Here is a 72,089-nt window from a genome sequence, read left to right as displayed (position 1 = left end):
TGGCAGGCATAACTGAGACCCATGTGGGTGCCCATGGCTACACCTTTGGTTTGGAGGAAGTGGGAGGAACCAAAGGAGAAATTATTGAGAGTAAGAACTAATTCCGCTAGACGGAGGAGAGTGGTGGTAGAGGGGAATTGGTTAGGTCTGGAATCCAAAAAGAAGCGAAGAGCTTTGAGACCATCCTGGTGGGGGATGGAGGTATACAGAGACTGGACATCCATGGTGAAAATAAGGCGGTGGGGGCCAGGGAACTTAAACTACAAAGCACATCTTTCCCTTCCCCCCTCTTTCTGCTTTCTACTGGGATCGCTCCCTACACGACTCCCTTGCCCACTCGTTCCCCCCATCCCTTCCCACTGATCTCCCTCCTGGCACTTATCCTTGTAAGCAGAACAAGTGCGACACCTGCCCTTACACTTCCTCCCTCACCACCATTCAGGGCCCCAGGCAGTCCTTCCAGGTGAGGCAACACTTCACCTGTGAGTCGGCTGGTATGGTATACTGCGTTCAATGCTCCCGGTGTGGCCTTTTATATATTGGCGAGACCCGACGCAGACTGGGAGACTGTTTTGTTGAACACCTACACTTGGTCCGCCAGAGAAAGCAGGATCTCCCAGTGGCCACACATTTTAATTCCATGTCCCATTCCCATTTTGATATGTCTATCCATTGCCTCCTCTACTGTCAAGATGAAGCCACACTCAGGTTGGAGGAACAACACCTTATATACCGGCTGGGTAGCCTCCAACCTGATGGCATGAACATTGACTTCTCTAACTTCCGTTAATGCCCCTCCTCACCTTCTTACCCCATCACTGACAATATTTAGTTGTTTGTTTTTTTTCTCTCTCTCTCTGCCCATCACTCTGCCTGTTCTCCATCTCCCTCTGGTGCTCCCCCCCCCCCCTTTTTTTCTCCTGAGGCCTCCCGTCCCATGATCCATCCCACCCCCTCCGGTCTTCTCCTATCATTTCGCATTTCCCCCTCCCCCCACTACTTTAAAATCTCTTAGTATCTTTCCTTTCAGTTAGTCCTGATGAAGAGTCTGGGCCCGAAACATTGACAGTGCTTCTTCCTATAGATGCTGCCTGGCCTGCTGTGTTCCACCAGCATTTTGTGTGTGTTGTGTAGACATTGAGCCACTGTTATAGAGTTTTAAAAAATTATCTAATAGCTTTCTCCAAGAGAGAAGTTTCAACTGCAAATACATGGAGTTTTGGAATAGGCTTTGTAATTTCTAATCTCGTTGGATCATAATATAATGCTATAGGACTAGCAAATTTTCTGATGTTGTAGAATTCATGACAGAAAAAAGGAACAGTCAATATTTCAGTTGATGATGATTCATTTGCAGACTGATAGTGATATTTTCAGATAGTGTTGTATGAGATAGAGGGAGCCAAATAAAGATTATACCACCTTGCAGTAGTAATGACACAGAGGTGACATGCCAATTTTTATAGGCGTTCCATTCCAGCACAGGAGAAGTTGGAATGGAATCTGACTGAGAACTCTCACTTAGAGGTATGCGAATCCCTGCAGCATCTTATGACCCTGTGACCTCTGTCTCAGAGCCTGACATCCGAACACCCTTCAAGAGGGTGAACCCTTGCAATGCATCAAGCCCTGTTGGTGTACCTGAAAACCTTTGCCAACCACCTGGCAGTAGTGTTCAAGGATATCTTCTATCTGTCACTGCTGCAGTCCTAATTTCCTTCCTGCTTCAAAAGGACAAAAATCACATCTACGAAACAAAGTGCTTTGAGAGGTTGGTCAACTGTTGCCTAAACAAGGACCTGGACCCAGTGCAATTTGCCTTTCATCATGATAGGACTACGGTGTATACAATCTCACCAGCATTCCACTCAGCCTTGGATCACCAGGAGAATAGTAATACCTATGTCAGGTTTCTGTCTATTGACTACAGCTCAGTGTTCCACACAATCCTACCCATAGTTCTAATCAAAAAGCTCAAAATCATAGGCCTCTGTATCTCTCTCAGCAACTGGTCCTTGACTTCCTCACCAGGAGACCACGCTCTGTGCAGATCAGAAATACCGTCTCCTCACTGATAATCAACACTGGCATACATCAAGGGTGCATGCTTAGCCCACTGCTCTACTTTCTCTCTACCCATGACTGTCTGGCTAGGCAGAGCTCAAACACCATCTTTAAATTTGCTGATGACACAGCCATTGCTAGCAGATGGTGACAAAGGGGCATACATGAGTGAGGTAGATGAGCTGGTTGAGTGGTGTTGCAGCAATAACCTTGCATTCAAGGTCAGGAAGATCTAATGATTAATTGTGGACTTCAGGAAGGGTAAGTTGAGGGAACACACGTCAGGCCTCATCGAGGGATCAGAGGGTGAGTAGTTTCAAGTTCCTGGATGTCAACACCTCTCAGGATCTATCCTGGCCCTAGCGTATTGATGGAATTACAAAGAAGGCATGCAGCAACTACATTTCATCAGGAGCTTGAGGAGGCTTGGTATGTCACCAAACAATTTTTTACAGATGTACAGTGGAGAGCATTCTGACTGGTTGCATCACTGCCTGAAATGGAGGAGTTACTACACAGGATCGGAAAAAAGCTGCAGAAAATTGAGAACTCAGCCAGTTCCATCATGGGCACTACACTGTCTATCATTGATGAAATCTTCAGAGGGCAACGCCTCAAAAAGCAGGCATCCATCACTAAAGACCCCCATCACCGAAGACATTCTCTCATCTCAATGCGACCATCAAGGAGGAGGTACAGGAGCCTAAAGAGATCTACTCAACATTTCGGGACAGCTTCTTTCCCTCCACCAGAAGATTTCTGAATGGAAAATGAAACAATTCCTCAGTATTTTTCCCACTCTTTTTGCATTATTTAATTTATTTTAAGATATATTTCTTATTGCAATTTATAGTTTGTATTGCTATGTATTGCAATATACTGCGGCTGGAAAACAAGCAATTTCACAACATACGCTGGTGATGTTAAACCTCATTCTGTTTCTGACTCTGATTCACCATGTTAGGGAAGCTGAAGAGAGATAGTGCAATGGTAAGTATGTAAGAATAATCTGTGTCTTCTCTTAGGACCGTTTTAGGTGACAATATTATTAAAGGGGATCAAATGTCTGGAAAGATGAAAGTATTTAGAAGGCTGACTTTATAAAAGAGGATCTGGGCAATAATTTTTGATAATAAGGGTATCCGTTAATGGGAGAAGGCAACTGCTATTTTATTTTTCCAGTAAAGGCATTCTTGCTGCTTGACAAGTTTATTAACTTCATTATACAATCCTTCTCCACAAAAAAAAAGTTTATTGTACTTAAATATTGAAAAAATTCCTTTAAAATAATTGTAAGATAAAACTCTCTGTGATATTGCCAACAGGTCGTATAATCTTCTAAATAAATATTGCTATTTTTTTCCACAAAAATATAATTGGCTCAGCTGTACATGACATAGAGTATGCACCACAACACAGAAACATTCAGAATTGGTTACTTTCTGACATTTCAAGAGAAAAGCCTGCCCAACAGATCGCTAATGAGACAGCAATAACCTTTGGATTTAACGATTAGAAGAATTGGATGATTTAGCTTGTGTCTTCATTGCCTGCAGTTTTCTCATTGGACAAAGCCTTAAGGTTTTACATTTCACAGTCTCATGGTTCATCTGCAGTTTCAAATTAGTTATCACCAAAATTTAAATTGTGTTTAAAGCGCTGATTAAAGAAAACTATTCTCTATGCTTTGTTCTATAATATTATTTTGACATAGTTATATTTGACATACATTTCAGCATTAATAATGTTTCTGTCATTAATATAAATTCTTTCTCCTTCCAGAGTCTAAGTTTATTTGGTATTGATTCTGTCATCAATCTTTATTCCCTAGCAGTCCAATATCATTAATTTTATTAAGTAAATGCTCCTATTTCTCCTAGTTCTCATTTAAAGCATAACAGAAGCACAGGAGGTGTATCCGTTTGGGTTACCCAGAACACTGCATTCACAATGACCATAGGATTGACTTTGATGGCCCAAAACTACTGTGCCAAGCCAATGGCTGTTGGGACTGCCTGGTGAAGGAAGCTATTGAAATAAAATGAGAGGAAAAGAATTTTATCAAAGATAAAGGTCTCACTCTAAGTAAAAACTGGAATTTAATTGTAAACAAGGTCGGAGAGCAGAAATCTGATTGGATGAGGACTAACCAATCAGGAGGGATGACCTACAGGGGTATAAATACCACTGGACCAGATATGCACAGGCATCAACCCTGCAGAGGATGTCAGAGTTCGTCATCAAAACTTCAGTTATAATTGATACCACTACCTAGCTGGAAGCCCAAGAAGAGTGTATTCGTTATAACTTTCTTGTTCAATGTCAGTAAATCAGTTTATCCTCATATATCTACTCTGCTTACTGTTTCTGGGTATGACAATTTCTCTTCTCAAAAACTTTCTCTTTATTGTAATGGGCCCATATTTCATGATGGGTTGGTTCATGTTTGATTCATTTCCTAATATGTACATTCATCTGCAAGCATTCTTATAATATTCTGACATGTTAAAAGCTTTTCACATTGCTCCTAAGTTGAGAATCAAATTCACATGTAGCCCTGACATCTAGTTCAACCACAATTATAGCCCCAGATGGCTGCAGTAGTTATTATGCATTGTATGCAATACAATGTTCTCTTCTTGGGGAAGATACAATACTCTGTTTGAAGATCATTAAAATTAAGCTCTTCTTCTCTAATTCTGTAATCACAATGCAAATTAAATAACCTGCTCTATTTGAGGCAGATGTTATAAATATGAGACTTGGCATAGAGCCATACCTGTGGTTCACACATATTGCCGATTAATGTGTATAAATGTGATTTTACTGTCCATTAATGTTAACAAAAAGAAAACGTCATCCACTGTTCAGCACTGTTTTCCACGTAATTATGAACAGGTCATATAAAGAGTCATTTCTGTAACAATTTGCATCTGGTTAAAATCTCTCAATCTATTTTTCTTCTCCAAAAACAAGTTCATCAGATGTTTCTCTATAATCTTGACTTTAATGTTTTGTAATCATCATTACTCTTCTTTCAATTTGGTCCAATGGATTCATTCTAGCATAAATTAAAATTGCTCTGTTCATACAATTGTTGTGGATGTTTCTTTTCCAATCAGGAATTAAAGTAGATCATTGTAACTCTAACTAAATGCCTTTCAATTCTATTCTGTTCTTCATTAGCTCTGTTGACAATAGTCCAAATGAATCGTACAAACATGTGGATTTATCTGATAATGTGATGATTTCTTTCTGTGGGTGCTGAACTGCTGGGCCTCTGTGTTCCCTCCAATCATTACAATTACCCTTCAACTACAAAGAGCCCAGAATTCCACTAATCATTGCCATCAAGTGATATGAAAATGCACAGACTCAGAAATCCTCGACAAACTGAGGAAATATGCAAATATAAAATCTATCCAACTGTTACTTCTACTGCTAAAAGGTTGTAAGTTTTATCATTGAAGCAGAATATTCACATAGTAATTATAGCATCCCTAAGGTGCACTTCAGTATTTTAAATGCAGTCATGAACAAGGCACACCAATGGTTATACTTCATTAGGAGTTTGAGGAAATTTGGTATGGTACTAAATACTCCAGCAAATTTCTACATGTATTCCATGGAGAGCATTTTGACCGGGTGCATCATAGCTTAGTATGGAGGATCCAATGAACAGGTTCAAAAGGGGCTGCAGAGGGCTGTAGACTCAGCCAGCTCCATCACTAAGGACATCTTCAAAAGGCAACATTCATCATGAAGGACCCTCACCACATGAGACACCTCTTCTCATTACTGTCACAAAGCAACACATTTTATTGCATACTATATGTCAATAATAAATCTGATTCTAAATCTCAGTCCTCTATTCATTGCCCTACTTCAGGCCTTTTTTTTGTAATATGGATCTAAATCATATTGCAAAGTTAAATCCTAGAAAACATAAAATGAAATTTTCAATTTCTGATCTATCGCATTTTAAAGGAGTTACTTAACTGAAATAATATAACATGTCAGTCGTGTATGCATGCACCAAGTAAATAATTTATCTCAACTGTATTAGATATTGAGAACTGTAAGTTATTTCAAATACTGATAAATGAGAATAGGGAAAGTTAAATAAAGTCTCTCCTATTTATTAACCATGACACATTACGAAAGTGCAAATGCAAAATTCAATAGTTACAGTACACAGGAATCAAAAACAAAATGGAAGCTCAGCAGGGAGAGAAACAAGAAGTTGATTTTTCAGATTAATAATTTCATCAGAATGTATTAAAATAAATTTTGCATTTTCCAGTATTGCAATCTGAGACATGCATTCAGTTATTCCAGCAATAAACATCACTGGTAAACCTAATGTCCCAGATAGTGAAGAGTGAACAAAAATGCTTTCACACCCACAACATGATGGCTCTTGTAAAAATGTGGAACAGTATTTTCACAAATGGCAGGAACAAACACATTTTGAGACTGCCCACATATTGCCAAACAACACATTACTAATAATGATGTGAAATAGGACAAACAACTTTTGGAAATCTTACCTATTTTTTCTTTTGTCAGACAGTTTCGACAAGTCTTTTGTGTATCTGAATACAAATCTTCATTTCCAAATGAAGACCACAAACAATACTCCACATCAAAGCTCTGAGAAAACATGATGATAGCATAGTACTATACCATGATTTTGATTAAAGCAATAAACTGTCCTAAATATTTCTCATAAGCAAATCTTCCTTTCCAAGGGAATAACAGATCTAACTTGGATCTATTTATGCATGGATTCCTGTATGGCAGGTTTATAGCATTTTAGCTATTTCATAATGCAATGTCAATTATCTTTCACAATCAGGAACTACAACTCCAACCTTAATACTTATGCCTTACTGTTGTCAGCACTCATAATGTAATTTTCTTGTTTCATGCATTTTGACTTTTTCAATAATGATAGCATATTGTTACTGATAGAATGTCAGAATACTGCAGAGAGGAGTAAGAAAAACAAAGCACGGTTTCTCTTGCAAACATATCTGATTTTGAAACGTGAACATATCCATTGGGTAATTTGTTAAATCTGTGACAATGCGATTTCAATATAATTGATGGAAATATATTATTTGAAGCTTCATCTGGTAACAGTGCCACCTTGATTACATTTTTCAGCAACAATCAAATTTATTTGCTCTCTTCACAGAAAAACAGATGAAGGTAAATTCTGCAAATCAAAGCTATGTCAACAAAAATAGAAGCAGTCATTTATAAAATTGTTACATTTCTGGATAAGAAATGAATTAAATGACTTCCGAGCCTTACTCAATTAAGACTAAATTTAATGGAAACTATTTGTACCTCCTTAGCAACAAAAGCAGTCAAATGGTTTCCATGGTAACCATGAAATGGCAGAGAAAGCTATATTCCATGATCCAAATGCAGAGTATTTCAAACACTTTCTCATTTATTAGTCCACAGCATCAAATTGAAATTCTATAGTTTTATTCATTCTAATGGCAGTGATTATTTTCTGCCTCTCCTGTCTGCTTATGTGACACACATGCATCAATTTTCACAATCAGGTAAAGCCTGTTTTTAAAATGTTAAAGTGTATTAGTGGTAGCTAAGTTGGAAATACATGCGGAGACACACAAGTTTGAAAACATAATGATTAAACTATTAAAAGAGCTTCTGAATCTGTAATAAGTTATTAATACAGATTCAGAATCTCATTCAACACACACAAAATGCTGGTGGAACACAGCAGACCAGGTAGCATCTATAAGGAGAAGCACTGTTGATGTTTCGGGCTGAGACCCTTTGTCAGGACTAACTGAAAGGAAAGATACTAAGAGATTTGAAAGTAGTGGGGGGAGGGGGAAATGCAAAATGATAGGAGAAGACTGGAGGGGGTGGGATGAAGCTCAGAGCTGGAAAGGTGATTGGCGAAAGTGATACAGAGCTGGAGAAGGGAAAGGATCATGGGACGGGAGGCCTCAGGAGAAAGAAAGGGGGAGGGGGGAGCACCAGAGGGAGATGGAGAACAGGCAGAGTGATGGGCAGAGAGAGAGAGAAAAAAAACTAATAACGTCAGGGATGGGGTAAGAAGGGGAGGAGGGGCATTAACAGAAGTTAGAGAAGTCAATGTTCATGCCATTAGGTTGGAGGCTACCCAGCCGGTATATAAGGTGTTGTTCCTCCAACCTGAGTGTGGCTTCATTTTGACAGTAGAGGAGGCCATGGATAGACATATCAGAATGGGAATGGGACGTGTAATTAAAATATGTGGCCACTGGGAGATCCTGCTTTCTCTGGTGGACCAAGCGTAGGTGTTCAGCGAAACGGTCTCCCAGTCTGCGTCGGGTCTCACCAATATATAAAAGACCACACTGGGAGCACCGGACACAGTATACCACACCAGCCAACTCACAGGTGAAGTGTTGCCTCACCTGGAAGGACTGTCTGGGGCCCTGAATAGTGGTGAGGGAGGAAGTGTAAGGGCAGGTGTAGCACTTGTCCCGTTTACAAGGATAAGTGCCAGGAGGGAGATTGGTGGGAAGGGATGGGGGAAGATGAGTGGACAAGGGAGTCGCGTAGGGAGCGATCCCTGTGGAAAGAAGAAGGGGGGAGGGGAAAGATGTGCTTGGTAGTGGGATCCCATTGGAGGTGGCGGAAGTTATGGAGAATTATACGTTGGACCTGGTGGGGTAGTAGGTGAGGACAAGGGGAACCCTATCCCGAGCGGGGTGGCGGGCAGATGGGGTGAGGGCAGATGTGCGGGAAATGGGAGAGATGCGTTTGAGAGCAGAGTTGATGGAGGCAGAAGGGAAGACCCTTTGTTTAAAAAAGGAAGACATCTCCTTCATCCTGGAATGAAAAGCCTCATCCTGAGAGCAGATGCGGCAGAGACGGAGAAATTGTGAGAAAGGGATAGCATTTTTGCAAGAGACAGGGTGGGAAGAGGAATAGTCCAGGTAGCTGTGAGAGTCTGTAGGCTTATAGTAGATATCAGTAGATAAGCCATCTCCAGAGATGGAGACAGGAAGATCAAGAAAGGGGAGGGAGGTGTCGGAAATGGACAAGGTAAATTTGAGGGCAGGGTGAAAGTTGGAGGCAAAGTTATTGAAGTCAACGAGCTCAGCATGCGTGCAGGAGGCAGCGCCAATGCAGTCGTCATTGTAGCGAAGGAAAAGAGGGGGATGGATACCTGTATAGACTTGGAACATGGACTGTTCCACAAAGCCACAAAAAGGCAGGCATAACTGGGACCCATGCGGGTGCCCATGGCTACACCTTTGGTTTGGAGGAAGTGGGAGGAGCCAAAGGAGAAATTATTGAGTGTAAGAACTAATTCTGCTAGATGGAGGAGAGTGGTGGTAGAGGGGAATTGGTTAGGTCTGGAATCCAAAAAGAAGCTAAGAGCATTGAGACCATCCCAGCGGGGGGTGGGGTATATAGGGACTGGACGTCCATGGTCCACTACTTTCAAATCTCTTAGTATCTCTCCTTTCAGTTACTCCTGACAAAGGGTTTCGGCCAGAAACATCGACAGTGCTTCTCCTTATAGATGCTGCCTGGCCTGCTGTGGTTCACCAGCATTTTGTGTGTGTTGTTTGAATTTCCAGCATCTGCAGATTTCCTCGTGTTTGTTCAGAATCTCATTCAATAATTTGGTTAGTGAAGGCAGCATAAAACAGTCATAAGCTAAAGAAAGTTAGTTAGTTAGTGCCTTTTCCACTGCTGGGGTTTAGGACAGCAATTCATCTTTGTCTGCCCTTGGCCATCTTCTCTGTTTTGCCCCAGGTGTGGTTCGGGGTCCTCATTTCCATCCCTACTGTATGGCGCCAAGCTGTCTATGGTTTACCACATTCCTCCATTCTTCAGGAATCTGAAGAATCTGAAGGTCTTCTTATCACATGCCCTATCCATCTCCAATGCTTCCTCGTAATGATTGTAGCTATGTCCTCTTGGTGACTCTGCAGGAATAGGGTGTGCCTGGAGATCTTTCTAGGCCAGACACTACAGAGTATCTTCCGGAGGCTCATGGTTTGGAATAACAACAGCTTGACAAGGTCATTCTCTGTCATGTACCAGCACCCTGACCTATACAAGAATGTGGACAGCACTCTGCTCTGGTACAGCTTCACCTTGGCTATACTTGATTAATCCTCATATGTTGTTTATTGATCTGAAGATGCTTCTAGCTTTGCTGAGTTTGCACTGCATGTCATCCTTGGTGCCACGATCTTGTCGAATGATGCTGCCCAGGTAGGTAAATCTGTCAGTGCTGGGTAAGTCAACACCAAATGCCTCAATGGGAGGAGTAGACTCAACATTGAGGGTCATGCTCTCAGTCTTTCTCTGGTTGACTCTGAGTCCAACCTGTCCACCAGAAGTACACGGGTGTTGAATTTTCTCTTACATGTCCTGGGACTTGCATGATTCATATGCTCCAAAAAAACAATTTTGGTCCTGATTCTGGCAGTGTTCAGGCCTTCCCTCATTGTGCCAGTAGCTTCTTCTCAGTTTTCACTATTGTCAGTCATGCAAATGCTGGGTGGCTGCTCAGGAATACTGTCACGCACAGATATAAGATAGTTCACTGTTGTTTCCATAACAGTTTCTTTTGACCAGTCAGGGTTGTTAGCCCTGAGCTAAACCCCAGAACCTGGAAGGCCGGTGGACCACTCTTAGTCTGGCCTGTTTGGCATGGGTGACCCTACCAAGAGTGAAAGCACAAAGCCTGACTCCAACCTACATACGAGGGGTGATTGATAAGTTTGTGGGTTAAGGTAGAAGATGAGTTATATAGCTGTCGTTACATGCACATGCAGTTCAACTCTTAGAGTGATTATGCAGAAGGTTTGAAGCTAATAACTCATCTCCTTCTACTGTAGGCCACAACTTATTAGTCACCCTGATGCGTTAATAACTTCAAACTTGCTGCATAATCACTCTAAGAGTTGAACTGCATGTGCTGTATAACTCACCTCATTCAACCTTAGGCCACGAACTTATCAATCACCCATCTGTGTCTGGAGGTCCAAGATCCATATGCTTCATGACCGCTGGACTAAGTGTGTAATGTAGGAGAGGACTATATTGAAAAATAAATGTGCTAGCTTTTCTAAAATTGACTCCATCTACTTTAGGCCATAAACTTATTAATCACCCCTCGTAGCTCTCTGGGTCATTGAGGCACAACAAGCCTCCAAACCCTATGACAATGTTGAGTTCTCTTGGAGGAAGGTAGGAGAAGGTTCCTACTCAATTAGAATGAGTTCAGTAATTTCCGTGACAGTAATTTACAATTCACCTCATATTCTGTGCAAGACAACCAGAGTTTGCATGATCAATCATTGACCAATGACGGTTCTAGGATTCATAAGGAGCAAAGATCATGTGTGAGCAATGGTAGTATATCCCCATAGTCAAGTAGTTCTCCAAATACAATAATGTAGGCTCACACATGAAGAAAAGAAAGCAGTGTGAGAACCTTTACAGCTGCTTGCTGTTTAGCCATGAAAGATGAAATGTTATGGGACGAAGGTGGGGAAGGAATATAAAAGGAGACACAAAAGACTGCAGGTGTTGGAATTCTGGAGTGAAAGCAAAATAATGGAGCAACTCAATGGGCCAAGCAGCCTCTATGGAAGGAAAGAGACTGTCAATATCCTGGATCACGACCTTCATCAGGAATGGAAACAAAGATGGGAGATAACCGATATAAAAAGTGGGGGAAAGGGGTAAAGCAAGAGTTGCCATGTGATGAAAGATGGGCCGGGAAGGGAGGGCATGAGTGGGAATGATGCAAGAAGCTAAGAGGTAATAGGTGGAAGTGACGCAGGGCAGAAGATGATGGAATCTGATAGGAAAGGACAGGAAATGACGGTATAAGGCTCATGAGGAGGGCCATTCATGGGAGGAATGTGTGGGTAATGGTCTGATTGAGAGAGCAGGGGAAGGCAAAGGGAAGGGGTGATGGAGTGGATAAGGAAAATAAAGGGGAAACAGAGAAAGTGGTTCCTGGAGATTACAGAATTTGATTTTCATGCTCTCAGTTTGGAGACTACCAAGGCAAAATAGGAGGTGCTAGTCCTCTAATCTGTGTCTAGCCTCAACTTAGAGTCTACGGAGAGACATGTCAATGTTGAAAAGGGGAAAAGAATTAAAATGACTGGTTGTCTGGAGATCTGGGCTGTTATGGCACATGGAGCAAAAATACTCAATGAAGTGATCCCCAATCTCCATCAGTTCTCACCAGTGTAGAGGAGGCCACACTAGGAGCAACTAACTACAGCGATATAGAGGAGATACAATCAAGATGGATTCACACATTAATGACTTCCTGACTTGGAAGGACTTAGGGTCTTCACTGGTGGTAAAGGAGATGCCAACTTAGACACAGATGTAATACATAGCACAGTCGCAAGGCTAAGTGCCTGGAGAGGGATTGGTGGGTAGGGATAAGCAGACAAAGGGATGTCTGGAATACATTTTTAATCTTCTCCCTTGAAACTGATGCATTGATGAATATGACAAATCCCTGGCTGATTTTCTACCCTATTGGTGGTTTGTTTCAATTACAGAGTTGCAAAGACATCACATTAAATACTTAACCCTAGGTTATTAGCTTTAAGTTTTCACTGTCGCCAAGGATACTGCATTAAGAATTGCAAGAATGTAGTTCTCAGGTCTCACTTATAATATTGTAGAGAGCTCCAGCTTCCTGTTCAATCTTCACACCCTGTTCACTTGAGTAAATAATTAAATTTACAGCACTTCTACACCCTCTGCGACTCTCGGGTAAATTATTGAGAAAAAATATTTCATCTGTGATACCATTTGTCTGGTCGGCTTTGAAATCAGTGTATGGTTTTTAGGGCAGTTCACCTGCAGGTTCTCCAAGTCTAAATATGGAAATATATTACTATTCCCTTATATTCACTGGGTCTAATTCCTGGAGCTTCCCCTGAAATAACCCTGTGGTAGTAGCTCCACCAGAAGATCTGCAATGGTTCAAGAAGGCCACCATCTTTTCATGGGCAAATAAGGATGGCTAATATTTGCCTTCCTGGAGAAGTCCAGATCTGTGAGCAACACACAGAAAATGCTGGAGGAACTCAGCGTAGGTACCATCTATAGAGGGGAAAAAATAGTTGACGTTTTGGACTAAGACCAAAATGTCGTGTTTATTTCCCTCCATAGATGCTGAATGACCTGCTGAGTTCCTCCAGCATTGTGTGTGTGTGTCGCCTAAGATTTCCAGCATCTGCAAAATACCTTACATCTATTTATTTATTTGCTGGTAAATACAGCATGGCAACAGGCCCATACAGCCCAATGAAGCCGCAGTGCTCAATTACATCCACGTCACCAATTAACAACTAACACAAACATGAGAAAAACTGCAGGTTCTCGAAATCAAAAGCAACACACACAAAATACTGGAGGAACTCTGCAGGGCAGGCAGCATCTATGGAAAAGAGTAAACTGTTGAAGTTTCGGGCCAAGACAATTTATCGAGACATACAAACCCAAGTAGCTTTGGATTGTGGGAGGAAACTAGGACACCCAGAGGGAAACCACGTGGTCATATGGAGATCATATAAGCTTCTTACAGACAGTGGTGGAATTGAACTCAGGTCACTGGCTCTGTAATAACATTATGCTAACTGCTACTCTGCCCAGGCATCCATGTCCGGATCTATTTTGTTTTAGTCCATTTATGAATTGAAATCCACCTACCTCCAGGTGCAGTCAGTGACATTTCTGTTGGTTTAGATAATTAGGATTTTTTTCTGTGCCGTAATTCAATTTCCTCCAGAAGAAATGAAATGTCTGAATTAGATTTTTTCTCCTCTGTTCTTTTATTGTATCTAGATGCCATTTTCAGATAAATTGCAGATATTCTTGAAAAATATCATAGAGGAAAACTTGGTTAAGCAATTAGAAGGAAAAATAATGAAAAGAATAAGGTTTGTAACTTCACTACCTTTCTGGCCATTCCTCACTTAAGCAGGACACCGAGTCTTTTAAATTGTGCAAATGGAACTCTCCTTTTAAACGCTTCACTTGATTTTCCATGGCAGAAAAATGTTGAAGAAGCAATTTTCTCCATTAATGGAAATAGTGTGGATATTTCATTTATATGTTGAATCATCAGTCTTGGTGCACAAGGATATCTTGATCATCCGACCTAGAACATCAAACTAGCTTTAGCCCAAGGAGCTATCATAATCTGAGAGACAAATGACACAGAAACAGGACTTCCAGTCCATTGAATCCTTGCTGAACATAATGCATCCAATGTTATACTAACACATTTTATTCTCCTTGGTCCCATAAACTCTTTCCCCACATCCCCAGATCCTACCATTCACTAACAAACTAGAGGCAATTTACAATGGTCATTTAATCTCCCAATCTTCACATTTTCTTGTGATGTTGAAGGAAACCAGAACTCCAGAGATAACTCACAAATTCATAGTGAAAATGTACAAAGCAACAGAGATCAGGATTGAACCCTGGACTCTGGAGATCTGAAGCACAGGTCTACTGGCATGTGACTGTGGCACCCTGGCACTAATCAGTAACAGATCAATTTCCACATTTTTCCTCTTCCTTTAACTTAGATGCATAAATTAAATCCTAACTTTCTTTGTTGAAATTTGTTAGATACTTGGTGTGTTGTTAAGACCATAATGATATTTGGAGTTACTTGTTAGTAACTGCCAATCTTTGATCTATCAAATGATTCTGAAGTGTTGCTAACTGATTGGATTTCAGAAAATTGCAGTCCTGCTTTATGAGTTTTTGGTGGATTCCCCTGGCTTCTTACCCCACCCTGTTCCTTCCAGCACTGAAAGAGTGTTCATCACCAATAGTGTGGGAATAGAATTAGCTAACCTTAGAGAATCATTCTGCTGGGAGGGAAACTCTCTTTTGCCCTACTCATTTTATTTGCATCTCAGCTCCACTTACTCACATTTGACAACTATTTTAACTAAAATGCAGAATAGCAATATATTTCCAAGATGGGCTATGATTGGAGAAGATTGTGCAGATTATGATGTTCCCATACATCTGTTCCCTTCCCATTCGTGGCAGAGGTCACAGGTTCAGGAGGAGCTATTGAAGTAGCCTGGGCAAGTAAATGCAATATAATTTGTAAATAATCTGCTCTTCAATCGAATTTGCCAGTTGTGGAGGGAATGAGTGTTTGGAATTGGGAGCATACCATTACATTCCCAATGATAAATTCACCGATGACACCATTGTTGTTGTCAGAATATCAGATGGCATTGAGTATTGTCACAACAACCTTAGACTCATTGCCAGCGAGATCAAGGAATTGATTGTGGACTTCAGGAAAGTCAGAATACACCAGTTCTCATTGAGGAGTCAACAGCAGAAAGAGTGAGCAGCTTCAAGTTCATGGGCATCAACCTCTCGGAGGATCTATCCTGGACCCAACACGTTGATACAATCAAAACTGTACTTCATTAAATGTTTGAGATCTGGTATGTGACAAAAGACTATAGCAAATTTCTGCAAATGTATAGTGGAGAGCATTCTGACATGGTATGGAGGCTCCAATGCGCAGGATTGAACGAGACTATAGAGGGCTGTGGACTCTGCCAGCTCCACCATGGGCAAAACCCTCCCCCACTACTGAGGACATTTTCAAAAAGTGTTGCCTCATGTATCCATCTCTAAGGACCCTAACCTTGCAAGACCTGCCCTCTTTTCATTACTACCATCAGGGAGGAGGTATAGGAGCCTGAAGCCACACACTCAAGTGCTTAGGAACAGCCATTTCCCCTCTGCCATCATATTTCTGAATGGTTCATGAATACTACCTCAGAATTCCTCTTTTTTACTACTTATTTTTTGTAGCTTATAGTTAATTATGTTTTGCACTGTACCACTGCCACCAAACAACAAATATTACTTCATATATCAGTGATAATAAACCTGATTCTGGTACAGTACACCAAATAGATAACAGAAAAGCCTTGGGGTATCCTGGAGTGTTCAGTGCAGGATACCCACTATTTTCATGTGGTTTGTTCATCTTAGTTTATGGCCATTGGTAACCCCCAAGATGCCATTGGAATGTCAAGTTAGAGCATCTCTTTAGTTAGTTCCCAGCCATTTAGCAGCATGAATGTCACTTGCTACTTACCAGTCCATGCCTAAATGCTGCTTAGTTTGCTAAATATATAGTGTCTTGCAAAAGCTTGGGCACCCCTGGTCAAAATTTCTGTTACTGTGAATAGTTAAGTGAGTAGAAGATGAACTGATCTTCAAAAGTCATAAAGTTAAAGATGAAGCATTCTTTTCAACATTTTGAGCAAGATTAGTGTACTATTGTTGTTTTGCACAATTTTAGAGTGGAAAAAAAAGGAAAGGAGCACTATGCAAAACTTTGGGCACCCCAAGAGATTTGAGCTCTCAGATAACTTTTATCAAGGTCTCAGACCTTAATTAGCTTGTTAGAGCTATAGCTTGTTCACAGTCATCGTTTGGAAAGGCCAGGTGATGCAAATTTCAAAGATTTTTAAATACCCTGACTCCTCAAACCTTGTCCCAACAATCAGCAGCCATGGGCTCCTCTAAGCAGCTGCCTAGCACACTGAAAATTAAAATAAGTGATGCCCACAAAGCAGGAGACAGCTATAAGAAGGTAGCAAAGTGTTTTCAGCTAGCCGTTTCGTCAGTTCGTAATGTAATTAAGAAATTGCAGTTAACAGGAACAATGGCGGTCAAGTTGAGGTCTGAAAGACCAAGAAAACTTTCCTGCATCCTCACCACAAAATTCAGCACCAGGAGTTTGCAAAGGAACATCTAAACAAGCCTGATGCATTTTGGAAACAAGTCCTGTGGACTGATGAAGTTAAAATAGAACTTATTGGCCGCAATGAGAAAAGGTATGTTTGGAGAAAAAAAGGGTGCAGAATTTCATGAAAAGAACACCTCTCCAAATGTTAAGCACGGGGGTGGATCGAAAGAATTGAAAGACTCTTAGCTGGCTACAGAAAGCGTTTACAAACTGTGATACTTGCCAAAGGGTGTGTTACTAAGTACTGAACATGCAGGGTGCCCAAACTTTTGCTTCGGGCACTTTTCCTTTTTTGTTATTTTTAAACCGTAAAAGATGGAAATAAAAAAGTCATCTTGCTTAAAATATTAAAGAAATGTGTCATCTTTAACTTTATGCCTTTTGGAAATCAGGTCATCTTTTACTAGCTTAGCTATTCCCAGTAATAGAAATTTTGACTAGGGGTGCCCAAACTTTTGCAAGCCACTGTAGGTATTGTCTCATTTGCTGAAAACTTGTGAATGGAATTTTTTCTTGTTCTACCTCATTGCACTGTCAAATTATCTGATCTGTATGAACAATATGAAAGGCAAGCTTTTCACTATAACTCAGTACATGGGACAATAATAAATTCTACTTCCAAGTTTTCAGACAGGGACAATTGATCTCTAGCAGCCACAATAATCATATTAGTTAAACCACTACAGCATTTTTCTTTTGGTACCACCAGATTTATCAGTCCACCTCACATATAAGCTTCTCTGACACCAAGAGCAGTCAATGCCACACCATTTTTGGAAATCATTTCTTCGGTACATGTTAAGAAAGCACATTAGTTATCTCGGCAAAATCCAAACTTAGCAATGGTGAACAGGTTATTAGGTATTGCCAGATACACTTGTCTACAATAGCCTCCATCATTTGATAATGATAATGGTCAAACTGATAAATGAGCAATTGGATTGGATTGCATTTTTCTAAATAGGACATACTTGAGCATTTTTCAACATTGTCTACAAAACTGCTATGTTACTGGATCACCTTGGTTGGAGGTAGTTATTTGCTGGAGTACAGTTCTCTGCAGCTGGGATGTTGTCTGGTCCCATTGGCGTTTCTGTATCTTGTGGTCTTAGCTGTTTGGAGTCATAAAGTCAACATCAAACAGCTCGGAAAGAAGCCCTTTGGCCCACTGAATCTATGGCAAGTATCAAGCACATATTTCATAGAAATAGAAATCTACAGCACATTATGTTCTGTCAGCCATGTAACCTACTCTAGAAACTGCCTAGAATTACCCTACACCATATCCTTCTATTTTTCTAAGCTGCATGTATCTATCTGAGTCTTTTAAAAGACCCTATTGTATCTGCCTCTACTACTGTCACTGGTAGTACATTCCATGTACTTACCACTCTCTGTGTGCAAAAACTTACCCCTGATATCCCCTCTGTACATACTCCCAAGCACCGTAAAACTATGCCCACTCATGTTAACCATTTCAGCCCTGGGGAAAAGCCTCTGGCTATCCACACGATCAATGCCTCTCATCATCTTACACAACCCTATCAGATCACCTCTCATCTTCTGTCGCTCCAAGGAGAAAAGGCCAAGTTCACTCAACTTATTCTCACAAGGCATGCTCTGCAATCCAGGCAACATCCTTGTAAATCTCCTCTGCACTCTCTCTATAGCATCCACTTGCTTCCTGTAGTGAGGTGGCCAGAAGTGAACACAGTACTCTAAGTGGTGTCAAACTAAGGTCATATATAGCTGCAACATTACCTCATGGCTCTTGAACTCAATCCCACAGTTGATAAGGGCCATCACACATTACGCCTTTTTAACAACACTGTCAATATGCAAAGCAGCTGAGTGCCCTGTGGACACAGACCCCAAGATCTCGCTGATCTTCCACACTGCCAAGAGTCTTGCCATGAATATTATATTGTCTTCAAATTTAACGTACCAAAATGAACCACTTCACACTTACCTGGGTTCAACTCTATCTGCTACTTCTCAGCCCAGTTCTGCGTCCTATCGATGTCTGCTGTAACCTCTGACAGCCTTCCAGACCATCCACAACACCAACTTTTGTGTCATCAGCAAACTTACTAATCCACCCTTCTACTTCCTCATCCAGGTAATTTATAAAAATCACGAAGAGGAGGGTTCCCAGAACTGATCCTTGTAGAACACCACTGGTCACCATCCTCCATGCAGAATACAACCACCCTTTGCCTTCTGTAGCCAAGCCGATTCTGGATCCACAGAGCAAGGTCTCCTTGGATCCCATGCCTCATTTTTTTCTGAAAGAGCCTTACTGAAATCCATATAAATTACATCCACTGCTCTACCTTGAATGTGTTTTGTTACTTCCTCAAAGAATCCAATTAGGCTCATAAGGCACAACCTGCCCTTGACAAAGCCATGCTGACTATCCCTAGATTACATCTCTCTAAATGCTCATAAATCCTGCCTGTTGGGATCTTCTCCAACAACTTCCCCACCACGGAAGTAAGACTCACTGGTCTATAATTTCCTGGGTTAACATTTACATTAATACAACACAAAAATGACTGTGTTCTTCTCAATTCCCATCAACTATCGTAAGATTCTAATGTAAGCACTTGGGGTAATTTACAGCAGCCAAACCTCAAGTCTTTAGAATGTGGGAGGAAACCCGGCCATGCAATCACAGGGAGAATAAGCAAACTCCACAGAGACAGCAGCAGAGCTCAAGTTTCCTGAACTATGAGACTACAGCTGTGCCGCCATGCTACTTTGGTCTTTGAACATTACATGTGCTAAACTGAATTAGTTGTGGCGCATCTTCAGTGAAGATGGAGACAAAATCAGGATGGATCATTCCAACTGACCATTAAATAAGTAAATGAAGCATTTATTATAATATCTGGTTAATAAAAAAAAAGTTCAATGGAAAAGGTTGAGCTTGCGCCCAGACAAATCAAATATTTTGGATTGCAAAATGTAACATTTATGTTAAATCTCAACAATGAAAATAAGCTATGTAGTAACAAGACTAGACAATACTGAAAAAGTGAAAATAACCTTTGAAAGGTCAAAAGTATTTAGCACTATGCAAATAAGAGAAGTCTCTCATCAACATGACATTAATTAAAATTCTACTTAAATTTGTCACATTTGATAGCTAATTAATGATAATAAAAGCAATTCTGGAAGACAGAGATAATTACAAGTGCAGAGAAATATAGATTTAACTCTCTCGTTTCTACAACTTTAACCATTCTACAAATGACTGGCGAAGTTCCTTTTCCCTCTTGAGTGAAATTTTATTTAGAACATAGAACAGTAGAGTATCAGGTCTTCTGACAATGATGCCAATTTAAAATATTTTGAATACCATAGGATCAAACTTGAATGAGTGTCTCTTTTGTATCCTTGATAACTTAAGATTCAGAAAGATGCACTAGCCTCTCTGGCCACCAGACCTGTGAACCCACTGATCACTGGAGTAGATGCCTGGTGGTACTTTTTAAATGCTAAAAGACAGCAACCATAATCCTGAAGTCACGATCTATGCTGTACCATAACCTACAAATGCTTCCAAAGCTGCTGTCTGGAAAATCCCCTGTACCAGTTGGTGGTGTTAACTTAACTGAGAATTCTCCTTCTTAGGCAGTCCTTCAGTATTGTGAATGGCTGGCTTCCTTTCCCTGTGTTATACATTCTGAAATACCTACTAAGACCAATGTTTGAAGTACAGCCTCTTCTGTAAATGGGGCTGATATATGCAGTTCGTGAGGTGGTGCATCCCATCTGCTATTTACACATTTTCTGTATGTTCCTATGTATGACCTTAAGATTCTCAGTATCATCCTGATTACTCATACTCTACTTTGAGGGACCAAAGATTCACAGGAGTTAATCCTTCAAAGTACTTTGAGCATATCCTTGAATCTTTTCCTCTTCTGGCTTGTCATCTACTACAACAAAGTTCAGGAGGGTGCCTGCTTTAGGAGTCATGTCAGGCACTGCCAGTCACGATAGCCCACAGATCACAAGGACATCAAGTGAGTTTTTTTTAATATCAGATCTGAGGTAGTGATCTTTAAACACACTTTGCACAGCCAACCATAGGCTGTACTGGCATATTGAAGGCAGCAATTCATTTTTATGAGGAAAATATCTCCTTTGCATAAAGATAGCTCTAACTTTTTTCAGGGTGCTGTCCCGTGTCTTTACTGTGCAGGGCACTGTAGTGTATTGGAAAAGGTTTGCCAAAGGACCTTATGGTAACATTCAATGCAGGTTCCAAAGCAGATGGAACTTGGTGCAAGGGCAAAAATCCATTATTGTTTCTTTGAGCAGAGATGGTTAAATGGGAGATCACAAAGAATAGGTATACAGATAAACTAATGCCAATTGAAATGTAAAACAAATAGCATAAAAATCAAAAGCAACGTGGATTAAGACGAAGTCCACTAATTTGCTATGAGCTCTGAATGAACAGATGGTGGAAGCAAGATCAATAATATTTCCAAAAAGAAACTAAATATTCAACAGAGAAAGGACAAGAAAGCAAGACACAATGGCAGAATATTTCCCTTCTTTATCATGCCATGAATCCATTTGTTGCAAATAATACACTTGGATTCAGGCTGAAGCTAGTCATTAATGCAAAACTAGGGAACAAACTTAAGATTATATACTGTTATTCAAACAAAAAACATCTCCACTTTCTTCTACATTGTGGTCAGCATCTGAATCAGGTTTATTATCACTGACACTTGATTTGAAATTAGTGGTTTGTAACAATGCAATATTGTACATTAAAAAAATTTGATATTTTACAAGAAATATTTTTAAAAAGCGCAAAAAGAGAGCAAAATAGTGTTCATTGACCATTCTGAAATCTGATAGTGGAGGGAAATAAACTGTTCCTAAAAATTAAGTGCATGACTTCAGGCATTTCCTGGACGGTGAGGGTCCTAAATGATAGATGCCACCTTTTGAAGATGTCCTCAATGATTGGGAGCCAGTGCCCATGACGTAGCTGGCTGAGTTTACAACCCTCAATGCAGCTTTTCCCAATCCTGTGCATTGGCAACTCCATACCAGACAGTGATGCAAATAATTAAAATGGTCTCCACAGTACATCTACAAAAATTTTCAAGGGTTTTTGGTGACATACCAGATCTCCCTAACTCTGAATGAAGTGTAGTCACTGTCATGCCTTCTTTGTAATTGCATCAATATGTTGGGCATGGGATAGATGATTTGAGATATTGACACACAGGAACTTGAAACTGCTCACTACTGACCCCGTGATAAGGATTGGTGTTTGTTCTCCCACCCTCTCCTTCCTGAAGTCCACAATCAATACCTTGCTCTTACTGATTGAGTGCATCTGTTTTGTGACACCACTCAAATCAGCCGATCTAACGCCTGTACACCATCTTGAAATGGGTCATCAGGTGCTGATTCCTTACTACTACTATTCAATATCCAATTGATCGTCATGACTGTCTCTGACTGGAACCACGGTAAATGACAGACAAGTGCTGTTTGCTACCACCGGTCAATTTCCCTTCAGTTGTTTTAAAGGAGAAATAGAGAACTTTCCAAGTCCAATGAGGTGAATTTTAAACCAATTTCAATCACATAGATTGTTGTAACTGTATGTCCCTTACAACACATTTGGAAGGTCCTGTGGAGCTCACAACATAGAGCAGGAACAGCAATGTGCATTCTACTGATGTCCCCCTCCCACAAGGTTAGTGGGGTTGCAAGCTAAATCCAAGATTCACAATTGACTGACCGCATTATTGAAATTTTTGGTGCTTAATTAGCCTTAAAGAGCCTCACACAGAAAAAACAGCAGCAGGTAAATCAGGGTGAAAAGGGGAAAAAAATAACTTATTAAATACAGCACTATAGTTCTTTTAATCAGTTCTTCTCTGGTAGAGCCAGTTAAAGTTCATGCAGATCTTTTTAAGATATTATTAGATTAAGAAATGCTATTAGTGCAGGAAGAGGAAGGATATGGACATTGTGTAGACAGAAGGAATTAGTTTATTTAATTCAGCACAACATTGTGGGCAAATGCATCTGATCCTGTGCTACGGCGTTTTATATATAATAAAACTTATGTGCAAGGGTTTCCCTCTGGTGTTCACCCAACATAATTACATAGTATAAACACAAAGGGAACTTGGAAACATGTCATCTTATGTTTGCAAAAATGTAGTGAAGTACTCTACATCATATCAACTTCTGTTCACAGAACACAGTATTATCAATCTGAACTGTACTTCGTAAATTGCTGTTTAATTTTAATTTTTTTTTTGCTTAGAAAGTTTCATTGTTTTATACCTGGAAGATTAATTGAATACAGCTTTGTTAATAAAACTGCTTGTACATGGAATAATTATTTTAATATCAGAATATAACTGATGAAACAGTCACAGCATCAGTACCAACAATTTCGTAGTTTCTACAAAAGTGAAATCGGAATACATATCACAACAGAACAACATCTCACAATTGCAACACCCTAAAGATTTTTTTCTCCAACAGCAGACATTTAGTTAGCTAACACTTTGAAAATGGATAAAGTAGAAACTTCAGAGAATTTTTCAAATATTCTATTTATAATTGATAACCAATCATAATCGAGGAAATGAGAAAAATACAATCCTGTATGCATTGATCCCTATAGTATTTTGAGCCATAGATGTGTTAAACATCAGCATTTATACTAGTAGAGTTGAAACACCACTATTGGAATTAATCAAATTGGCTCTTATTATAGTAAAATGAACAGTTGAGGTATAAGTCAATCTAATGCAGTTTCTGAAAGTTCAATTTAAAGCACCACTGCATTTCAACCAAAATGCTACATAACATTGACATTTCATTGATGCTACTAATGCAAATTTATTACAGACACATCTTGGATATAGTTCTCAAGACATTTCAATCACAGCTGCTACTAAACTATGCTACAGCTGGTTGACAGAGGGATTAATACAAGTAACAAATTATAGGAAAAAATTTCCTTGTTTGAAATACTAAAGATAATTAAACACTTGAACTTGCAATAAAATTCAGGGATTCTATCAAAATCAACATGGAAAATCCTTGCATACTTCTGCGTAGTAAAATAATTTAAGAATGTTTTAAAATATACATTTCTGAATGATAAAGAGGTAACACTATTAACTCAATCCTTTTTGTTGGATTAAAAGCAAACACAAAGAATTACTAGCTACAACTTTACCTCATGCATTTTCCCAACAATTATGAACTAGTAGTAGACAATCACTTTTAATCCAATTTTGCAACTTACAATTCAGTTGGTGGTGCATCCACAGAAAACTCAAACTCAACTTAACATCAAGTTCATTCCCCCCGACACATCTGAAAACTTGTCAAATTATGGTTTTTGATCACTACAAGTGACAAGCTAATATTTCCAAGAATGCACAGCATTAAATCAGTTGCTGTTAAATAACACAGTTCTGTTCTTTCTATAAATTTAAATAAGTCACCTGAACATCCATTAAATAGAGTATGATTATCAAACAACTACATATTAATATAGAAAAGTCATTTATACTGATACCATGCATTGTTGGATACCTGTGGCAGCAAACATTTCAATCACTTTCAAGAGACTCCTGGCCAGATGCATGGAGCTCAGAAAAATAGAGGGCTATGGGTAACCCTAGGTAATTTCTAAAGTAAGGACATGTTCGACACAGCTTTGTGGGCCAAAGGGCCTGTATTGTGCTGTAGGTTTTCTATGTTTCACTGCACCAGTGGCAGCTACAAGCTACATGTATTGACTGTCATTATGGTGGAAATTATGCGCAATATGTATTGAATATTACCATCTTATTAAAAATTGTGCTGTTGCCATTTTCTTTAGTTACTATACACTTCTTTATCAAAATTCACCTGTATCAAAGAAAACTTGCAGTATTTACATGCGACTTTCACACAGAACACCATTTGTTTTGTCTTTATCTTGGACAAGTTCTTCTCAGTGTTCCAATTGGTTGCTTCCTTGAGAAAGACTGTCAATGCTCTGCTTCTCTGACTGAGAATGTACTGAGACTTGAACAGCAATCTCTTGACACTCCTCATGCATGTATGAGTCATCAGATTCCCCTGCAGGTGAACAGCTGCATTGAATTTCAGTACCTATACTATAGATCTCATCATTACAGCCTACTGCCTGCCCCTCTTTGTTCTCTTCATCTGGGGCCTGCTCTGCATCATCCATCCGCACAGCCTCAATGATTTCTTCTACAAACGCTCGGCAGTTCAAAATAAGAGGTGGAAGAGGAATGCTCCGAGCAAGTTCTTCTATATACCTGGCAAACTCCATGGTCTTAAATTGAGTTACTTTAGCCAGCTCAAGTGTCTTTGCTGATGTGATGATAGGAATACGCTTTGCAATTTCAAATGCTTTCTGTAACTTCTCTGCTCCTTCCATTTTGAAAAAGTCATTGATTGCTTTTTCAGTTTTCCTGAGGTGACTGCTCATCATACAGAGGCGAGTGATGTTCAGTATCATAATAATAGAAAAAGCAATCAGGCAAACTATCATGTAATAAATACCCATATCGCCTGTGGTAAAGACAACACGTAGAGTGACTGTGTAGCTTGAAGTGCCATGAGAGTTTGTTGCAACGCATGTGTAACGACCTCGATCTGCAAATGTAACACTGGTGATGTTCAGTTCTCCACCATCTAAAATAAGCCATTTTCCAACTGTTTAATTAAGAAAGAAAAGTAAGTCTTCATAGAAGCAAATAACGCATTTAAACATCATCTCTCTTCACAGTAATCATGCTGCAATACCAATTGTCCCCAACCACTCATTCTTTCTCCATCAACCTACAATTTGTTTTTGTTACTTTACGCATTTTTCCAGATTCTTTCAAAAATGACTAAATCCACTTTAACCATCCTTTCAAGCAGGCTCATACATTTTGCTGCTAAAGATCTATTTCCCTAAGTTGCACTTAATTCTATGGTCAAATGTCTTAACTTTGTCTCTCCTGGTTAGACCCCTTGCCACATAAAAGCAAGTTTCTTAAGCACTCTATCAAAACAACTCCTGATTTCAAATATATGTATTGTCCCCCTTTAGCCTCAGGTCTAAGAGCAATTTCAGCTCCTCCAATCATTCCACATATTTGTTGTACCTGATGTTCATGAACATTATAATAAATTTCCTCTGCATTCGCCCATAACTCCTAGCTCTCAGTCCTTCCCTATTAGCCTGTCATTACTGTTTCATTGCTTGCTTTTTAAACTGCTGCCTAACATGTGAGTTAGCCAGTCCTCAAGCAACATTCCCAGATCCAAGAAGTATTTGTAGACAGATCCTGTTTCCATTAGTCAGTTACTTAGGATGCCTCTTATCCATACCAAGTCATTCTTCAACTCCAAGTACTAGCACCATCTCCTCTACAGCAGAATGAAGCCCCTATTTTCAACAAACCACATTTCATCTTCAGTCCTAGCACTTTACAACATTCTGAATTTACCATCATTTCCTAATTTCATGCTTATGTCCCTTTCCCATCCTCCTTTTTTAAAAACCTCATTAACAATCACTACTCATGATCTATTTCAGCTAATTTTTACCAATCCCCATATAGTCCTTTGAATTGAACCTTACTTCTCCCCTCAGCTCTGCTTTGCAAACTGACACTACTGATCTCTTAAGAGTATATGTTTACTCCATCCAAGTATAATTGACTTGCAAATAGCAATTTCTACAAGAGGTTGCTTTGTAATGCAAAACTATTGCCTTCTCTAAAACTGACACTTCACTCACTACATAATAAATCAGAGATTTTACTTTTAAACTGTAACTTCAACCTTTCATACAATTCCATGGGTCCATTTTTTATTAAGCTACTTTTAATGAATTTGCTTTGAAAGAATATAACATGAAAGAAATTAACACAAATTGTAATTGAGTGATCTGAAGTTTACACTACCTGTTTTGCTGTTTTCCTCAAGGAGACTTCCCTTTGAGTTGTACCATACAATGTTGTAAAACTGGCTACTGTTCACATTGCATTCAATCAACACACTTGCTCCTTCTTTCACTATTAGGTCACGTTGCGTTGGTAGATTTGAAAGGAAATTAGATCCTTCATGTGGCACAGAGCTGCCCTTTCGCACAATGACAGAACTGTAATTTGTGCCATTATGTAAACCACAAACAAATACGCAAAAATTAAAAGTCAAGATTACTGATAAACCTGGATGCTTCATTGGAGAATGAGATTTTTAACATTTACAATAGTTAAACCTATCGTATTCATACAAGTGTATTGCAGATCTCTGGAATGTGATGCAAATCCTCATGAACATTTAGTGTTACTTTAGTCACCACGAAGTTTTGTCAGGTTGGGTAGTATGGATATCCATGGTCTACTAAAAACCTGTAATTACAAAGATAGAAATTTATAAATACATAAACATATCAAAGAATTAAATGTCACACAGCAATTTTTTCCTTTAGCTAATATAACATACTTCTGGATTTATTTAAACTGCACTTCCTAACTAAAAAACACAAAATGTAAAATAATTGTTTCACCAGTTAACTCTAAATAAAGATACAGACAGGTTCACAGATTAAATAATATTTGCCATTACATGATTGAGATTTTTTTTTACAAAAAGAGCTGATTTTATTACATTCCACTATTTAATATTACAATGGGTTTGGGAAGCAGCACTGTAACAATATTGGACTGAATCAGCAAAGTACAGCTGTGCAAAGGGAATAAAGGTATTCCTATTGACAGTGTAACCTCTAGTAATAAACCCAGGTTATCCTTCACACAAAATTGACAACCTGTACAGTTTATTTTAAAATTGTCTTGCAAATTAGTTTTCACAAGACATAAAGTTACAGTTATATATCCTTAGCAATCACTATAGCTGCTACAGCAAAGTCTTAGTGCTACATCAAGATCAATGTTACCTCTTCCTAATAACCCTAAAAATAATAAACTAGTACCCCATGGAAACAAAGTACAAGTCTCCAAAAAGCTTTGGCCATGATTTATCCCTCAATAAATATGGTCATTATAGATTGTCTGGTTATCTCATTATTGTTTGTTTCCTAAATTGTATTAGTGACTAAGCTTTAGAAGAATGTATTGTTAAAATCCTACATTGTTAAAATTAAAATCCTACATTGTGACTATGAATGAAATTACTGGAGATACACTGAAGCTGGTAGGAAAGAAGTCTTTAATTATCACAACAAGCAGGCATAACTAGACACAGTCTGGGTAGAGGCTCACCAACCCAAAGGGACATCACAAGGTCAAAAGGTAACAAAAGCCGATACAATATAATTTCAATAGTTACAATAACATAATTTCCTTCGATATTTTGAGTTGACAATGCTTCCTTTGAATTTCATATCTATAGTAACAGACACCTCTGAATGTTCAAACACCTTTGTCACAATGTAATTCACACAAATAGTCTACAACTTCTGAGGTAAGAAATCCCAGACACTCAAGGTAATCTCTGAATACACAAATATTATAAGTACACAAAAGCTATTGAGTTCCTATATCTGTGACCATGTTTGATATGCTAAGTGATCTGGTCTGTCAACTGGAACTCAGTCACAATGGTGCAAATAACTAAGCCAATGTTGCCCAGTTTGATGCAAGCCAACTAACACAACCTCACTGTCTTAACATTTTGCTTTTGCATATACAATCTCTGGAACAGCCTGTGCTTTTAACTTTAATTTATAAAAAATCTGAAGATTAATTGCAAGCTCCTTGAACTTACTTACATTTAAAATAAGAACTGAAGACTGCTTAATGTTTAATATCTGCTTATATTAACATAACTTTAGAATACTTTTTAAAATCCTATGCCAGAAGTAGAAGTGAAAGCTGTTGTGTAAATGAAAGATTTTTGTCTTTTACATACCAAGTTGGGTAAAAAGAAACTCTACTTAGCTTATCAAGTTTAAAAAACATCTGCGTTAAAAATTGTTTTCCAGCACTGAAGTTTTTTTTTAACAAAAACAACAATATTGATTCCTCCATACATACCAAGTAGTGAATAATACACAATTATACTTTCCACAATAACCTAACAATATAGCTCAACACCGACGGTCAAATATCCTCCCATCCACGGGTCCACGGACCCCTTGCTTAAAGGTATTGGTCCACAGCATAAAAGAGATCAGGAACCTCTGCTCCCATCAGATGCTGATGATTTACAAACAAATTTCCAAGTTAAATTGAAAGTCAGCTTTCCAAAGACTAATCATTAAGATACAACTGAAAAGAACCATTGAATCCAAATACAAGTTCTCAACAAAAGTGTAAAAAAACTTATTAAATTCTTAGCAACAAAATGCTGGAGGAACTCAGCAGGTCAGGCAGCATCTATGGAAAGCAATAAACAGTCGATGTTTTTGGGCCAGGACCCTTCTTCAGGACTGGAAAGGGGCAAGACTCCACAATAAAAAGGTGGGGGTGGGGAAAGGAAGATAACTAGAATGTGATAGGTGAAGCCAGGTGGGCAGAGAAGTTAAAGGGCTGGAGAGGAAGATAAATTTGATACAAGAGGAGAATGGACTATAGGAGAAAGGAAAGGAGAGGACCTGAGGGAAGTGATAGGCAGGTGCGAAGAAGAAAGAGAGCAAAATGGCAAATAGAAGAGAGGGGGAGGAGCAGAAGGAGAAATCAATATTCATGCCATCAGGTTGGAGGCCCCCCAAATGGAAGAGAAGGTGTTGCTCCTCCAGCCTGAGGATGGCCACATCTTGACATGTCAGAATGGGAATTGGAATTAAAATATTTGGCCACTGGGAAGTTCTGCTTTTGGCGGATGGAGCAGAGGTACCCCAATTTACAACAGGTCTCACCAATATAGAGGGGGCCATATCAGGGGAACCAAACACAATAAACAACCCCATGGATTCGCAGGTGAAGCGTTGCCTCACCTGGAAGAACTATTTGGGGTCAGAAAGGAGGTGAAGGAGATGAGTGGGTAGGTGTAGCACTTTGGCCGTGCAGGGATAAGTGCCAGGAGGGAGAATAATGGGGCGAGTCCAACAGACAAGGGAAGGATGGAGGGAACAGGTGAGGACAGCAAAGGTGGAGGAAGGGAAATCCCATTCTTTAAAGGAGGAGGATATCTCTGATGTCCTGGAATAGAAAGCCACATCCTGGGAACAGATGTGGCAGAGGCAAAAGAACTGAGAAAAGGGGATTTTTACAGGAGACAGGGTGGGAAGAGGTATAGTTAAGATAACCGTGGGAATCATTAGCTTCATTAAAGATGTCAGTTGACAGTTGATCTCCAGAGATGGAGACAGTGAGATCGAGAAAGGGGAAGGAGATGTCATTTGACCAAGTGAATTTGAGGACAGGGTGGAAGTTAGAGGCAAAATTGATGAAATTGACAAGCTCAGCGTGGGTACATGAAGCTGCACCAATGCAGTCGTCAGTGTAGCGGAGGAAGAACTGGGGAACATGACTGGAGAAAGACTTGGAACATGGACTGTACTATGTAGCCAATGAAGAGGCAAGCCTAGCTGGGGCCCATGCAATTGCCCATGGCTACCCCGAGTCTGGAAAAAAGTGGGAGATGCCAAAGAAAAAACTGTTGAGGGTGAGGACTAGCTCTGCCAGATGGAGTAGGATGTTTGTGGAGGGGAAACTGGTTGGTTCTTTTATTGGGGAAAAAAAAAGCAGAGAGCTGTAAGGCTTTCTTGATGAAGGGGCAGATGTGTAGATGGACTGGATATCCATAGTGAAAATGAGGTGGTCAGGGCCAGGGAACTGAAAGTTACTGAGGAGATCAAAAGTATGAGAAGAGTCATGAAGTAGTGGGAGCCGACTGAACCAAGAAAACTGAGGTATGAGGACACAAGTTAAATTATTGATAGACTGTAGTGGTCAAGTTAGTGTAATTTCCTAAGATACAAATCTTTTTGATTCCGTGATGTATTTATTTGCAAGTATTGTCAGATTCAGAATCAGATTTAATTTTACCAGCATATGTCTTGAAATTTGTTAACTTTGCAGCAGTGGTAAAATAGGAAACACTGACTTACAGTAAGTATGCTTATCAGATAGTTACATTAAATAAGTAGCGCAAAAACATTTTAAAAAGTAGTGAATAGTGTTCAGAAATCGGATGACAGGGGAAGAAGCTGTTACTGAGTCGCTGAGTGTGTGCCTTCAGGCTTCCACATCTCCTATCTGATGATAACAGTGAGAAGGCATGTCCTGTGAGGTGGGGGTCGTCACATGGATGCCACTCCTTGAAGATGTCTTGGATACTGTGGCTGGTATCCATGATGGAGCTGACTAACTTTACAACTCTCTGCAGCTTACTTCGACACCCCCCCCCCCCCCCCCCATACCAGAAGGTGATAGAGCTGGTCAGAATGCTCAAGAGTTTCAAGTGTTTTAGGTGACAGTCCAAATCTGCTCAAACTACTAATGAAATATAGCTGCTGAGTTGCCTTCTTTTTAGCTGCATCTATATGTGGGACCAGCTTAGATCCTCAGAGATATTAACACCCAAGAACCTGAAATTGCTCACTCTCCCCATTTCTGCTCCCTCTACAAGGATTGGTGTGTGTTCCCTCATCTTAACCTTTCTGAAAGTGAAAGTGCAGTTGTTGCAGTTTTCTTGGAAATAACCATCAATTTTCACAGATTTGACTGTTAAAAACAGCAATATGATAATGGCACAATAATTTATCTGAGAAAGAAAACATTTCCTAATACATTGGGGTTAATTCTCTTAATGCTCTTTGAAATTGGGCCAGCAATTATTTACATTCATCCAGCTTAATATCTTATCTGAAACAGAGCAGCTCTGACTGATTCTGCTCCCTCTGTAATAAAACTACACACACAGTTCTTTAGTGGTCAAGTTATGCAAAAAAAAACTAGTTATTTAACAACTTAGCTTCATATTTAACTGGAAAGATTTCCATTTGGTAAATGTTCTGGTAAATTATATAATTTATTCCTCAACCAATTTGACCAAAACAAATTATCTGGTTACCTCATTGTTTGTAGGACTTTGTTTCCACATGTCCTACATCACATTAGTGATGAAGCTTCAAAAGAATGTATTGGGTACAAAGTCCTATGCAGAAGGCAGAAGTAATGTATGCTGCAGCCATTGATCTTTATGAGAATTAGAAGGATTGAGCCCGTCATACCTACATTGCCATTAAAATAATGACTGATAGAATCTTAGCTGACTTATCACAAACACTTTCTCTGCATTAATGCCAACTTCCCTATCAAACCCACAGACAAGGGCAATACCAGTGAAGTCTGGTAGACTGACCTCAGCCTTGCTGAAGCCAGATGGCAGTTCTTGGACACTTCCTCTCATTTACCACCAAACCAAGGTCCCACCATTTCATGCACCATTACTGACCTCATCACTCTGAGAATTTTCTCTGTACAGCCGCTGATTTCAGTTCCTCTACCATGCTCATTTCTACGTCCAATCCCAGATCCGCAAACCTAACTGCCCTGGTAGACCCAGTTCTTTCTACCTGCTCCTGCTCCACTGAATGTGCGTCATCACATCTTAAATCCATTTTGTCCTCCTTTATACAGTCCCTTCCGACTTAAACTTCACATGCTCTGCACCACACCAACTTTCAGTTCCCCAGCCCTGATCGTCTCACTTATTCAACCTTTGCAGTATTTATTTTTGCAGCTTATAGTTATTTGCATCTCTTGCACAAGATTGCTGCCACAAATCAACAAATTTCATGACTCATGTCAAAGACAATAAACCCCATTCTGATTCAGACACTGAATGCTTCCATTCCCCACCAGGAAGGCCTCAAGGCTCCCTGCTTCGTTCTTGATATTGAACACCACCAGTTCCCATGAACCACTACCCTCCTGTCTAGCAGAACTGATACCATTAACAACTTCTCTTTCTGCTCTTCCTATTTTCTGCAGACCAAAGGTGTAGCCATAGGCACTTGCATGGGTCCAGTTATACCTGCCTTTTAGTCAGCCACATGGAACAATCCATGTTCCAAGCCTACTCTGATAACACTTCCCAACTCTTTCTCCACTACACTGATGATGGGATTGGCGTTGCTTCAATTTCATTGACATTGCCACCGACTTCCACCCGGCTCTCAAATGCACTTGGTCCATCTAACACTTCTCTCCCCTTTTTTGATCTGTCTCCATCTCAAGGAACAGATTATCTAGCAAAATCTTTTGTAAACCCACTATCGTCTAGTTACCTTGACTATATTACTTCTCATCCTGTTACTTGCAATGATTCTATCCTCATCAAAGGTTCATTTATTATCAAAGCATGTATCCATATACAATTCTGAAATTTGTATTTCTCCAGATCGCCACAAAACAAAGATGAAAGTCGGTCAGTGAGAAATTTCAAATACCCCCCCCCCATAAAAAAGGAGCAGTATCCCCTTCTCTCATATCCTCCATCTTTTCCATACTCTAAACATGTTCCCTAAAATTTCTAGGACGTTCCTTTATTTCCGTTTATTGTTCTCTTTTTTTGTATTTGCAGTTTGCTATCTTTCACACACTGGTTGTCCGCCTTGCTGGTGCAATCTTTCCTTCATGTTTATTGGATTTATTGAGTTATGGTGACATATGTGCACTTTGATAATAAATTTACTTCGAAGGCAGACACATAACTGCTTAATTTGTCGGTTATTTCCATACGAAAATGCAAGTGAGACTTACAGTCAGGTTTATGCTAGTGCAATTGCAAGCCCACTGACATAAATTACTGTTCTGTAAAGCATCCGAATCATTTTAAATAATTAAAAAAACAAATTCAAGCAGAAGTTTCCGTGAACACTTGAAGATGCGCAATTTCACGTCAAGGAAATGAAAACAATAGAATACTAACTACAAAGGCCTGCCACCACAGGGCACATAACCTCCCACAATGAAGTCCCTTAACACAGGGCTGCGCAACAGAGACTGAAAATCGGCCACTGGCCTTCTGCCGATATTGACTGACCTTGCACTCCTTTCCACTCTTCGCCTCGACTAGAGAGGCCGGACCACGCATGCGCAGCGACCCTTCTCTACGGCACCCAAGGGCAATCGATCATACATCCGGCCCTAAAAACAGTCTGGCATCTCTCTGCCTGAGCCGCAGAGTCCTACCAGCAGTTTGCCTTCTGCATCAAAAATGTACTTGATCTAACGTTATAACCCTTCTGTCAAATATATCCTACGAGTTCACACTACGAAAAGCACACACATCCCCTCAACTCAGATCATTACCCATAACTACATGCACACTAAGATGGTGCCGGCTCCCTGGAGCATACGCAGTAAGGACGGTAGGGAGGCCTCCCTTGGAGCATGCGCAGTAAGGACGGTAGGGAGGCCTCCCTTGGAGCATGCGCAGTAAGGACGGTAGGGAGGCCTCCCTTGGAGCATGCGCAGTAAGGACGGTAGGGAGGCCTCCCTTGGAGCATGCGCAGTAAGGACGGTACCGGAGGCCTCCCTTGGAGCATGCGCAGTAAGGACTGTACCGGAGGCCTCCCTTGGAGCATGCGCAGTAGTCTGGCGGCATTATCGCTTCCCTGGGTGAAAGGTGAGTGTTGTGGCTGCGTGGCGGTAGCGTAGGCTGCAGTTCAGGAGTCGGGTGAGTCATGGGTTGGTTTTTTAGGTGGGATTACAGTGAGGGCTCTGACCCGATACATAAGGGGAGGTGGGGAGCTTTCATTTCTGCTGCACCTATCACCGTCCTGTTCACTGTCAGTGTAACTAGTGTAGTGACTGCCTTTAAAGCCCGTCTGTCGGGAAGTTCGGAACTGATGGTCACATAAATAGAGAATAATTTGTGTACTTTTCAGTTGAGCACCAGAGTATGAGTCGTCTGACTGGAAAGGTGGAAGACCTCAGCTGTTGATGTAGCATCTATGGAGGCAAAAAGTATAAGTCGACTTTTTTACTTTTTGCTTCCGCAGCTGCTGCTTGACCCCCAAAGTTTTTCCAGCGTTCTGTTTTTATTTGCAGTTTTCTTTGTCTTGTGAGTCTTTCTAATGTGCTAATATTTGGGTTTAGCTTTCTTAATGACGTTATATTACATTCTGGACAGTGAGAAAGTTTTAAAGTTTGGGTAATACATTTTATAATAATACATATTACTAACCATCAAAACGTACATTTTGTTGACATTTTATAGATGGATTTAGCGTCATTGCCAGAAAGGATGAAAAAATAAATTAATTTGCATTATGATGAGTTTTGTAATTGTCTTGGGTTTATGGACAGAAGAATGAAACGTTTTAATTTTGTAGCTTTAATGAGTTTATGAAAACAACAAGTGTTTTAAGAAAATGTAAAATATAAATATACAATTGATACCAGTACCTGGCTTGAAGACAAGAAGAGTTTATTCATCATATACACCTGAAGTGCACTCGATCCTTTTTCAAATTTAAAAGGTTTCTGATATTCAAAAGATGACAAGATTGGGTAAAACAAAGTTTATGTCAGATACCAAGAGCATACTGCAGCAGGTAGCTAGGAATTATGTAAAATGTATAAGCTGAGTAAATATTGAAATATTCAAGAAGTAAAAGATAAAGTATTAAGGAATTCTAGCATCTTTGAAAATCAAATCTAAACCTTATACAAAATAGGACATCTGTGACTGCGTTAAATTCAATGATCTCAGATATCTGCCCTTTCACATTTTCAAGCACCACTACAAGTTAGCTCTGGTTTCTCTCTCCACAGATGTTATCTGACCAATCTGTCTTGGACTCCTCCCTGTCATAAATATCTCCTGTGTTTTTACCTCTTCTCTACAGGTCAGTAAATTTAAAAGTTAGTTGTTAAGTTATTGGAGTTCTTTTTAAGCAATTAACTAGACCAGTTAGAATCTGGGATAATCAGTATGGCTTTCTAAAGAAAGACCATCTCTGACAAAATATATTAAATTTTTTGAGGATTTAGCAAGAAGGATCGGAAAAGTAGTATTTGATATAGTATGTGTGGATGTAAAGTTTTCGACAGGTCCAAAGTTGTATTATGTAATTATTTTATTTATATTATTACATTTGTGTATTGCTTAGTCCAAAATGCAGAAGCTAAGAGTGATAGAAAGATTGGCCTGTGGTTCTTAATGGAAAGGAAGGTGTTCAGCTGCAGGAAGATAGACTTGATCAGATCACTGAGGGAGAAAAATAGCAAATGTTTTTAAAGATGGGTGATATAACTTGTATAGAGAAGTTTTTTTTTAAATTCATTTACTAGATGTGGGTGTCACCAACTAAGCCAGCATTTATTGCCCATCCCTAGTTTCCCTTAAGAAGCTGGTGATGAGCTACCTTCTTGAACTACTGCTGTCCCTGAGGTGTAGGCACACCTACAGAGCTGTTGGGGCGGGTGGGAGGGGGGGAAATTCCATGATTCTGACCCAGTGACTGTGAAGGACCGGTGATATGTTTCCTAGGTGAGTGACTTGGAGGTGAATTTCCAAGTGGTAGTGTTCCCAGGCACCTGCTGTTTTCGTCCTTCTAGACGGAGTCGTCGTGGATCTGGAAGGTGCTGCCTTAGGAACTTTGGTGTGTTGTTGCAGTGTATCTTGTAGATAGGGCACTCTGCTGTAAATGTTCATCTGTGGTGGAGGGATTGGATGCGTGTGCAAGGGTACCAATCAAGTGAGCTGCCTTGTACTGGATGGTGTCAAGCTTCTTGAGTGTTTCCAGAGCTGCACTCATCCAGGTGAGTAGCGAGTATTCCATTACACTCCTGACCTGAGCCTTGTAGATGGTAGACAGGCTTTGGGGAGTCAGGATATGAGTTACAAACCACAGGATTCCTAGCCTTTGACCTGTTCTGGTAGCCACAGTGTTAATATGACTAGACCAGTTCAGTTTCCTGTCAATGGCAATCCCCAGGATGTTGATAGTAGGGGATTCAGTGATGGTGATGCCACTGAATGAAGGGATGATGGTTCGAGTCTCTCTTGGTGGCTCGAATTGAACTGCTTCACTATCTGAGGAGTCACGAATTGTGTAGAACACCATGCAATTATCTGTGAACATCCCTACCTCTGACCTTTTGATGGAAGGAAAGTCATTGATGAAGCAACTGAAGATGTCCTAGGACACTTCCCTGAGGAAGTCCTGCAGTGTTGTCCTGAGGATGAGGTTATTGACCTCCAACCACCACAACCATTTTCCTTTGTATCAGGTATGATTCCAACCAGTGGAGGGTTTCCCCCCTAATTCCCATTGACTCCATTTTACTTAGGGCACCTTGATGCCATATTTGGTCAAATGCTGCCTTGATGTTGAGGGCTATCACTCTCACCAAACCTCTCGTATTCAGCTCCTTGGTCCATGTTTGGACCAAAGTGATGAGATCAGGAGCTGAGTGGCCTTGACTGGGCATCTGTAAGCAGGTTATTGCCGAGTAGGTGCTGCATGATAGCTCTGCTGATGATTGAGAGTAGGCTGATAGACCGGTAATTGGCTGGGTTGGACTTGTCCTGTTTCTTGTGTACAGGACATAGAAGTATACTTTCTACAGGATATAGAGAAGTATGGGTATAGCCAGTGTGAGGGAGATATTGAGTGCGGTGTAGGATCAGGATGACCTGAAAGCATGCATTTAAGGTGAGAGGTAGTGATTTCAAGGGAGATGTGAGGGACAAGTTTTTTCCTACAGAGTGGTGGGTACCTAGAATGTGCTGCTTGGGGTGGTGGTAGAGACAGACGTATTAAAGGATTTCAGAGTTGTTTCGGTATACCATGAGTATGAGGAATATGGAAGGATATGGCTGTTGTGTAGGCAGTCAAGATTAGTTCATTTAGCCACGTGATTATTGATTTAATTGATTTTGCACGATTTTGTGGGCCAAAGGCCTGTTCCTTTGCTGTACTGTTCTATGCTCTTATGTCCACAGATTTTTAGAGGACAAGTTTGTTAAGTAGTTTAAAAAGAAAGCACAGAATGCTTTCCTTGATTATGGGAGAGAAAAAATATATAAATAGAAAATTCAAGCATTGGTAGATGCCTCAAGGGCAGAGGATGTGTCACTGTTGCAGTCCTTTTTTAGGATTTGTCAGTTACTGTAACGGGTTCTGCCAAACCTGGTTACTGTGCTCCACCCCCCTGAACTCACCATAACAAGACTGAATTCAAGAGGACAGTTAATAATGGAGATGCTGATGGATTTATCCTTGGAAAAGGAAATACATGAAAAATTTTCAAAATACAACACTCCTCTTGACGTTTTCACCTTAATGCAAATAAAAATCTCCCTGTTATGGCAGTGCGAACCAAAGGGAAACCAGAAAAGGCCCCACACTGTCTCAGGTCTACATGGCTGGAATGTGCAACAGAAACTCCAGTTTCATCGTTTTTACCAGCACCAAAATGAACCTGCCTTGACTGGGGTTGCCTTATGTGGGAATTGAAAGTTGTTGTGCCATCCAAGCCAAGAGCTAAAGTGTTAGAGGAGCTGCGTGCTGATCATCTAGGCGTCGTCAAAATGAAAGCGTGGGCTTTAAGCTTTGTCTGGTGCCCTGGGATAGATCAACAGATTAAGCAACTTGCCATGCACTGTTGGGGATGTCAACATGTCCAGATGATGCCAAGATAATCTTGCAGAAGAAAGAAGGAAGGTATCCAGAACTATCAGAACCACTTCCTGCAGTCCCAGAATCAACTTTTACAACCACCATGGAGGTGACCCCAGAACCTGAGATTGTTTCACAGCCACAAGTCTCAATTGCCGGCAGAGTGACCCCCCCCCCCCCCAAACTTTTCAAGAAATACATTATCCTGCAAGAGTAAGTAATCCACCACAGTGATTAAATGTTTAGGCCTGAATGGGACAATTTAGAATTTACTATCCTGTGGATGTGTATGTAGTAGTTGTGTGTGTATAACTAGAGAGCAATTTTTTATATATTTGAAGTGAGTGCTTTCTATATTGAGTTGGAGTTTTGCTAAGTGGGGGGAGTGTCATTTAATATTTCAGTAATATTGTAAATATATTGTTTGTTTAAGCATACTTTGTTTATACAAATCATTGAGGGTGATATGTAAAAGTACATGTGGCATATGTCATCACGCCACCAGGTTGTAAGTGTGCAGCTTGTTTTAAGTAAAAACACTTTACGCACATCTCTCAGGCTCTGGGGTTTTTCTTCTGATTCATTTTAGAGTTACAAAACTTAACACCGTACATCTATAGAAATGTGCTAGAGTCATGGCTAAAAATGATATATTTGGAGGAGGGATGGTGTTTGTTCAGCTGATTCTTTGGACAAAGTTAGTTTTATGAGAAGAGATCTAGTCATATGGGCATGTTTGCTGCAATTTAGAAGAATGAGATTATCTTATTGAAGCAAAAACTTTTCACCTTAACAGTTTGAGGGAAAGCTTCCCTTTTGAGTCCGGTTTGATTGTTTGAGTCCAGAACTCAAACAATCTTACTTCACTCTAGGCTTGTGAGTCATTTAGAATTCTCTGTTCCAGAGGATTGTGGACAATAGTGAGTAGATCACAAAACAAAATTGATAGATTTTAGGGCACTGAAGAAAGCAAGGGCTAAGTGGATAGACCAGTATTATTAATTAAGACACTGAAGGTTGACCTTAGTGGAGCTATATAGCCATTTCCTGTGTTGATAGAGTCCTACAGCACAGAAAGTGGCTCTTGGCCTAACTGGTCCATGCTAATCAAGATGTCCCCTCCTAATTAGTCCCATTTGTCAGTGTTTGTCCCATAACCTAAACCTTTCCAACCTACCTGTCACACTGTCCTTTAGATGTTGTTCTACCTACTGCAACCACACTCCACATATGTACATACCTCCTCTGTGTGTAAACAATATATAACAAAAAAAAAAGTGTTGCTCCTCAGTCGCTGTTAAATTTTTCTTCTCTCAACTTACGCCTCCTAGTTCTTGATTTCCTAACCCTGGGAAAAAGACTGAATGCATTAACCTTATCTATGCTCATCATGATTTTATACACTCTATAAGATGGCCTCTCAGTCTCCTACACTTCATGGAATAAAATTCTAGCCTCTCTCACCTCCCCAAAAACTCAGTACCTCATGTCCTGGCAGCATCCTTAAAAATCTTTTCTGCATTCTTTCCAGTTTACTGGCATCTTTACTGGCAGGGTGATCAAAACTGAACAGAATTTTCCAAGCATGGCCTCACCAGCATCCTGTAAAGTAACACCATGATCTCCCAACTTTTTTTTTGATTCAGCCCTGACTGATAAAGGCTGCCTTCACCACCCTGTCTACCAGTTTGTCCATTTTCAGGGAACCATGTACTTGTAAATGTTTCATATCGTTGCCATGTAACCATGTTGATCTTGTGTTAGCAATTGCCAATTAATTTGCTTAGTTTCAGGCGCATCAAAGATGGAGGAAATGGGATCTTCTGAGGTACCAGTGGATAAAGATTCGTCAGGTTCAGAAGGAAGTTTGAGTGGTGCATCAGATATGGGAGAAACTCATAAAAAAGATGTAATGTTGCAGCAATCCAAGTCTGAACTTGTGAAGAACACTACAAACAATGCTCAAGATAAGGACAATGAGTCTGCTGAAAATAAACTTCATATGATTGAAAGTAAAGGAAAGACTTCAGTCGGCATGACAAGAAAGAGACCAGAATCAAAGGGATCCACTCCCGGGATGACTGAACAGCAACCCCCAGGAACTGATGACAAGGTAAACAATATTGGATATTCTTTTCCTCATAATTATTTAGCATTTATTAAGTGCTTCTATGTTGCCTTACTTAAGGAGTTCCCAACCTTTTTTATGCCAGGGACCCCTGTTGTTAATGGACCCCAGGTTAGGGACCCCCTGCCTTAATTGTATTGACAAAAAATTGGCATTGTTGTCCAAAGGATGAATGTCAAAGTGAGAAATCTGATTGTCATTATACCACAATGGTGCTGCTCTAAAGAGCTCATTCTTACCCTTCATCATTAGGCTCTATAATGAGTCAACCTCTAGCTGGGGAAGTGATGACCCCCTTCTGTTAGACTGTTTGGGGTAACGTTTTTTAAAATTATTTCTTACTACTTTTTTAATAGTATATCTGCGCACTTGTAATGCTACTGTGACATTGTCATTTCCTTTGGCATAAATGAAGTAGCTATCTATCTGTTTTGCAGTCAAAAGTCGTCTCTGATCAGGAGGCAGGAAGTTGGGGCTACTGGGGAAATTGGGGGAAGTCACTGCTTACTACAGCAACAGCCACAGTAGCATCTGTTGGTGAGTTCACTGGGGTTCTTTTAAAAATATAATTTCTGCAAGATTTGATGACTGTTGTATTTCTAGAAGGTTTCTTGACTTCTTTGGTAATGTGTATACAACTGCAAATTCTCCCAAACAATGGGATGTGACATCAGTTGGGGGCCTGGATGTCAGACATAATTGCGGTTGGACCAAATTCTCAGTACATCTTACAATTACTTGGCCTCTAACCCTCAGTTGAACTGCCTTTGAACTCCAGGATTTCAGGTGAAGCTTACTGCCGTTCAGCTTGAGGGGTAGTCAGAACCCTGGTGGTAGAGAATGTGGGAGATGAATAGGAGGAAAGAGTTTGAATATGGGAATGGGGGGGGGGGGGGGTAGAAAGTTGAAGAAAAAGAAATTAATGGGAATGTGATGTGACAGAAGAGGACAGGTTGGGATGTGTGTAGTAATTTGAGTTAATAGAAAGTCACACTGAATGGAGGAGGGGAAGATGTGAACTGAGAGCAAATAAACTCTAAAATCTCTTCTGTCTGGCCCTTCCCCCAAACACACCTCTTTTCCAATGCGCACCATCTCTTACAGTGGGTGACATCCATTTCTCCATTGTTAACATAGAATATTGGAGATACCAGTTTTTATTTTCAAAGTAAGGATGGAGCAACAATGAACTTGGATTTTTTGAAATAATAAATTAAGTGTTGCTTCTTACTAGATTGCATTTGCTCCATTTAGATTTTGGAACTTATTTGCTTGCTTTTTAAGTAGAAGCTGCAGTAGGCCTTTTGGTCCTTTGAGAAGACTGAGTCAAAAGATTGTAATTAACCTTTTATTTGCGTACTTCATTGCTACACTGTTTGATGCCTTGAATATTTAAAACCATGTCTCTGTCTTGTATGTAGTTCAAAACTCAGCTTCACAGCCTACTTGACTCTAGCCTCCTATGAATATTTTATAACTGCAGGCTTTTTGTGTCATTGGCATGCACCCAACAGACTGGCAAAGCAGAGACAATTTTTTGACCAGCGTCCCATCCACAGTGTTTGACCCTGAGCACACAATCCTTGCCAATTCAGTGATCCATGGCCCTCCTTTGTGCATCTAACTAGCAGCTATCTCAAAACACTGGAAAAACACTGCCAATACTTTGGCCACAAAATCTTCTGAATTCCCTGGAAGGTTAAGTGAGCTAAAGCTATACCCTTGCCTAGGCCAATATTGAATTCCTTGTTAGTGTCATATCACCTAACTGGACAGGCCTAATTTTTTTATGCACGCAGCACCAGACTCCTGAAGCAGTCACACTTTTCAGAGCTCTCCCAGGAATAGAGATTAAAGGCAGATAGATTAAAGAAGCCAAGGATGTTCTCAGTCTCCTTGAAGAAAAGCATCACTGCCACTCTTCTGAGAATATTTTGTTCATGATCATGGGAGAAGGGAGACGAGGCATTGGGGATGTTATTGAGATGCTCAAGGCGTTCATCAAGAGCTCATAGAAGACCCAGATAAGCAGTAGAAGGGCAACTGCAAACTGCCCATTCATGCAGTCCAATAGCTATCACCTGACCCTCTTTCCCACCTTGGTAACATGACTCACTTCAGAATCCACAAAATGGGAATGGAAGTAAGTCATCCTCTATTTCCCAGGGAGTTCCTCAAGGGAAAGTACATTTCCAATTTGCATTCTTGCTATTCTGTGGTCTCTATGGATATCATTACTGATTAATCCCAGATTAGCTCTTTCACATTACAGTTTGCTGAAACCGATTAACATAATTTTTTAACAAAAATTAGTTTGTGTATGGTGGGGAACAAATTCAGAAAATCAATCACTTGAAAGAGCAGTAAGTTTACCTCTTCCTCCACCTCTACTACATGACATTAACAATATTAACATTTAATTTTTCTAACACACTTTGTAATTGGACTTGAATCTAATGACTTGCATCTCTGAAGCTTCAAAATCCGAAAGTTAATTAAAATCACTTAAAACTGACTATAACATGATAATGAAATACCTTGATGCTTTTCTTTGTCAGAAGTTCGATAATGCAACTTATTTCGATCAGCCAAGTTGTGATTTGGGATGAATTTAAAAAGTACATGAGAAGATTTGGTAGAGAACATTGTCAGATTAGCTCAATTAATCATAGAATAACCTCAAATACTAACAAAAAGAGGCATTTTTAGTCATCTTTTTAACTTCAAATAATTTCAAGAATTTTTGTGGAGGGAAAAGGTGCAGATTTAAAAATCTTTATCTCAGTTATTTTATCCTATATTTTTCTGTTTCATCTAGGGAATGATTTGCTTAGTCTTTGATCTTGTTATCAGGTAGGGTTGTGAACAGTAATACTTCCCATCTCTTCATTGCATTTCAAGTGAATGGATGTTTGTATTAGGTATAAAATACTACCTTGATTTGAAATTGAATTTAAAAGGAAAATAAATGAAAAAAGTGAAGCAGTGAAGCAATTGCAGAGGCAAATGGGTTGATGAAAGATTTTTGTCGAGACCTGACGAAGGGTCTCGACCCGACACATCGACAGCGCTTCTCCCTATAGGTGCTGCCTGGCCTGCTGCGTTCCGCCAGCATCTTGTGTGTGTTCCTTGAATTTCCAGCATCTGCAGATTTCCTCGTGTTTGCCTGATGAAAGATTTTGATTTGTTGCCTCAAATCCTGCTCTGGAAATTTCTGATAGGACATAGTATTCAGTAAAACAGAAGAATCCTCCCTGTTTGCTGACTTGGTTTCCAGTACAAAATAAAGATAAATTTATAATGGTTACAATGACTGCTGATTTTCACAGCAAGTGTAAGTAAGTTGGCAACAGTTGGGGTAAACTCTATCCTTAGTTGGGCAACACCAAGTTTTCTGTTCTGTAAACTTATTAACTATTTAATATGTCTATTTTATTGCTGTAGGTCATGGAATTTCCCATGTGATCGAAAAAGCTGAGTCCTCTCTTGGAATTCCCAGCCCTACAGAAGTTTCAGCAGAAGCAAGATTATCTGATGGGGACAAAGGTAGTCATTTGATAATGGAATTATTTCTAGCTTCTGAAAGGGTATCATCCAGAAATAATTAAATTGTGAAATGGTGAAGGATTACAAGGCCAATGACAATCTTATTTAATCTTATTGAATAATCTTCTGCTCTGCCTCTCTATTTTTGATATATGTGTGAGCTGATGTGACTTCCCTCCTCTGGTATCTTTTTTTTCTGATTCCATTGGCTGTGGATATCTTGCCTAATCAGCTGTTCCTTGTAGGATTTGGGAAATGGCCATGCTAAATGACCCAACATTTTCTAAGTTTCCTACTACAAAAAAGAAACGAAGAATTGCATACTCATGTCCATATAGCATGTCTGGACAAATAAAGGGATTAGCAGGGATGCCATCTTGAGCATTTTGCTGAAATTGGTTGTTTGCTGTAGTTGCTTTCCCTAATCAGATTTCCCTGAGGGAAAATGACAGCCATTCAGTTTAGGAATGAATCATGAGTTCATTGTTGTTGGGCATAAAGTTAAGCACAGTCTTAGTGTCCAGTGCCTGTTGTATCTTTTTTACAATTCACAACAATGTTTTTCAAACTGAGATGAATTCATAATAAAAATCATTAAATCAACATCTGCTGTACACAGTTGACACTGTATATGTCCAGTGTAATGAATCGCAGATCATAAGCAAGTTATCTGATACATGTACTGTCTTATATATACACTAACTTTGACATGCAAATGAAAACGGAGGCATCCAAAATATATGTGAATAATAACGGTATATACATAGTGGATTGTTTTTGCTCCATCAGTGAGATACTTTATCTCTCTTTTGGTCTTAACAACTTGATGTGAAAATCAGCAAATCCTCCTTTTTATCTTTAGAAATCTCAGCTCGTGTGATTTGAACAATAGGCAGCTAACCATGAACACAAAGCAGTTTTTAGTTCTTGGTACTCTTATGACAGTGGTTTTAAATCTAAGTTGTATGTTCCAGGCAGGAACAAAAATAGAACAGCATCTTCTTTTAATATCTCAATAAAATCCTTGGAATTACTTGGAGACAAATGGAACAAAACGAAATCTGTGAGAGAATCCACCTGCTTCCAGTGGCTGGGGCGTGTGGAGCACATATTTCTTTCATCTGCTGAAGCTTTGCCTTTGGTGCAGAGAAAGGCTAAATAACCAGAGGTCGTGGGTTAAGGATAAAGGGGAAAAGTTTAAAGGGGACATTTTGAGGGGAGAGCTTGTTCACACAGAGAGTGGTGGGAGTGTGGAATGAGCTGCCAGATGAAGTGGTAAATGCGGGCTCACTTTTAACATTTCAGAAAAACTTGGACAGGTACATGGATGAGAGGAGTATGGAGGGATATGGGCCAGGTGCAGGTCAGTGGAACTAGGCAGAAAAAAGGTTCGGCTCAGCTGAATTAGAGGCCCAAAGGAACTGTTTCTGTGCTGTAATGTTCTATGGTTTTATAGTTATACTGCAGTGAAAAGATCATGCAAGGTCAGTATGCATTCTTACTGACAACCAAAACAGCCTAGAGCATATCTACTTAATCTGGAGAAACCGGGTGAATGCTTTTGCAGTCATAGAAAGCTACAGAAACTACATGTTGAAACTTTGCCTTCCATCTAGCCAAGAGGAAGTTTTGCTGCTGGCAGAACGGGATCTTTTACCAGGGTATGCTGGAAAATGTTGACATAATACATCACCACCTTGCATTTGCAAAGTTAGTCATAGTCACACAGTACAGAAAGGAGCTCTTTTGTACCATGCCAATGATGAAGCACCCATTTAACTAATCCCATGTTATTCTTCCCACATTCCCATCGACTTCCCCAAATTCTGTCACTCCACTTGCATACCCAGGACAATTTACAGGGCCTTTTGACTTGCGCATTATTGGGAATGTGGGAGGAAACCAAGACAATGTGAGCCTGGGTCACTATCACTGTGAAGCAACTACTTTCATTAGCTGCACCAGTGTCCTACCATGTTGGACCACCACTTTGAAGAGGTGATAAACAGAGGACCACAAAAATCCAAGTAATTGAGGATGCATGTTTCTTTGTATTAGTAATACATAATGTGTGTCTAATTATATTTAGCAATAATTTAAGAGCTGAAGAACTTTTTTTTTGTAAAACAGCAGGATTAGAGGACTCTGAAAAAGGCCCCAAAACTGAAGATGAATCTTCCTCTCCAACCAGTGGGGCATTTGGGATGTTTTCTACCATTACCACTGCGGTTCAGAACACAGTGAGTTTAATTAATGTTAATAACATTCAAATGTCTAATTATCTCTAGTGATAACTTTATTTTAGAAAACTGAATTATAACTCGTTTTCTTATTGCAGTCACCAAATTTCTAATTCTTTTTGTCTGCTTTTAATGAAATTGGTATTTTTCAATTGATTTTTGCATTTAAATCTATTTTTCTATAATGTGGTTTAAATTTCACATTGTCATGAAATAATTCCATAACTATCTAAAATATTAGAACTTTCTATGATTAATTATTTGATTAATATGCATAGCAATATAATTTACTCAATACTTTTAAAGGTGCATTGTTAATCAAAAACTGCAGATGCTACAGGAGTTCTCTTAACCCTCCCAGTTATAATATTCATATCCAAATAAGGCCTGCATTACAACCCAGGGAAAAAAAATGTATGGCATTGTTTTAGAATTTAAGTCATTCATTATGGAATGTCGTGCTTAAATAAGTATGAAGGGAATGTTTACATTTCTGACTAACATTTACATAAAAGTTGATGTATCTGAGAGGGCAGTTGGTTTCATGTTCTCTTGTGCTGTAGACTCAAAACTTTAAAGGCCTTTAATATTAATGTTTACACTGACTGTTAATTGAAAGCATTTAATTATAAGAGGTTTTTTTTTACATATTTATGCTAGGCAGTATTAATATTGATAACTTTATTTCCAGGGGAGAACTGTACTAAGTGGTGGTTTGGATGCCCTTGAGTTCATTGGTAAGAAAACCATGGATGTTATTGCAGAAGGAGATCCTGGATTCAAGAAAACACGAGGCCTGATGTACAGAACAACCACATTGTCTCAGGTGCACATTCAACTTTGATTAAATTTAAATTATCATTTTTTAATTTTATGTGTCTGAACATGTCATGGGACTCACCGTGACGTGACTGATGCAGCCATGGCACTTTCCATATTTTATCATATGATGTTAAGGAAGGAGATGTTACGCATGTTCCATCTTCATCAACGGTACTGAGATTGAGAGTTTGGAGTCCAATAGCCTGTCCTGGTTCAACCACATAGATGCTACAGCCAAGAAAGCTCATCAACACCTCAGCCTCCTCAGGAGGTAAAAGAAATTTGGCTTGTTGCCATTAACCCTTTCCAATTCTTATTGAAGCACCTATCTGGATGTATCATGGCATAGTGTGGCAACTTCTCTGCCAATGACCACAAGAAACTGCAGCGTGTCATGGACATAGCTGTCCATATTTCTCACTGCCTTGGCAAAGTACAGTACTCAATATAATCAGAGATATTACCTGCTCTGGACATTCATCCGCCTCCCTTCTTCCATCATGCAGAAAGTACAAAAGCCTGAAAGCACAGTCCATCAGGTTCAAGGACCGCTTCTATCCTGCTGTTAAAAGATTATGAATGGTCTCCTGACTCCTGACCTCACAGTCTGCCTCATTATGATCTGGAAGCTTTATTATCTACCTGCACTGTACTTTCTCTGTAACTCTTCCACTTTCTTCTGCATTCTGTTACTGTTTTACACAGTACTACCTCAATGCACTTTGTAATAACTTCATCTGTGTGAAGAGTTACGCAAGTATGCAAGACAAGCTTTTCGCTGAACCCACAATAATAAACCAATTCTAATATTTATGATCTTATTTAATCTTAATTGCAAACGTTTGTGCAGGTGTATGACTGTTCGTAAGGAAATGTGTATTGATTTCCAGAGCAGACAGAACTTGCCTGAGAACACCTCCAAAGGCTTTTTGTTTGCATTAGACAAGTCTTCTGTAGTAACGGCATAGAGTGGAAGATTTGTTTTATACTTTTCAACATTGGGTCTTTGATTTATGATATTTTTCTAAGTGAAAATTTTTCCTTTTTTTGGGACAGTTTCCATGGAAATCAAAATTTAGTATGCATATATTTATGCTTTTTAATATATAGACTGAAATTTTATGATCCACATCTTTAGCTGTATAATTTGTGAGTAAGACAAGTTATTGAAAATTGGGATGATATATTAGTATATCTATAGGTATTAGAATCGTGTGAAGGGAAAGTCAGAAGTACAATGACAGTGGGAAGGATAACCCAGAGGTGTAACAAAGGTTGCTAGTTTAAGAAGCACAGTCTTTGGATGTTTGTAATGGCAAGGATAATTAAGCAGCAGGAGAAAGGGAATGGAAAATGGCATTCTGTATGACAATAGCCAGGGAGGTTTCTTGTGCTAGTACATTTGATAACATTCAGTGTGGGAATAATTGTTGAAAAGCGGCTACAGCAAAAAAGAGATAATAGACAATAGGTGCAGAAGTAGACCATTCGGCCCCTCGAGCCTGCACCACCATTCTGAGATCATGGCTGATCATCTACTATCAATACTCAGTTCCTGCCTTGTCCCCATATCCCTTGATTCCCCTATCCATAAGATACCTATCTAGCTCCTTCTTGAAAGCATCCAGAGAATTGGCCTCCACTGCCTTCCGAGGCAGTGCATTCCAGACCCCCACAACTCTCTGGGAGAAGAAGTTTTTCCTTAACTCTGTCCTAAATGACCTACCCCTTATTCTCAAACCATGCCCTCTGGTACTGGATTCTCCCAGCATCTGGAATGTATTTCCTGTCTCTATCTTGTCCAATCCCTTAATAATCTTAAATGTTGCAATCAGGTCCCCTCTCAATCTCCTTAATTCCAGCGTGTACAAACCCAGTCTCTCTAACCTCTCTGCGTAAGACAGTCCGGACATCCCAGGAATTAACCTTGTGAATCTACGCTGCACTTCCTCCACAGCCAGGATGTCCTTCCTTAACCTTGGAGACCAAAACAATACTCCATGTGTGGTAAATGACACTGAAGAAAGCAATGAGATAGTATTTTGTACTTGGGAATACTATTTTAGAATTTCTTGAGCATTTTTTTAGTCATTCGTATTATAACATTCAACTGAAATAATTGTAAGCACGAGGTGTCTGCTGATGTTGGAAGTCCAAAGCAAAGCACACAAAATGCTGGAGGAACTCAGCTGGTCAGGCAGCATCTAGGGAAATGAGTGAGCAGTCAACGTTTTGGGCTGAGACCCTTTTTCAGGACTGGAATGGAAGGGAAAAGATGCCAGAATAAAATGCTAGGGAGATGTTGAGGTTGCAAGCAAGAACTGAAATATTTGTCAGTATTCTAAATTTCAGACAACCATTCACTTGAAGATGAATCAACTGAGTAAGCAATGAATTTCATATTCATTCCACTTTCCTATAGAGAATACTGTCTTGAGGTTATTCTGCTTGAATTTTCTCTACATAGGTTCTGAGGGAAGCAAAAGAAAGAGAACAACAACAACAGCAAACAGCTGATGATCTTTCTGTAGATGTACAAAAGAAAGCTAATTATGGAATTTTGTTCGATGAATTTCAAGGTCTATCCCATCTGGAAGCTTTGGAAATTTTGTCCAATGAAAGTGAACTAAAGGTAAATCAGGAAAAAGAAAATAGTTACATTTTTGCCTGTTTCTTCAGTATTATTTCCAGTTTTGCTTTTGACATTGAACCCAGGCCCCCAATTCTAAATACTACTTTCTTGGAGGACCCAGAAATGCTACATTAGTATATTTTGTGATTAAGTTTAAATTTGTTAATTATTGAGAATGTATGTTTGTTGCACATATATTTTAATGTGCTCTGTGTACCTGAAGATTTCATTAAGGTGTAAAGTATTGTTTTAGCATGCCTAGTGCTGATCATATTCACTCAAGAAATGTTTATTACTTTCCATAGGTTAGATCAGTGGTTAATTCCCTGTCTGGAGAAGCTGTTGAAAAATTGAAGGAAGAATTGGAGACTATTAAAGAAGCTTTTGCTTTGGTTGAATTTGATGAGGAGGAGGAAGAAGGGAATGAAGGTACAACATACAGCTTTTTAGTGCTGTCAGCTTTTCATTGCTACTGACTGATTTTCCTCAGCCTGTTTATAATCCTTATTAGTTTGAAATGGTTTGTGTTATCAAAAAAAAACCTTATTACCTTTTATATTCAGTCCCGTTTATAAAATTGTCCCGTGTCCTTTTTTTAATTACCTTATCAACTTGCTAAAACTCCTTTGAGATAACTTGTGCATTTGCACTTTGTCTGTACAATTGTCCTATAAACAACAGGTTTTCTGTTATATTGCCTCTCTGTATTGTTCCTCCCATTATCCGCCTTTTTAAACAGGAACATTATGTCCATCAATCTTTTGGAGCTATTGACTGAATGCCTCAGAGCAAATAAGAATGAGTGATAAATAATGCTTTGTCAGTTTCATCCTGAGAATAAATGTCTTCCATAGCTGAAGATTATTTTGGTTTTGCAGGAGATGATGGGTCTGGATTTGTAAAAGAAATATCTGATTTGTTATCAGAGCTGCATGTAGCTGTGACATCTGACAAACTGGGCAAAGTAAGTGTATATTGATTTCTCTGTCACTAAAATAATTTTATTGGTGTAGTTTCCTGCAGCTTCATTTCTTTTATGGGGGGGGAAACAATTCAGTTATTGTAATTAGGGGTAGAGTGTTTCAGTTATTGATACAGTTTTAATCAGAAAACAAATTGAAGCTAATAAGCAACCACTTGTAAGCCAAATTTTGCACATTTTGCCTGGCATTTACAAAATAATAATGTTCCATGTTTTTGAGAACAAATATTCTTTTAAGTCCATAATGAATCAGGTGGCATGTTTCTGTATTTAAGTTATTTGATTTTAAAAAGAATTACCAATTATTGTTATCTTGCTGAATTAAGTAGCACAGAATCCTTTCCGTGTTTGGCAACATGACATGTTTATTTTATTAATGTTGGCACAACATATGCCTGTCATCTTGATGCGCTTCATGTTAAATCTTTAGGGAGGTTATGTTGTTCTCTTGTGTTCTGAATTATTCAAAATTTGTGTTTGTTTCAGGCTAAAAAGAATGCAAATGATTGTATAATTGAAGTAAACTCTCTCTCACTGGTACAAATAGAAATGGCATCAGAAGATAAAGAGAAAGAAGGACAGAATGAGAAATCTATATCGGGCTTGCATAGGGATCACAAAATTTCAGTTGAGGTAATATATTAGTGGCCACTTTTATAATTTTAAGAGAAAGCTTAACCTATTATGTAAATAACAAATGCTAATTCTTTTACATATGGTTCAGTATGCGTCATACTTAAACCACAGATACTTAAGTACATCATATTCACTGCTCTTTTTGTATTTTTGTGTTGGTTTAGTCTTTTCCCATCCTGAAGTGTTATATAAAAGGGAAAATAAAATTTTGTTATCAAATTTCAATTTGTTATGTGGTTTACCAATAAAATAGTTTGGTTTGCTTTTTTCTTGGTTGTAAGTATTAATTGAGCACAGGAAAATTACACTTGGTGTTCTAACTCAAATTTTGATTTATTTATGTCTGTGTGCTTCACAGAATATCCATACATCTGCCGTCAGAAGTTTGGCAGAGCTCACAGCTAGGTCCATTGAACAGTTCCATAAAGTGGCAGAACTAATTCTTCACAGCCAGAACCAGGATGTGGGGGTATTGGACCATGCCAAAACTTTATCTAAGTATGAAATTTTAAACTTTTCATAAAATGCACAGAAGAGACTCAATTTAGGATTTTAATGATGGTTAGCTAGTGCAAGTGGAATCATGTGTACTTTAAAAGAAAACTGATACTATGAATCCTAGTTTTGCATTGTATATGTGAAGGAACAGTATAACTTGGGAATTTCATATACCAACAGATTAACTTGGTCTTGGATTATATATTATTTGTTTCTAAATTGACAATCCATTTACACGCTGGCAAATAATTATTATCAAGGGCATGATATTAGGCTAGATGCCAATTTTTATCACTTGTGCCAAGTCCCACTTTCATTTTGTGAATCATTTCAGGTGTCAGGTAAATAAAGCCAATAAAATGGTCAATAATATTTTGAATGACATAATTGATCATGAGATCCTTGGAGAGTAAATAAATTTAAATGCCATATGCCTAAGCCATGTTTCTGGTTCTGACTATTCTGTTGTAGAAAGGATACTTGAAAGTGTAAAATGCACTGAACTTGATCCGTAAAAATACTGTGATTTTAGCCTCAGTTATCTAATTTGTCAATGACTAGATTTCTTTTTAGGGTGATAAATCATACACTTTGCCTACCTGGATAGGGTTTATCCATTGAGGTAGACCTTTGTAAGTGCAAAGAAACTTGCAATACATCATTCAAATTCCCCTGACTGTTTATTATTACATGCTGAGTTACTCCTACTCTCTTACCTCCTTCAAATGAATGATAAGATATAATTCAAAATATTTTATGGAAGAAAATAATCTGTCGAGTTGTAATACTTGATTGTGGAGCATTAATTTCTAATTTCATTTTTTCTTTACAGATTGACTGTTGTCTTGTGTAAGGAAGTGGCTGTCCTTTCGAAACAGTTCACGACTTGTTTAACAAAGATAGGGGTAAGAAGCAACTTTTTCTTTTACAGGAGTTTTTATAAAATCTGTTGATGAGGATGATGATGTAATATAGAAATCACACCTAAAGACATCTCAGTTGGCTTTGCATTGCATTGTTTGACCTCAGTTGTCTTGGTTATTTGGGATATTGCATTCGCTGAATTTACTTGTGAAAACCTCTGGTGGATGGAAGAAAATAGTAAAAGTGATCATTTGTGTGCACATTTCATTGAAGCACAGCATACTTGTTGGACTCTAATTCTAGATGTGTTAAAATTTCTTAAACATGATTTAGTTAGAAAAATAGTATGTAATAATTGACTTTTAATTTTTTATTCTATTTTAATATAAAACATCTTCAATTAATTTCTTTACAGGTTAAAGAGAAGGCAGACGTTCTTAATCCATTAATTACTGGAGTATTTTTGGAGGTAAATTTCTTCCAATTAGTGAGCTTAGACAACTTTTTCCAGAATTCCACTACTTATGCACATAGTTGACCAAACTTTAGATCTGCTGATTCAAAATCAGTAGATTATATGTAGATTAAGAATAAACAAATGTATATTCCTTGTGAATGTTGTACATGTTTGAAGTGCCTTCTCAAATCAGATATTAAATCAAGATGCCCCCTAGCTAATATATCTAGAAATAAAACATTCCTCGGTATTATTTCAAGAAGGGATGCCAAAACTACACCCATTAACACAACTAAAAACCAGTGTAACTGATCACTTATTCGTACATGATTTTAGATTTTTGCTGTGTCCAAATCAGATTTCTGTTTCTCGTAAGTAACATTAACTATATTTAAGCAAAATCTCATTGGCCAAAACCAAGGCCCAAATGACATTCATGTTGCTATATAAGTAAGGTTTATATAACATTTAGTTGGAATCCAAACTATTAATTTATGAATTTTATTTTCACAATTAAAATTAATTCATTGGTTTTAGTAGCAGATTATACTACAGTGTCTTTTTGGATAATAACAGAAATATATTTAGTGGTCACTTCATTATTGGTTTGGAAATCATACTATGCATGTGTTGAGTGATTACACTTCAAAAAGCCATCACAGGATACAACCACCAAAAGGAGTATTTAACTGATATAAATGCAAAGTTTTCCAAAACATCAAGGATGATTTGGGTAATTTTTATTATAGATCTTTGACAGTATTACAGTATATAGCAACTTGAAAATTTGAGTTTGACAACAAGCTTCTGAGATAGCATGTATATCAGTACAACATAAGTAGGACATATCCATTCAGCCCCTCTTGTTGTTCTACCATTTAGTGAAATCATACCTGACTATTTTTTTTGCTTCAGTGCCACTTTTCTACATAACCCCATATATTTTAAGCCTGTAATTTTTTTTAGATTTCCAAATTATGTCTAAAATGTACTCATTAACTCATCTACAGTACTCTTGGGTAGAGAATTACAAAGATATATTACCCTCTGGGTGAAGAAATTTCTAACAAATTCTGTCCTGTATAACTTACTCCTATTTTAAAGTTGTGACTGAATTCAAGATGCCATTGGTAGGAAAACACCGAACTCCACGTCGACTCATTCTAGCTCTTTAAGAATCTTGTATGTTTCAATGAGGTTCAGTCATATGCTTTTAAGCCGTAGAGTATTGGTGCAGTCTCTTTAATTTCTCATTGTACTTAAACACAGGAAATGCTAGGAAAACTCAGCAGGTCAAACGTCATCTGTAGAGAAAGAAATAGTTAATATTTTGGGTTGGTGGCCTAACCAGGCTATACTGATCACAGATGCAGAATATAATGACAACTTTGCAGTTTATCTTATCTCATTTTCCCTTCAACCTTTGCAAGTGAAGTTTCAACAAAAGAGAAAAACAAGTTTGACACTGTAGTATGTTTATTTAAAACTTGTGATTGCTGCATCATGGAATTTAGTAAAGTTGATCTTGCAGCATGAATAAGGAGGAACATTTGCAAAATCCATCGGTGCTAACTCAATTGTAAATATAATTGTTCTTTTGGCCAAAGGAAAATCCTGCTTTTCAGCATTTTGTAAATGGTTCAAACTTCTCTTTCAGGCCTCCAACAGTGCAACCTACATTCAGGATGCATTTCAGCTGCTGCTTCCAATTCTTCAAATTTCTCAAATTCAGACTTGCTTGAACACAACGTAATGACTGGCTTAATTTACTTTGCCATGAAATTTTTAAAAACCTGTAAGTTTTATCACAAAAAAATCATGTACCAGTATGGATTGTTTTAAGATGCATTTTGTAACACTCAAAATGTTTTTCAGAGAGGGCAGGGAGATGATTTCCAGGTGAATTGCCTTTCTCTAAAAATCCATTGCTGTATGAATGTACTAAGGTATTGGGTTATAATCTCCAGCATATAATATTATGGTTTCTTTCTGTGCATCGAAGAAAGTTTCCTGTTTCTCATAATTCCTTCCAGATTGATTGCTGAGGAACAAAAATGATATAAGTATAATAGCAATGTTATTTTTCATTACTGATCTTTCTACAGAATGACATGTATATTGGCTAATACTACATGTAAATTAGAAAATAATTCAGAGAATATTTAAGTGGAAATGCTGTGCCACAAATTATGTCGTTTACCAGTTTTCACTGGCTGGTCATTTGACCAAATACCACTTTATGCACTTCTATATTTTTTTATCATTGCCTCCAAAAATTTTCAAACAAATTCACAAACAGAAACAAGCAGATTAATGTGAATACTATGCTATGGAGTATAACTGAGTATGCAGCATTTTCATTTGTGTTTTTCTACATATCACTCCAATGTAATACACTTTGTACTTAAAGCACTATAGCTTATTCTTCGAAGTATGCATTTTGCCATTTAAAGAAATATTCTGCGAGATAAGATGACGTGGTTTATAAAGCCAATGGTTTTTTAATTTCTTAATTTGTTCGTAGGGATAATATATTTCTAGTCTCTTTGCAATATTATTCATTGCCTGCAAAGGATGATGCCAGTGAATATAGGAATGAGTTTTGAAATTTATTTTTTGCATTATTATCAATCATCTTTTACTATCATTAGTGTATTTAACACTTAATGGGAAAGCAGCAACATCCTGGTATCCAGCTGCTTGAGATCTCATTTCCTGTCATTCACTTGAGTTCATAATTACATTGTTCATGAAGTATACTATTTGCTATGCTTAATTAGGTCTAATGTCACCTGCAGGAAATAGTGTACTGTATTTCCAGTTTTGGATACTGAATAGCCATCGGAGTAGAACTGAAGTATAACTTCAGTTCTCCGGTATCTAGTATATTCCTATAATGTCAGAGGTTTTTGTTGCTGATGTGCATTTCTCAGAATTAAAGTTTTTAAAACCTGGAAGTTTATAATTTATTGGGCTGTATTTTGTTTGTAATAACTTTTGAGAGCCTTTTCACAAATGTTGCCTTTTATAAGTATAAATAGTTGCTTCAAAATTTTTGACATATCAAACTTTAGGTTAAAAGCTTTTGTAAACAATCAAATAGTTAAAATTAAAGTTTCTGATATCTGTTTTGATCATTTGAGAGTTGTTCAGGAACTGTTAAGCTCTAGTCACTAGTTTGTAAACCACAGGCTGATAATGAAATGCCAAGTATACTCAGAAGCCACTAAATAGAGAATTTATTTGAGTTTCACTTAATAAATCAGTGTGTATTAATTACAAAAGGAGTGAGTTTGGCTGTTGATTTGCATGCTGATATCGACCAGTTGAATTTGAGTGTCAAAGCTAAATGGGTCTATGGATAGATAATATGCCAGAGGCTAATTGTTTCAGGCCGCAAAAATAATGCTGCACTTAAATGTTATGCTTTTGCATCTTTGTATATTCATTATAAATTCCCTTGTTCATAAATGTAGTAGAAGTTGTCTATGAAACATGAGCTTTGAATTGTCTCTCAAACTCAGGATGATCCAGTTCTACTTCAGCTAGTTAAATTCTTCAGATGTTGCCATTGTGATTGTCGACTGAAATGTGGCAAGATCTTAAAAATGGCAAAGGTATCAAATATGTTTGTTTTTGGCTGAGGGAGACATGTTGTCCAAAACACCCCACTTCTTCAATTAGGGTCATGGAACATTTGCCAGAGAGGATCTGAGTTTGTCACAGTGAAAACACTGTCTTTTTATTGAACTTTACAGTCTCCCGAGTATAAGTGTTAAGGTGTGAAATGTAGCTCAGTTTGTAACTATCCTACTCTGGTGGAATTGCAACCCCCCTTACTTGGCATGCTGTAAATACAGTGTCACTGATAGAGCATCAGATGTGGACCCATTAAATCTCATATCTCCCAAGACTCCAATAGGTGGTGTCATTTTTCAGTTGACCAGTTTGCAGCAACTCAGATGAATCCGAGTAGCTCAGCAGTAAAGCGTTCTGTATGCTATGCTGTTGGAATCTTTAGTGATCCAAGACTTTCAGTGCATTTGGTTAGTGAGCATTGAAATGCTTCCAATAGCACAAAGGAATAAGGTCTTGAATCGGTCTTTGACTTGGAAGCTATGTCGAGGAATGTGAGCTAATGTCAGGGAAGGAATACAATTTTGACCTCTGGTTCTGCAGTTGGTAGGGGATGTAGAATGCTAAGTAATATTTTAATAATCTTGCTCTCTGGTGATTGACAAAAACATCTGAGGACTCTCAGCTGTGACATTGTGTGTCATTGTGACTCTCAGCTGTGATAGAGATCCCTCCCCATTGCCATGAGAAAGGCATCCAAGCATTTTGGTGTCACCAAAGAGGACCAGACATTCACACATCAAAGCAGAGGTGGTTTGTCATTTGATTCTCTGGTAACCCCTCTTCCACACCCCAAGCCCCAGGGCACAAGATGTTTGATTCAGTAGGGTAGCTTGCCAGAGCCAGCCAAGCTATAGGCAAATCATGGTGAAACACTTAGTCCAATGAATAAAGTTGATGAATATTGATTATAAATAATATAAACATGACTTTAAAATGTATGGTTATTTATTTTCATCATTTGTAATTTACATTGTTCATTAAAATGGAGATATATTTAGAACCTCTGTCATCTCTGGATTTTATTCACAACTTGAAAGTCACTGATGTCAAATTTTAAATATTAGATAGAAACATTGTAGATATTTTCAAATCACTGCTAATTAAATTACTTTATTTGAATTTTGGGAAATTACAACTATATTAACCATTGGAAAGAATGATAATATTAGTGCCAAGGTTACTGTTCAAAAATAACGTCTTGCTCATTTAAGACAGGAATTTTTTTTAGTCTTCTGAGTCATGATCTAGAACTCTTCCTCAAGAAACCATTGAAATGGAGCTTTTGTATATTTTTATGGCAGAGACAGAGATTCTTTCAAGCAATAGATGAAAGTTTACAGCGAAGGATAAGAAGGCAGAATTGGATTTATAGTCAGGTCAGCCATGATCTTGAATAATAGCAAGCTTGAGAGCATGAGTGGCCTATTCCTAATTGGCATATTCATATGTAATATATTAGGAAAAATGGCTAATAAACTGAAATATTGGATGTAAGCCTAAAGTTATCAAAGGTTTAACCCTCTTTTGAAAATATACACAGTAAATATTACCTTTATCTAATGATAACTTGGTTGTTGCTTTTATTAGCATCTCGCAAACTAAATGACTCATGTTGCGGATCCCCATCAGACTTTGTACCTTCCTAATTTGGAAATAATTGTTTTTCTCATTGTTGCTGGTATTCCCTATTTAGCATCACAGTGAGAGAATTTCCAACCTGCATTTTGCACAGCTTAGGTATGTGACTTACTTAAGTTTCTCCAAGGACCATTATTGATGGAAATAATTTTAGATAGGTACTGAAATTTTATAAAATTTTAGATGGAGAAAGTCTGTAACTGGTTACTTTTTTAACCCTATAGACCTATGATAAACTAGGTAGCTTTGATAATTTTATAAATATGATTACATTTCTAAACTACACCATAGGACGAATCTCAGTTATTTTAGAGTAATTCGACAGGGGATGCAAAAAATATTGAAAGGAGTACAAAATAATTGGAGAGTAAGTGAAGCATTGTAAAGAATTAAATATTGCTGAGAATTATTTTTTGTAAGTTAGTTCCTGAAATACCTATAGCAAGGCAATGTGAAGAAGGAATTCTGACTACATTCCATCAATGTACTGATGTGGGTACTAACGATGATGACATGATGTGCACATCTAACCTACCTGTGTAATTCATCCTACATATAACAATACATTTCTCAATTTGGAGTATTCTTCATGCTGTCTTTCTGAAACCATCAAATGCAGATACTTGAAGGTTTTATTGGTTAAATACAAAAATAGTTGAGTAGCAGAAAACAAAGTATGGGGATAATGCTAGTATTGATGCCCCTCTACGATCTTTGTTTGGGACCCAGTTCACCGTCTTTATGAATGACTTATGGGTTAGAGGGAAAAAAATCTGGGTTTGTCAATGATAAAGACTGGGGTGTTTCAAGCACTGTAGAAAGACACATTCCATTTTCAGTGATATTAACAGATTAAGTAATTGAGCAAAACTAACCCAAATGAACTTCAGTTTCAGCAATTGTGGAGTCATCCAGTTTAACCAAATAAAATGAATTACAATTTTTTCCAGATAATGAAAAATTAGACAGTAAAAGATAAAAGAATCTAGAATCTATTTGTATTAATACATTGAGATACAACAAATAAAAAGTAATAGAAACATTAGTTATAGGTAAAAATAATAAAAGAACAGGCCATACAGTCTTTAAATATGCCTACTTTAATCAAGATTGTGACTCATTTTTATTTGTGCCATTTTCCAGCAACATCCCCATAGCCCTTGAAGTTTTCTGTTTGGAATGTGATTCTAGAGCCATCTGGGGTAGAGAATTTCTCTGGGTGGAAAGAATTCATATTGACGCACACTGCTACTTTTTCTCAAAATGAGAAAAATGAGTCCTGGATTCTGCAGCCAGGAAAAATGTATTTTCCTGCTTGTTGAGGCATTTAAGAATGTTGAAAGTTTTGATGGTATCTGCTCATCCTTCTAACTCTTAAAAAAACACTGTTCCAGTCAATTCATCTCTCGTCATGGCAAGAACAAAAATAATTCAATTATGTCTACAATAGTTAATAATATCTTGTTAACACTGAATAAGTTGTATTGCACTATTGTGAATGGAATTTGGCATTTTTGGACATTGTTTAACTTTAATGTAGAACAATAAAACTTTAACAATCAATAATATACTTGTCTGCAATCATTGTATAGCATAATTATAAGAGATAAACAGAATAAATAAAGATACAAAATATGACTGGTGGAAAAACAGAATTGTAGCTAAGTGGAACTTCCAGAGATCAAACTAGTACATGTATAATTGTTCAAACCTCTTTCTAGAATCGCATTACTGATCTTTAGTATTAGGTACTACAAACATTGGATATCTTATCCATGACATGGAGATAAAAGGTTGCTTCAGGATCAGATATATATTCCTGACATATGTGAAATTTGTTGTTTTGCAGCTGCAATACAGAGCAAACACGTAAAAATTACTATAAGTTTTAAAAACTAAATAGTGCAAAAAAAAAAGGATAATGAGGTAGTGTTCATGAGTTCTGGACTGTTCAGGGGAAGAAACTGTTGTTAATGTGGTCAGTGTTCCTTTTCGGGCTCCTGTACCACCTCTATTCTCTCTCTTTCTCCCCCCCCCCCCCCCCCCACCGACATGATGAAGACATACGCTGGATAGATGTCCTCAATGATGGTTGACTGCTGCCTCTTGTGGTTCTGTGCATTGGAGCCTCCATGACAGACATGGTCTAATGTTCTCCACTGTCCATCTCTAGAAATTTACTATGGTCTTGGTGACATGCCAAAACTTCTCAAATTCCTAATGAAGTATAGCCGCTGCCATGCCTTTCTAATTGCGTCCCAGGAAGTTAAAGCTGCTCACCCTTTCCATTGTTTGAATTCTCTGAGGACTGGTGTGATTTCTCCTGACTTGCCCTTCCTGAAATCTGCATTACCTGCCGATGTTGAGTGCAAGGTTGTTGTTGAGACACTAATTAACCATCTCACTCCTGTACACTTGCTCATTGCCATCTGTGATTTTACCAACAACAGTGGAGGCATCAGCAGAATTATAGATGGTATTTGAGCTGTGCTTAGCTACACAGTCTTGAGTATAGAGAGTAAAGAAGTGAGCTATCCACAAGTCCTTGAGGTACACGTGCTGATAGTGAGGAGATATTGATAGAATGAGACATTCTAGACACAAACTATAGAGTTGGTGCTTTGGTACGTAAAACATTGATTAATAAAAGGTTATTAAAGTACAAAAAGATCCTTAATGCAATGTCAACAACATTCAAATTGTCAGGTATTTTTAGTAAACTGGCATCCTAAGATGTCCCATAAAAACTGAGTAACAATTCCACTGAGAAGCATGGAGTTGAGTGAAAATCCAAATTTGTTTAAAATTCAGAGATTAAGTATGCAGAATGACCAAATAAACTGTTTTGATATATTGTTCAGGGACAAAGTGTAGCAAGGACATGTGAAACATTTCCGAAACTCCCCCGGGTCATATTTTATGTTCAAACTGTCAACAGATGAGATTTCAGTTTATTTGCCTCATTCCAAGTAGTGGCATTGGTGAAGGTGGAAGCAAATCCTTAGTACCAGCCACAGTTGTGGCCTTTTTCCTTCCTGCATATTGTGTTCAATGCTGAGGTAAGAATTGAGCCTACAATCTTGTGTTTTAGACAAAATAGTTATCCAATCGAGCTGAAAGCTTGCACCATTTCACATTTAATATAATTTCAAATGGGAACAAGTGGAAACTGAATAAACCAATGTAATTTGTCTTACAAATAATTTATTATCACTTACAGACTTCTGATTGCAAATTTCTGCAATATAAATCCTCCTCTAAATTATGTAAATTAATCCTATTTTAAATTAATCTACTCATTATGTCTATATGCCTAATTATGCCACTTGTCTCATGTTCTGTGTCCAATCCAAGCACATCAATTGCTAATAGGTAAAAATAAATCAAACCAAGTAAATTCTGAATTGCAATCAATGAATTACAATAAATAAACTGGTAAACAGCAACACAATCAAAACATTGGCCACAGATTTAATGTTCTGTTCACAAAACAAGTATGAATCTGTAATTTAATTTGATTCACAAGTTGAATCAAAGTTAGGTTTAAAGAATTCCATGAACCCACATGTACAGGAAGAATAGGTTACAATTTTATTGCACTATTTTTACTGTTAAAATGGATCTTGGTTTATTTCAGTCAAGACTGGTTATCTGTGTTAGGGATATATATAAAGTAACTCTTTTTATTTTTCTTTGACTCAAATAAAATGCCAAAAGATGTGAAGTCTTTTTGCTTTGAACTAAAATCCTCTGTTCAAAATTCCTAGACTAGAACATCAGATCATCAAGGCTGTATCAAGAGAATACCTCAAATTGAGCTGGAACAAAGCTGTTACAACCGCTCCGTCTGTCTGTCTGTCTTTCAAAAATTTCAAACCCATAAGTTGAAGGACAATACGCTACCTATTAAATAATCATCTAGTATGTTCATCAAAATGAGGCTCCTTTGTTAAAATTTCTACCAGCATTTACAAATGTAAATAAATTTGTAGGGTCACAGAAGTCTAGATGGTATGGTATAAATATGTAACAATAAACTTCCACTATTGTGTAAATGTCTTACTAGGTTCATTCCCAAAGACTATTTCACAGACAAGATTAAATTCTAATTAACCCATGGTAAATTACTGAGTTTACCCAACTGAAATATTTCTATTGCGCCACTAAGGAGATCATTCAAATGCATGATTTCTGTGTGCTTTGATGGTGTGGCATTCAACTTGTAAGATTTATAACTGGGGAACAGTAATCTACAATGATTAGTACAAATGGTTCCAGATGATCTTTCTAATAAAATCTCAACAGTCCACTGAAATTGGTATTTCTTTGAGAAATGCAGATTAAACAAATGTTCTCTTTTCCCCTTTCAAGATAAATTTGCTTCTGTATAATGGTATGGAAGTGAAAGAAAACAAATTTAAAAGTCACCTGATATTGGCTGCAAGAAGTCAGTAAGCAAAACCATCACCAAAGTTGACATTTTACAGCGGAACATCCACAGTGTTAGTGGAAGAAGGTTATCTATCACATGACTTACGTTCATGCGTGATGGCCAATTGATGCCCTCGCTGGAGCAGCAGCTTTGAGTAAAGCCAATCAGTGAACGCTATCTGTTAGATGCCCTTCTTATGCCATTGGATGCAAGTCATTCGTCACATGGGAAATCACAGGTCAAGATGATGGCGGAGGGTAATCACAATGTAAGGTGTGAGCACAGGGACCCTGCTGTTAACTTGAAGTTGGAACATTCCCAAGGCTGGCAAAAATAGCATTTGTTTTTAAACATTAACAAATGGTGACCCCCCCTGGGGCTGTAAGATTCTGTTACAACTCCAAAATTTTACTTCCATATAGGAGTATTGTCTTGTTTTATGTTGGGCAATTTGACATCTTCTGAATCAGTCCTGGTAACTCCATGGGGCCTAAGGGAAAGTACTCAATACTGGCCAGTCTACAATGTTCTCCTGGGAGAGATGTCTAGAAATGTGTGATTCGAACAGGAAAACTTGAAGAATCAAATCCTCTTCATGACTAAAAATAAAAGCCCAAAACTGTTGGTGGAAAAAAAACTTAGCAAGTCAGGTGTCTGTGGAAAGATAAAACTAAGTTGATGCTTTGGATTGAAGTTAGAAATTGAGTTTTTTTTTCAAGTTGTAGAGCAGGAAGGCAAAGATGGACGTTATTTTTATATTTAAATAAAACATAGAAAATACTGCAGAAGATTGAGATCAAATAAAAATTACAGAAATACATATTGAATAAGTGATATCTTTCAAGGAGAGCTTGAAACTAAACATAATAGGCACTCAATGTTGAGGAAAGGACTTTCTGTGAAGATTGAGATTGATTGGCTTAGTAGGCACTTGCCCAGGGCCAATAAAGGAAGTTCAATTTAAGTGTAGTAGCCTTTGTCAGAGTGGGCAGAGTTAGAGCAAGGAACGGAAGCTTTGGCTCAATAGACTAGCAAGGAGAGGCTGAGGCTAGGGTCAAGTTTTTCTTTCTTTATTGTCTAGCTAGAGTAGTGAGAATGGATACTAGGTCAAATGTGTGCTCCACAGGCAAGAGATGGGGAATTTTGGAGACAATCTGTCTCCCTGATTGCTACATCTGCATGGTGCTCATTTGGGAGAATGAATGAGTGATAGATAAAAAATAGTCAGACCTAAGTTGAAGGAGGCATGTAGCTGGGTGACTATTGAGAGGAAAAGGAAATAGGCAGATCGTGCAAAGTATCCCTGTGGCTGTTCCCTTCAATAACACTTTGGATACTGTTGCCGGGGAAGCTGCAGTGATTGGCATGGAGTTCGGTTCAGTGAAGGGTATTGGCCCAAAATTTCAACTGTTTACTCATTTCCATCAATGCTGCCTTCCCTGCTGAGTTCCTCCAGCATCTTGTGTGTACTGCTCTGATTTCCAGCATTTGCAGATCTTCTCTTGTTACTGAGTCTGGCTCTGTGGCTGAGAAGGGAAGCAGCAGTGTAAGGGGATTCAATAGTTAGACAATAGACAGACAAATCTGTGGATATGAAAGAGATTCCCAGATGATATGTTGCCTCCCAGGACACAGAATGTGTCCAGAGCATTCTTAAGGGGAATGGTAAACATCCAGAAGATATGATACATATTAGTAACAATGACATAGGTAGGAAAAGGAATGATAAGGATTAAAGATGAGCTTTATTTTTCACATGTATATCAAAACATGGGGAAATGTGTCCTTTGCTTTAATGACCAACACAGGCTGAGGGTGTGCTAGGGGCATGGCAGCCCAAAAGAATTGCCATGCTTCCAGTGCCAATATAGCTTGTCCACAACTTCTGTCTTTTGAAATGTTGGAGGAAACTGGACCACCAAGAAGACACAATTATCTTTCACAATGGAGTGGTTTTGCTTTATTCAGAAGCATTTTTTTTTAACATTCCCATCAATGGTAGGTGTGTAGGTTCGTTTCTGGTGTGTAGCCAAATCATAATTTCAGTAATCGATGGATAGGAGTTATCAGTTGAGTAGTTAGGCCAAGATGTCTTGATGTAGGGTCTTGGCACAATATGTCGCCTGTTTATTCCTCTCCATGGATACTATCTGGCCTGATGAGTTTCTTCTGCACTTTTTGTCTGTTACTCTGGATTTCCAGCATCTCCAGAATCTCAAATGAGAAAATTTGCAGACGCTGGAAATCCTAGCAAGACACACAAAATGCTGGAGGAACTCACAGGCCAGGCAGCATCTATGGGTAGAAATACAGTTGACCTTTCAGGCCAAAACCCTTCGGCAGGACAGAACCTACCGTGTTTATTGTTTGCAGCTCATCATCACCTTTTCAAGGATAAGTGGTACATAATCAATGTTGACCTTCATCAACAAGTAAGATATTAAGAATTACTTGTCTGGGCAGTATCTGAAATATGAAAATAAAAACATAGAATGTCAAACAATACAGCACAGTACAGGCCCTTCAGCCCACAATGTTGTGCCTACCTTTTAATCTACTGAAAGATCATTCCAACACTTTCCTCCCACATCATCCTTTATTCTTCTGCAAGCAAAACTGCAAATGCTGGAAATCTAAAATATAATCTGAAAATGCTGGCAATATCCAGCAGGTTAGGCCATATCAGTGGGAAGAAAAACAGAGGTAACATTTCAGATTAAAGACTTTGTTCTAATAAATGAGTACCAGCAGCAGTTGAATATGCCTTAGCCGAAAAGTACATGTTGAGTAAGATATTTTTTAGAGGATTTGGAAAGAGGGTTATTGACAAGATGAGTTGAAAAGGATTTAATTCTGTGGTTGTTGAGGAGGGAGTTGTGAAAGAAATGAGAATGAGTAGCGAAAGGATTATATAGGTTGGAGGCAGCCTGTGGTTGTGGTTACTGGTGGGTTTGGTGGAGGTTATTGGGTAACTGGACAGGGAGACGGTAGAGGTGACCAAATGAGGAAGAAAGAAACATCAGTCTAAGCACATGATGGTTTGGAAATAGTCAAATTTCTGGACTGGGTCCCTGACAATGAATCCACTGCTCTTTGTGCAATACTTTATTCAGATCAAATCCTGAAATTCTTACTCTTCGTAGACATCCATGAAAACAGAAGAGTCCCAAAGAATGAATGACAGTAAAACTGTTAGAACCCCAAAGCCCCACAGACAAAATGCTGGTAGAACACAGCAGGCCAGGCAGCATCTATAGGAAGAAATACAGTCGATGTTTTGGGCTGAGACCCTTCGTCAGGACCCCAAAGCCCCCCCTCTCCCCTAGCATCAACCATCCCCCACTTCAGCAAAAAAAAGCATCAGCACCCTCCACTCACCAAGCAATAGCACCCTTGCACAGTGAGAGGGCAGACCAACAAAGACAGACAACTCACTGAGTTACAGTGTTAAGGTCTGCCGCGTCACTTTTTTCTGAGTTCTCCTACTCGAGAATCAGCAAGAAACTCTCCCCCACCAATGAGAGAAAGGGAGAGAGCATGATTTGCTGAGTACGGGGCCTCGAACAGCTGATCCGCTGTTCCCGATGTTCCATTTTCTCCTGCAATTCTTCAGTTGGGATTGGCGTAGAACTGGCTTGTCATAGGCCTGCAAAGCCTCAGAACCCCAAAGGTGCACTTGTTTTCCAGGCCGTGTCCTTGGGATTTCGAAGAACGTCCAGTCAGTGAGTCCTGGGAGTGGATCCCATCACGGCAAATGCTAAAGTTTGAGTGTAGCTTTAGGTCCACATCTTTAATGGAACCACATCCATCTTGAAACTTAAAAAGAACAGTAGAAATTAAGCTGTTCCCACAGATGAGCTCAAAGAAGTTGCTGTAGTTCTGCCCACATATCAATGCTGTTTCTACAATTTTTGACTTACTGAGTTGATACAAATCGACTCCGACTGAGACTGTAGTTCAGAATTTTTACTGTTATAGCCCACACCATGAACAAAGCAAAGAAAGAGAAAGATTAGTATTACTTAAAGTGGAAAAAATTATCGATCTATGTACTTCTATGGCAAATTCTAACTGTCTTAGGGTGAATATTAGCAGATTGAAGGATTATTACTAATCACTGGTGGATTATTAGGGTTTTCAATCTATTATCAGCACATTTAGATTGATTTATTATATTGCTATTGGCTCGGAAGGAAATCCTTAATGAACTACACAGTTTCAGTGAGTTGCATTATTTATTAGTGATATAAAAAGATCATCCTAACTTTGACTTCTCATTTGCAAATCAGACCCAACTTCAGGTTGTCCCTGCTTTCTCTTAATTAAATGCTTGAATGGTCACCTGTTTTTTCATACCTTTATGAAATTATGCTAGTAAATCACAAGCATTGACTCTACTCGCTGCGATCTAATTGTTACAAAATAAATGCAGTCATATTTGGAGAATATATATGCATGGGTCATCATGTGATCCAAATTCCAGGTGTGCTTCCAACGAGAGATCACAAACTGGGATAGGGAAGATTTTTTTTAAGAGAAGCAGTTACTCAAAGTACAAAGTAAATTAATTATTAAAGTATATACAGTATATGTTACCATATACTACTTTGAGACTCATTTCCTTGCAGGCAAAAAGTAAAATATAATTTTATGAAAAACTAAACATTAAAAAGACAAAGACTGATAAACACTAATGTTCAAGTTTAATCGAGTTCAATTGTCGTTCAATCACACAGAAATATACAGCTCCACAAAACAGTGTCACTCCAGTGCCAAGGTGCAGAACACAGTCCACACTATGCAATCACACACAGTGCAGTACACGGAGGTATGATAGCCCATATAGTCACAAAATAATATTAGCATGCCCTGAGTGGCATGGCTTGAAGACTGATGGTGCATGGGATGTTGTCCTCGAGCCACGTTCCTGCAAACGCAGGAATGCAGTGGTTCCTCGCCTCCCGCAGCTGCAGACGAAAGTAATCCAACTTGTCTTCCAAGCAGCGAGCACTGGAGAGCAGCCCTGACAGGAGAGCTGGCAAGCAGGGGCCAGCCCCTAACCTAGCGTAAATTCCAGCACTCCTGCCATGCCTCTGTTATCCTCCATACCGCCTCTGGTGCCTTCTCCCCTGGGTAGCTGTACTAGGCAAAGCCACAGCGTGAGGGGCTGGGCCACACAACAACCACGGCCTCATAGCTCCCCTGCCATTGGTCTCACCACTGAACCAGACTTGCATTTCTTTGTATTACTAATGTCTATCAGGATCTTGTGATCACAAAAAAAACAATTAAGACAAGCATTTGAACCTTTTTTTGGATCTCAAAAGGCCACTGCAACCTAACACGCTGCTGTCTTATTGGAAATCTGGCCAAGCTACAAATAAAAGTAATACTGAGAAATCAAAAATTAAAGAAATTAACAGTAAATATCGAGGATATAGTGAGTGAGAGCAGGAGGCATGAGGTGCCGGGGCAGGACAGGGAGTGAGGAAGGATGGATGTGCTAAACCTGTGTTTATTGTAATATGGGATTCTTTACTGGTAAAGCAGGTGAACTCAGGACATGGATGAACTCTTGAGAGCTTGATAGTGTAGCTATTACTCAAACGCGATCAAGGGATGGGCAGGGCTGGCAGCTGAACATCCCAGCATGTTGAGCTGGAGCTTTGAAAGGAGGGATAGTTGTGGTGTTGAGTAGCGGGAATTTTGTGGCAGAATGTAGAGAGGATAGAGGGACCCCAAGATCCCTCTGATCCTCCACACTGCCAAGAGTTTTACCATTAATACTATATTCTGCCATTATATTTGACATACCAAAATGAACCACTTCACATCGGATGAAGGGTCTCGGCCCAAAATGAATTCCTATAGATGCTGCCTGGCCTGCTGCGTTCCACCAGCATTTTGTGTGTGTCACTTCACATTTCTCTGGGTTGAACTCCATCTGCCACTTCTCAGCTTCTCAGTTTTGCACCCTATCAATGTTCCACTGTAACCTCTGACAGCCCTCCACACTATCCACAGCATACCCAACCTTTGTGTCATCAGTGAATTTATTAACACATCCCTCAACTTTCTCATCCAAGTCATTTATATATTAAAAAAATCACAAAGAGTAGGGGTCCCAGAACAGATCCCTGAAACACACCCACTAATATGACCAATCTACAACCACTCTTTGCCTTCTGTAGGCAAGCCAGTTCTGGATCCACAAAGCAATGTCCCCTTGGATCCCATGCCTCTTTACCTTCTCAGTAAGCCTTGCATGGGGTACCTTATCAAATGCCTTGCTGAAATCCATATACACTACATCTACTGCTCTTCCTTCATCAATGTGTTTAGTCACATTAGCAAAAAATTCAATCAGGCTTGTAAGGCACAAACTGCCTTTGACAAAGCCATGCTGACTATTCCTCAGCATATTATACCTCTCCAAATGGTCATAAATCCTGCATCTCAGGATCTTCTCCATCAACTTACCAACCACTGAGGTAAGACTCACTGGCCTATAATTTCCTGGGCTATCTCTACTCCTTTTCTTGAATAAGGGAACAACATCTGCAACCTTTCAATCCTCTGGAACCTCTTCTGTCACCATAGATGATGCAAAGATCATCACCAGAAGCTCAGCAATCTCCTCCCCACCTCCCACAGTAGCCTGGGGTACTTCTCATCTGGTCCCAGTGACTTAACCAACTTGATGCTTTCCAAAAGCTCCAGCACATCCTCTTTCTTAATATCTACATGCTCAAGCTTTTCTGTCCACTGTAAATTGCCAAAATCTTTTTCCGTAGTGAATACTGAAGCAAAGCATTCATTAAGTACCTCTGCTATCTCCTCCAGATCCATACACACTTTTCCACTGTAACACTTGATTGGTCCTATTCTCTCACGCTTTATCCTCTTGCTCTTCACATACTTGTAGAATGCCTTGGGGTTTTCCTGAATTCTGTCCACTAAGGACTTCTCATGGCCCCTTCTGGCTTTCCTAATTAAGCTCCTTCCTGTTAGCCTTATAATCTTCTAGATCGCTATCATTACCTAGTTTTTGAACCTTTTGTAAGTTTTTCTTTACATCTTGACTAGATTTACAAAAGCCTTTGTACACCACAGTTCTTGTACCCTACCATCCTTCCCTGTCTCATTGGAATATATCTATGCAGAACTCCACGCAAATATCCCCTGAACATTTGCCACATTTCTTCCATATGTTTCCCTGAGAACATCTGTTCCCAATTTATGCTTTCAGGTTCCTACCCAATAGCCTCATATTACCCCTTACTTCAACTAAACACTTTCCTAACTTGTCTGCTCCTATCCCTCTTCAATGCTATGGTAAAGGAAATAGAATTGTGATCACTATCTCCAAAATACTCTCCCACTGAGAGATCTGACACTTGACCAGGTTCATTTCCCAATACCAGATCAAGTACAGTCTCTCGGCTTGTAGGCTTATCTACATATTGTATCAAGAAATCTTCCTGAACACACCTAACAAACCCCATCCCATCCAAACCCCTTGCTCTAGGGAGATGCTAATTAATATGTGTCAAATTAAAATCTCCCACCGCAACCACCCTGTTATTACACCCTTCCAGAATCTGTCTCCCTATCTGCTCCTCGATGTCCCTATTACTACTGGGCGGTCTATAAAATACACCCAGTAGAGTTGCTGACCCCTCCCTGCTTCTAATCCACCCACAGAGACTCTGTAGACAATTCCTCCTCGACTTTCTGCTTTTCTGCAGCCGTGATACTATCTCTGATCAACAGTGCCACGCCCCCACCTCTTTTGCCTCCCTCCTGTCCTTTCTGAAACATCTGAAGCCTGACACTATAAGTAACCATTCCTGCCCCTGAGCCATCCAAGTCTCTGTATTGGCCACTACTGGTCTATGCTCTAAACTCATCCGCGCTGTGTTCATAATACAGTACTCCTTGCATTAAAATAGGTACATCTGAAACCATCGGTCTGAGCGCGTCTGTTCTCAATTACCTGCTTATCCTCCCTCTCGCACTGTCTACAAGCTTCCTCTATTTGCGAGCCAACCGCATCTTCCTTTGTCTCTTCAGTTCGGTTCCCAGCCCCCAGCAATTCTAGTTTAAACTCTCCCGGATAGCCTTCGCAAACCTCCCCGCCAGGATATTGGTGCCCCTGGGATTCCAGTGCAGACCGCCCTTTTTGTATAGGTCATACCTGCCCCAATGATCCAGAAATCGGAATCACTGCCCTCTGAGCCAATCCCTCAACCAGACATTTATCCTCCACCTCATTCTATTCCTATACTCACTGTCACGTGGCACAGGTAGTAATCCCAACATTGAGGTCCTGCTTCTCAACTTCCTTCCCTTTTCTTTTTACAATATTTTTATTCAGAAGGAGTAAAAAACAAGATTTACAGAGTGCAACACATAGATACATCTCAGCATAACTTGTGTACATTCATATATTGTGATAAAATTGATCAAAATGTTATAACATAACACATAAAGGTATACCACTCTGTAATCAAAAATTTAAAGATAGGTCATACATTATAAAAGAAATTTTTTATATAAAAAAGTCAACCCCCTACCAATGACCAAAGAAAAAAGCTGATGGATGATAATGGATAAATTAGAAAAAAAACATACTCGCTTAATAAGAGAAGATAAAAATATACATAAAAGTCTGTGCACTGTTAAACTTTATAAATTGGAAAAGTAATTTAGGAAAGGTCCCCAGATATCATAAAAAGATTGTTTTGAATTTAAGACAAGGCAGCGGATCTTTTCTAAATTTAAATAAGACATAATATCACATAGCCATTGAAGATGTGTAGGAGGGGTAGACTCCTTCCATTTAAGCAAGATTGCTCTCCTTGCTAAAAGAGAGTTAAAAACTAAATCCTGTGGGTTAGAAGTATTTAAAGTTCTATCTTCATCTGCAAATTGGACCCTAAAAAGTTGTGAGAAGGTATGGAATTCTTCCTGCCAAAATTTTTCAATTTTAGGGCAAAACCAAAACATATGAATTAAAGAGGCATCAGCAGAGTTGTATTTAT

General features: G+C 38.8%; 2 protein-coding genes across 4 annotated transcripts; one reads left to right on the top strand and one right to left on the bottom strand.

Moving 5' to 3' along the window:
- Window positions 1-23,173: 23,173 nt before the first annotated feature.
- Window positions 23,174-34,278, bottom strand: LOC132405518 (microfibril-associated glycoprotein 3-like). The gene is made up of 3 exons (XM_059990393.1): window positions 33,944-34,278; window positions 26,887-27,336; window positions 23,174-25,645 (listed from the first exon to the last, which is right to left on the bottom strand). The coding sequence occupies exons 2-3, from the start codon at window positions 27,164-27,166 to the stop codon at window positions 24,912-24,914; spliced, it is 1,014 nt and encodes a 337-aa protein (XP_059846376.1). The 5' UTR covers window positions 27,167-27,336; window positions 33,944-34,278; the 3' UTR covers window positions 23,174-24,911.
- A 188-nt stretch (window positions 34,279-34,466) lies between these two features.
- Window positions 34,467-56,143, top strand: LOC132405516 (protein FAM114A2-like). Of its 3 annotated transcripts, none has more exons than XM_059990392.1 (15): window positions 34,467-34,528; window positions 35,680-35,753; window positions 40,319-40,644; window positions 41,097-41,196; window positions 44,104-44,205; window positions 46,336-46,445; window positions 47,137-47,271; window positions 49,735-49,899; window positions 50,205-50,328; window positions 50,778-50,863; window positions 51,368-51,514; window positions 51,876-52,015; window positions 52,848-52,920; window positions 53,295-53,348; window positions 54,994-56,143. In XM_059990392.1, exons 3-15 carry the CDS (start codon window positions 40,336-40,338, stop codon window positions 55,087-55,089), a joined length of 1,641 nt encoding a protein of 546 aa, XP_059846375.1. In that variant the 5' UTR covers window positions 34,467-34,528; window positions 35,680-35,753; window positions 40,319-40,335; the 3' UTR covers window positions 55,090-56,143. The 3 variants fall into 3 exon arrangements, with proteins under 3 accessions (XP_059846375.1, XP_059846374.1, XP_059846373.1); XM_059990391.1 differs by having other exon boundaries at window positions 34,520-34,579; XM_059990390.1 differs by lacking the exon at window positions 34,467-34,528 and adding an exon at window positions 34,767-34,966.
- The last annotated feature ends 15,946 nt before the right edge of the window (window positions 56,144-72,089 follow it).

This window comes from Hypanus sabinus, chromosome 15 (assembly GCF_030144855.1).
Source record: "Hypanus sabinus isolate sHypSab1 chromosome 15, sHypSab1.hap1, whole genome shotgun sequence".
Taxonomy (NCBI): Eukaryota; Metazoa; Chordata; class Chondrichthyes; order Myliobatiformes; family Dasyatidae; genus Hypanus; species Hypanus sabinus.
The sequence above is the reverse complement of the archived record's forward strand: the minus strand, read 5'-3'. Positions and strand labels throughout refer to the sequence as shown.

Excerpts from the sequence above, each read along its gene's own strand:
- LOC132405516 (XM_059990390.1), top strand. The coding sequence starts at position 34,857 with ATGGAGGCAAAAAGTATAAGTCGACTTTTTTACTTTTTGCTTCCGCAG. Across the intron at positions 34,967-35,679 it reads TTTGCAGTTTTCTTTGTCTT|ATGTTATCTGACCAATCTGT; the intron begins GTGAGTCTTTCT and ends CTCTCTCCACAG. Across the intron at positions 44,206-46,335 it reads ATTATCTGATGGGGACAAAG|CAGGATTAGAGGACTCTGAA; the intron begins GTAGTCATTTGA and ends TTTGTAAAACAG.
- LOC132405518 (XM_059990393.1), bottom strand. The coding sequence starts at position 27,166 with ATGAAGCATCCAGGTTTATCAGTAATCTTGACTTTTAATTTTTGCGTA. Across the intron at positions 25,646-26,886 it reads TGAGGAAAACAGCAAAACAG|TTGGAAAATGGCTTATTTTA; the intron begins GTAGTGTAAACT and ends TTAATTAAACAG.